The sequence below is a fragment of the Muscardinus avellanarius genome, assembly GCF_963383645.1.
Source record: "Muscardinus avellanarius genome assembly, chromosome: 8".
Classification (NCBI taxonomy): domain Eukaryota; kingdom Metazoa; phylum Chordata; class Mammalia; order Rodentia; family Gliridae; genus Muscardinus; species Muscardinus avellanarius.
In genome coordinates, this window is record NC_137794.1 from 33,456,915 (window position 1) to 33,529,003 (window position 72,089).

At 38.3% G+C, this 72,089-nt stretch overlaps 2 protein-coding genes across 3 annotated transcripts; one reads left to right on the forward strand and one right to left on the reverse strand.

Moving 5' to 3' along the window:
- Positions 1 to 14,183: 14,183 nt before the first annotated feature.
- On the reverse strand, positions 14,184 to 56,174 carry TTK (TTK protein kinase; the record flags this gene model as incomplete). 2 transcript variants are annotated; one of them, XM_080699739.1, is made up of 21 exons in its annotated part: positions 14,184 to 14,267; positions 16,173 to 16,270; positions 16,976 to 17,060; positions 18,085 to 18,261; positions 23,748 to 23,828; positions 26,553 to 26,677; positions 27,900 to 28,051; positions 28,200 to 28,357; positions 33,886 to 33,975; positions 36,653 to 36,770; positions 38,210 to 38,343; positions 41,542 to 41,690; positions 44,855 to 44,975; positions 46,373 to 46,460; positions 48,361 to 48,455; positions 48,546 to 48,618; positions 48,760 to 48,874; positions 49,303 to 49,446; positions 52,388 to 52,494; positions 53,265 to 53,487; positions 56,036 to 56,174. In XM_080699739.1, 21 exons carry the CDS (start codon positions 56,172 to 56,174, stop codon positions 14,184 to 14,186), a joined length of 2,556 nt encoding a protein of 851 aa, XP_080555865.1. The 2 variants fall into 2 exon arrangements, with proteins under 2 accessions (XP_080555865.1, XP_080555864.1); XM_080699738.1 differs by having other exon boundaries at positions 38,210 to 38,346.
- Positions 56,175 to 65,846: 9,672 nt separating this feature from the next.
- LOC308266026 (large ribosomal subunit protein uL3-like) lies at positions 65,847 to 67,286 on the forward strand (the record flags this gene model as incomplete). Its single annotated transcript, XM_080700080.1, is given in 2 exon segments — positions 65,847 to 65,903; positions 65,907 to 67,286. Coding segments are annotated over 2 exon segments (1,434 nt in total). The 5' UTR covers positions 65,847 to 65,849.
- Between the last annotated feature and the right edge of the window lie 4,803 nt (positions 67,287 to 72,089).

The following is a 72,089-nucleotide window of genomic DNA, read 5'->3' on the forward strand; positions in this document are numbered from 1 at the left end:
TTGCAGAGAGCTTCACTAAGTAGCTGAGTCTTCACTAAGTAGTGATCCTCCAGTCTCAGCCTCCCGAATGCCCGGCTCAATTTTTTTTTTTTTTTGGTGGTACTAGGGTTCCTGGAAGCCCTTCTACCTCAGAGCTATACTCTCAGACCTATTTTTACATTTTTATTTGGAAACAGGGTCTCCTAAGCCAGCGCGAGCAGCTGGCTTTGAACCTGCCCGATCCTCCTGTCTCTGCCTCCCAAGTGCGGGGATTACAAGCGTGCGCCACCACGCCCGGCTCAATTTTTAAGATACTATTTATCATAGCAGCAAAACTACATAACAATTTTATAAAGATCTGAAGCAATCCAAACCAAAAATATCAGCATACATGGCAGAATGTTTCCACTTAATATTTTTCTATAATTAATATTTTAGAAATATTTTCTATAATTATGTAATGGGAGAAATCTTGCATTTCATTATTATATAATTGGAGAAATATCAGGACCATGTGGATATTTTGAAAAGCTCTAATTGTCAAGAATGAGGGGTGCATCTCAGATATTGCTGGTGCTGTGAGGCCATGCTACTATGTTGTATTTAACAGTCATATTACTTGTTAAGCGATCAGGAAACGATATTTCAAAACTGTCATTCTAAGGGAGAACTTTGCCAGCTATCCCTTTGATAAAGAACTAATGTCTAGAATATACAAGAACTTAAAAACAAAACACCAAATAACCCAATCAAGAAATGAGCAATTGGCCGGGCATGATGGCACACGCTTGTAATCCCAGCATTCAGGAGGCTGAGACTGGAGGATCACAGGTCGCAGACAGCCTCAGCTACTTAGCAAGTTCCTTCACAAATCAGTGAGAATCTGTTTCAAAAACAAAAAGACTAAAACATAGGGCTGGGCATGTAGCTCAGAGGTACAATGTCCTTGGGTTCCATCCCCAGTACTGCAAAAGAAAGAAATGAGCAATTGAACAAAATAGACACTTCACAAAATGGCCAATAAAAACATGAAAAGAGATGGGCATGGTGGCGCCCACTTGTAATCCCAGCATTTGGGAGGCTGAGACAAGAGGATCATTGTTCAGGGACAGCCTCAGCTACTTAGTGAGGCCCTCTGCAACTTAGTGAGACCCTGTTTCAAAATAAAAAATAAAAAATAGGGAAGGGATATAGCTCGGAGGTCGAATGCCCCTGGGGTCCTTCCCCAGACCCGCAAAAAAAAAAAAAAAAAAAAAAGAAAAAGTGTTCAACAACATCATTAACAATCAGGGAGATGCAAATTAAAACTACACTGAGGTCAGATGTGGTGGCGCACGCTTGTAATCCCCGTGCATGGTAGGCAGAGACAGGAGGATTGCACAGGTTCGAAGCCGGCCTTGCTGGCTTAAGAGACCCTGTTTCCAAATAAAATATAAAATAATAGGTCTGGGAGTATAGCCCCGAGGTAGAAGGGTTCCATCCCCAGTACCACCATAAAGAAAAAGAAAAAAAAAACTACATTGAGATTCCATCTAACCCCAATCAAAATGGTAATCATCAAGAAGTCAAACAACAATAAATTCTTTGAGGATGTAGAGAAATAGGAATTCTTATACACTGTTGGTCAAATCGTAAATTACTATAGCTACTATGGAGATTCCTCAGAAAATTGGGAATGGATCCTTCATATGATCCAGCTGGACCACTCCTGGGTATTTTTCCAAAGGTACAGAAATCAGGAAATTATAGTAATATATGCATATGCATGTTCATAGCAGCACAACCTAGGTATCCATCAACAGATAAATGGATAACAAAATTAGGGGATATGAGCACAATGGAATTCTGGTCAGCAACAAAGAAGAACAAAATATCATTTGCAGGAAAATGGATGGGCCTGGAGAATGTTAAGTGACATTAGCCAGTCACAGAATGTGAAGGGTCATATGTCTTTTCTAATTGCACAAGCTAGAGAGTAACTGGAATACCAGAGAGGCTTCAGATAATGGAGGAGAAACTCCAGTGGATCCAGGGAGGTGGCCTAGGGGAAGGAAGGGGGAGGATCAATGAAGGAATATTGATCACGATGATCATTATGATCCAATGTGCATGTGTTCACTATGTGATAATTATGTACATATGTGAGCATGCCAATGCCACACTCAGGACCCTGTAGGAAAAAGGAGGACGTGGGGCGGGGCCGGAGGGAAAGTCCACCAAGAGCTATGTGATGTGTGCCACTCTCACTGACTTACATTATGATGTGGGAGTATAATACACCAGTAAAAGTATTTAAAAAAAAACCTATCATTCTAACTTGAACTTATCTGGGGCATTTTACTGTTTAAAGAGACATACAATATAATTTTTCCATTTAAGGCTCCTTGCTCCTTTTTCTTTCTGTATAGAACACTGATTATTTAGGAACACATTAAACAGGAGATGCCAGTATATTGTTTAAAAATGTGTACATAAGAGGCAAGACGATTTTTTAAAATCAAGGGGAAAGGAAATTTACACCAACACTTCTGAGGACAAACTTAAAATTTCATATAAAATAGAAAAATAAATAGCAAGAAAGAGCTAACGACTTGGGTTTAGGGAGCCTCAAATATGGCCCACAAGGATCTCTGCCTCTTGCTGGTCAAATGCTAGTTAGACCTCGTGACTCACTTCTAACACAGAGAGCATGGCCTAATGTGAGGTGAAGTTACGTCATTTGCAAGACTAGGTTACAAAAATACTGTAGCCTTCATCTTGAGTGAAGCCAGCGGGCATGCTGTAAGTTGCCCTATGGAGTGGAGGCCTTTCCCCAACAGCCAGAGGGGAGCTGACCCTTCCGTCCAACCCACAGGACCTGCATCCTCCCAGCAGTCACATGAGTGACCTTGGAGCCGATTCATCTGCTCCGAGAGCCTTCGGATGAGATCACACCCTGGTAAATTTGACAGACCACATAACATCCTTAATCCAGAGGCATCCACCGATAACATACTCACATTCCTGACCTGCAGAAATTAAGACAAACATTTGCTGTTTTAAAGCAGAAAGTACTGGGGTGCAATTTGTTGGTAACAACAACAAAAACCCTAAAAACCAACTAGTAAAAATTATGGGTTCTAATATTAATGAATATGAAGACCCCAAAAGGAAGCACAGTTGAGCATTTGCTAATCTGGAATAAACATTTGTGAGCCTGAGCTAGAAGTTGGGAGACCTGGTGGAGGACGATGAAGAGTCCGGGAACTGCCGAATGAGCAATCTTATACTCTCCTTCACTTTATTTATTTACTTAACTGTACTAAAGAATGAACCCAGGGACATGCTACCTCTCCAAGCTACATCCCCAGTCTTTTTTATTATTTGTTTTGAAACGAGGTTTCACTAGGTTGCTGAGATCCTCACTAAGTTGCTGAGGCTGGCCTTGAACCTGCGATCCTGCTGTCTCCCCCTCCAAAGTTCTGGGATTATAGGCCTGCACCATCATGCCTGACCTTCATTCACTTTACTAGGGAACCAGAAGAGTTGACCTCACAGGGACGGTATCATCTAGAACTAAATTGTGTGGATTTGAATCAGATTTTATATCACCTGAAAGGTCCTGGGAACCTCAAGCTTTGGACCTGAAATACTGTGGCAATGGACAAAGCCCCCGGGGTCTGGTATAAGCGAACAAAACTCCACATAGGAGATCTTCAATGCTTTTTTCCCTCCAACCCCCAAATATTCACACAAAGACAAAGACATTCATTCAGGCACAATATAAAAAGATGTTTTGACAAGGAACCAAAGAAATGGACAATATTAAGAATGTGCATACACTCTGTTGCACATATCCTACAGGTACTTATATCTTCTATAGGTATGGCTTGTTTGTGGTGCAATGGATTGAGTCTGACCTGTGCACGCTGGGCAAGCACTCTACCACTGAGCCACGTCCCTCAACCCCTTCTTTAGGTCTTCTTCAATTTGACACAAATTCAAAGCAAAGGAATTTATTGCAGCACTCTTTGTAATAGCAAAGGACAGAAAACTATTCTGAAGCTTATAGGGAGGAAATTCATTATATCAGTATCACAGGACAGCGTGTCACTATTAAAAGAGAATGAGGTAGCTATAAAAAACTATCTTCAAGAAATTTTAAGTGAAAAAAAATAACAAAATCCAGGTTATATATAGTAAGCTTCAATTTGTGTGTGTGTATGGGGGGGGCAAGGATTAGATCCAGGGACATTCTACCTCGGGAGCTACACCCCCAGCTGTGTTTTTATTTTTTTGTTGTTTGAGACACGGTCTCACTAAGCTGCTAAGGGCCTCACCAGGTTGCTGAAGCTGGCCTTCAACTTGCAATCCTCTTGTCTCATAGTCCCAAGTACTAAGATTACAGGCGAGCACTACCACACCCAGCCCAATTTGTGTTTTATTCATAGCTATAAATGTACATTTATTACATGCACATTACTTATGCATGGACAATTTCTGAATTTACAAAAAAATTGCTAATAGAGGTTGCCTCTGAGGAAAGGGAAAGGAACTTATGTGGGCAGGCAACTTAGTTTTTTATTTGATAGCCTTTAGTCTTGTTTTATAGCATTTAGACTTACTTTTGTGGTACTGGGAATTGAACCCAGGGGTGCTTTAACACTGAGCTACATTCTACACAAGGTCTTGCTAAGTTGCTGAGGCCAGTCTTGAACATGTGATCTGCCTGCTTCGGCCTCCACAGTCACTAGGATTACAATCGTGTGCCACTGTGCTGGGCTTGATTCTTTTTTAACCATATGATTATATTGTTTTTAACTTTTAAAAAACCTCTACTATAAAAAGTGGCTTCTTTAAATACCTATAATAATCATTTAGAAAATATGATGAAATGAAACAACTAAAATATGCACAAAATAACACAACATAAAGGAAACATAGGAAAAAATATAAAATTTACCAAGGCATAGAGGAAATTTAAGTAATACTCTATACCAAGAAGCTAAATAATGTGACAAAATTTTGTTTAATCAGATTGGCAATGATTTTTAAAAATGAACTGGCAGAAATATGAAGAAAAGTACTCTTTTATGGCTGATGGTAATAAATATTGCTAAAACCTCTTTAAGAAAACAATTTAGCCAGGGATGGTGGCGCACGCTTATAATTCCAGCATTTGGGAGGCTGAGACAGGAGGATTGATGTTCGCGGACAGCCTCAGCTACTCAGCTACTTAGTGAGGCCCTCCACAACTCAGTGAGACCCTGTTTCAAAATAAATAAAAAATAGAGCTGGGAGTATAGCTCACACGTAGAATGCCTCTGGATTCCATCCCCAGTACCACAAAAAAAGAAAAAAGAAAGAAAGAAAGAAAGAAAGAAGGAAGGAAAGAAGGAAGGAAGGAAGGAAGGAAGGAAGGAAGAAAGAAAGAAAGAAAGAAAGGAAGAAAGAAAGAAAGAAAGGAAAGGAAAGCAATTTAGCAGCTGGCCATGATAGCACACTCATATAATCCCTATTCTTGGGAGGCCAAGACAGGAGAATCTCAGGTTCAAGGCTAACCCCAGCAACTTAGAGAGATCTTGTTTAAAAAAAAGGAAGGGAGGTCAGGGGCTTGGCTCAGAGGTAGAAAGAAAAAGGAAAAAGAAAAAGAAAGAAAAAAGAGAAAAAAAAAGACCAAATTGGACCTATGGACCACAAAGTCTTTAAAATAAATCCCAGGCCAGGTGTGGTGGCATGTGCCTGTAATCCCAGTACATAGGAGGCTGAAACAAGATGATCACAGGCTCAAGACCAGCCTTAGCAATATAGTGAGGTCTCAGCAACTTAATCAAAACCCTGTTTCCAAATAAAAAATAAAATAAGGCTGAGAATGTAGCCCAGAGGTAGAGGGCCCTTGGGTTCCATCCCCAGTACCAAAATAAAATAAATCCTAAACTTTGACCAAAAATTCCACTTCTATAAATCTGTAACAGCGGAAATGAGTAAAATGATTAAGAATGTTTAAAACAATGCTATTTTTAATAAATAATTTAAACAATTAAACTAAAATGTAATTTTCATGAAAAATATTAAAGACCATTTAGATCCAGATTAAACTGGGAATGATACAGTATTGGAAGTTATTAGTATGATAGTTACTGGAATTATTCTAGAACAACACCTGTCATGATGCGTGTTAAGTACCTGTGTTCTCCAATACTGTGACCATGAGTCACATGTGGCTACTGAGCACTTGAATGACTGGAGCAACTGACTAATTCATTTAAATGTAAAGATCACGTGTCTAGTGGCTCCTGCATTGTACTACTGTAGAAGCAGCTTTCCTCTTTCAGATTAAAATTTTTTTTTCAGATTAAGATTGTATAATAACCCATGTCTATTTCCTCAGAAACCAAACAATTTTTGGCAAGAAAAATGGAGTTTACAATCTGAGCTCATATGAATTAACATGTTTATTTGTCCCTAAAGTAATAAACAGCTTTGCAGTGCCCCCAAGTGGATATGACATACTAGGTCTCTCAATATTTTTATTTATCTTTTTTTTTGGGGGGGGGTAATCTTTTAGTCTCTTGTCATGTTTTAGCAAGAGAAGTTAAAATTACTAATAATTCTTACTAAATTGTGGTGAGTATTATAGACAGTTGTTTGAGTTCCAAAGGTAAAAATATGCTTTTGAGTGTCAAATTCTATTTCTCTCAGGCTTTAGAAAAACCGGTTGTTTCTTGTATATACAGTTTGAATTTAATTTCTTCTTTGAACAAGTCTTATGGATTAAAGGCTGAGCCATCCTTAGAGCCAGACAAATAGAGTCTTTGGCCTTCCCAACCTCACTTGAGAAATCCCCGTCTTCCTCTTTCCTATAAGACCAGGAGTCCGCAGGATCAAGGGACGCACCATCAGGGAAGCAGTGCTGCCCTTCCCTTCTGTCCACACTGCATTCCCAGTGCCTGCGTCCCTGCCAGACTGTTTCCAAGATCTGCATAGGATTCTTCCCTAGCCAGTCCTCCCCAAGGCAAAGAACACCATATAGATTCTCACCCTTATTCAAGGGATGGCCAAGGGAGGGGATGTTTTCTACTTAATGGATCTGAACCCCAGCTGACATGGGCATAGTTTTAAAAACCTCCGCAGGTATTTCTACCATGAAGCCAAATGTCCAGTGAGCTATTTCAGGGTAGGGAAGGGCTTGCAAGGTGTGGAGAGGCTCTGAGCAGGCAGGCCTAGAATATTCATTTGGAATGTTCTGGATCTCTAACACTAATAAGGCAAGCCTATGCACAGGTAAGGATGCTGAGTGATTATTTAAACAGCAATATGGGTTCTGGGACTCTGGGAAATTTTAAGTACTGGTTAAGCTTTTATTCAAAGCTTATAAATATACAGACACACAGTGATCATCATTTCATCACAGAAACATCTTGACTCTAGGCATACTCTCAAAAAATTCCTTCCTTATACAAACTACTTTAGGCAGTTTGAGAAATCCCAAGGCCTGTAGCAGACTAGTACCCACAAAAGAAGACCTCAGACTTGGCTGTAAACTGGGAATGGGCACATTTCTTTGGTGCAGACTGTCTATTACCAAAAATGAAAATACAGTTAATTATTTGGGCAATAAAGATTATTTAATTTTTTTGCAGTTTTAAAATAGGTGGCAGCTTAATATGAACACATTTTATTTATTTTAATTAATTTGGTACCAATCAGATTCATGAGTTAGCAAAAAAAAAAAACTGTAAACAGTTTAGACTATTTTATTGTTTTCTTGAAAAATGTGTCTAAAAAATGAAGAGCTTCTGTCAACAAAGGAGAAAAATAAAGATTTCTGGAATCAACGTGAGGTTGAAAAATGAGTTACATGTAGTATTTATTAGATTCAGTTTTATTACAATTTACTAACTGTATGCATACATTCAACAATATTTATGACTATTCATTAGAGAAGGCAGTAAAAACATGAAGACCACTATTCTGAAAAAAGAAACCGCTGAGCCGGGCACGGTGGCGCACACTTGTAATCCCAGCATTAGAAAGGCTGAGACAGGAGGATCGCGGTTCATGGCCAGCCTCAGCTACTTAGTGAGGCCCTTTGCAACTCAGGGAGACCCCGTTTCAAAATAAAGAATTTTAAAAATAGGGCTAGGAGTGTAGCTCAGAGGTAGAATACCCCTGGGTTCCTTCCCAGTACTGCCCATGCCCCCCAAAATTAAGAGCTTTTCCTCTCTCCCTTTTTCCCCCCTCTGTTGACCTGCCTCTAGGATGACCCAAGTAGAAAATTTAATTCTGGCTGCAGCAGTTATTCTAACATCCAGCTAGAGAAGCAAGCAGATCCTTAGCAGCCACCACTAATGCGCCCCTGAACTATTCCCTTGGACACGTCAGTTGAAACCTGTGCACTGCCAGAGGGCGTGCACTGCTCACAGGTAATGAGGCTGAAGAAGGTGAGACCAGGGCACTCGGCTCAGCAGGCCCTGGTGGGAGTGCACCTTTTAGAGTATAACTGAGAGCACCACAGGGTTGTGACACAAGGAATGACATAATCTGACCAGGACTTGATTTTTAGACCTGCATAGCTAAAGGATGGCTTGATTTGTCATCATCACTTAAAATGGGGAATTTGAAGGAAGCAGGCTTTTTTTTTTTTTTTTTTAATATTGAAAACTGAATCCAGGGACATTCTGCTTCTGAGCTACACCTACGTTATTTTGTTTTTTATTTTGAAACCGGGACTCACTAAGTTGCGAGGGCCTTGCTAAGTTGCTGAGGCTGGCCTAGAACCTGCGCTCCTCCTGTCTCAGTCTCCTAAGTACTGGGAGTAGACTTGTGCCAACATGTTGGGCTAGGGAGCCGGTTTTGATGGAGGTCAATTTTATTTTGCATATGTTGTGTTTGAGATATGTATAAGACATCTAGATCAAGACGCTTAATAGTCAACTGAATATAAATCTGGAGAAGAGGTAAATCTAGTTTAGAGATATAAATAGGGAAATTATTTGTAAACATATGGTTTCTGGATGTGTGTGGGCCTGGTACTGGGGATTGGACCCTGGGATGTTCTACCACTGAGCTACATCTCCTGTCTTTATTTCTTATTTTGAGACGGGTTCTTGCTAAATTGCCCAAGTTGGCCTTGATTTTGGGATTCTCCGTGGTGGTGCTCACTTGTAATCCTAGTACTTAAAAGGCTGAGACAGGAGGATCACAGGTTCAAGGACAGCCTCAGCACATAGTGAGACACATCACTACTTAGAAGACTTTGTTTCCAAATAAAAATAAAAAAGGGCTGGGGTGTTGTTTGGAGGTAGAATGCCCCTGGACTCAATCCCCAGCGCCACAAAACAACAAAAAACTTGTGATTCTCTTGCCTTAGATTCCCAAGTAGATGGAATTGCAGGTGTGTGCTACCACACGTGGCCACAAAGTAAATGACGTTTAAAATGAGGAGACAGGATGAGAGCCCAAGGGAATAAATATCAAAGGGTCTCCCTCTCCCGTTAGGCAGAAAACTCTTTGAAATTGTGGGCCAAGTTTACTATTCACAATGTTCTAGACACTTTACCCAATTTTTGGTAGATGCTCAGTGTCAGGACTTCTCACTCACAATCTCATTCTATTAGAGATGAATGATAACAACCAAAAACAAGACAAAACTAAGCAGCCAACCTGGCCCCCAGCAGCAATCACGTAAGTCTCATATTTCACATACTCTCTCCCTTTGTGGGCGTGGTTCCATGGTTCCATTCAACCAGCACAGAATGGGAGGGAAGCCGCCAGAGCACCTAGGTTTTCCTCAGCCTTTTCCCCTGGACTCAGTGGGAGAGGAGCAGTCAATATAAGAATGGTGGGAACTAGGCCAGACATAAGGACCATAGCTGAAACTGAGGAAAAAGGGCCTATTTTGTAGGCTCTTGGGAATTTCTCAAACAAGGAAACTTCAGAATCCCAAGTCCAGTTCCTAGTTTTGGATTCATGCAGGAAGTTAGCCTCATAGATATGTTTCCCCTCTTCCCTTCTTTCATTTAAGATTTCACAGACTCAATCTGAGAGAAGACCTAGGAGACCATGTAGTTCACTGTTCTAATTTTACTAATGAAACACTCCGATTTCCGAAGATATGCAGTGGCTTTACCAGGCCCACAAAGGTTGTCGGGAATGCTTATGGCTGAGTCCTTTCCAGTCACTGTCCCTCCACGTGGCCGCACTGAATAAAAAGTACATTTATTAAACTCCAAGAAGACTCAGAGGAAAAAAAATTTAACATTCAGCAAATCCTATATAGAACAGTTCTTTATTTAGCTGGGGCAAGTACAGGAGAACAAATATCAGCATTATACTAACTCCCGAAATTCAATATGCATGAGATTATTTTCTATAAAAGACTATCAAATGAGTACTGATTACACTAATTTGATACCTGACCCAGTTTTTATCACTAATACAATGTTAGGATGTAACTAATTTAGCCCAATTACGATGAAAAACATACCTGGGGAATGTGTCAATACAGGTAAGAATTTTCTGTTGCCTAATTTCAAAGGAAGCAGTTGTCTTTCAATTGTGAGATTTATAAATTGAGTTACTTATTCTAGGTCCACAGGTACTATTAAAGGTGGCCAATAATGCCTTTTCACATGCAAGAATTTCTACACCTCTTTTTTTTTTTTTTTTTTTTTTTTTGGGTACTGGGGATGGAACCCAAGGGCATTCTACCTCTGAGCTATACCCTGAGCCCTATTTTTATTTATTTATTTATTTTTATAATTTTGAAACAGGATCTCACTGAGTTTGCAAAGGGCCTAAGTAGCTGAGGCTGTCCACAAACCGCAATCCTCCCGTCTCAGTTTCCCAAATCCTGAGATTACAAGCATTTGGCCATCATGCCTGGCTTCTACAACATGAAAAGCATTTAAAAAATGGCTAGATATACAACAATTTTTTTCTTTCTGTTTCTATTTTTTATTTTTTTTTGCAGGTCTGGGTTTGGAACCCAGGGGCATTAGATCTCCAAGCTACACCCCTGCCCTATTTTTTATTCTTTAATTAGAAACAGGATCTCACTAAGTTGCGGAGGGTCTCACTAAGTAGGCGAAGATGTCCACGAACCGCAATCCTCCAGTCTCAGTCTCCCAAATGCTGGGATTATAAGTGTGCGCCATGCCCGGCTTACAGTAATTTCAAGATGACTTAGAAAGTATAAAACTTGGCTGGGTGTGGTGGCGCACGCTTGTAATCCCAATACTTGGGAGGCTGAGACGGGAGGATCGCACAGATTCAAAGCCAGCCTCTGCTACTTAGTGAGGCTCTCAGCAATTTAGTGAGACCCTGTTTTCAAATAAATATAAAAATAGGTCTGGAAGTATAGCCCAGAAGTAGAAAGCCTCTAGGTTCCATCCTCAGTATATATAAAAAAAAAGTATAAAATTTACCTTCAAGGGGCACAGATTGAATTACTTTCTAGTTTGATTTTTACTATGCCTTCTCCATGAGGTTTATAGAACTCCAGATTAAGCTTACTAATTATCTCTGTATTATAGTAAAACCAATACAAACGAAAAGTAATAACCATGGTTAAAAATTTGGGACACAAAGAATGAAAGGACAAGCCACAGAATGGGAGACGGTATTCATAAGACTTACACTAAATGAAGACTATTATTTAAAATATAAAGAACTCTTAAAATGCAACCACAAGGAAAATAACAACCTGATTTAAAAAATAGTGAAAGACCCCTGAGCATACACCTAACCAAAGGAGATAGATGGCAGATGAGCTTATGAAAAGATTCTTAGTATCACATCACTAAGGAAATGCACATTAAAACAAAATACCTCTACACACTTCTTAGAATGGCAAAATCCCAAACAGATAACATCAAGTACTGGGGAAGATATGAAGCAAAAGGAACTTGCATTCATTGCTGGTGGCAAGGCATAGTATCTTCCACTATGGAAGACAGTTCGTAATATTTTAAAAAACTGAACACTCTTAACCATAGAATCTAGCAAAAGGAGCTGAAAACTTATGTCCATACAAATGTCCATATACAGACGCTTATAACAGTCTTGGATACAAATGTCAGAGCTTGGAAACAAACAAGATGTCGTTCAATAGGTGGAGGGATAAGCAAACAGTGGTCATCTACAAAGTGGACCTATACAATGAGTACTAAAAAGAAACGGGCTATCAAGCCAGACAAAGACATGGAGGAACCTTATATGCATATTAGTAGGTGAGAGAAGCCAACCTTAAAAGTGTATATATTGTTTGATCCCACCTATATAATTAATGGAAAAAGAAAAATATATAAATGCCAGTGGTTGCCAAAGGATGAGGGGTGGAAAGAAAAAAAGGACAGAAGATTCTCAGGGCAGTATGATAATGTCACTGAACATGTCAAAATCCACAGAATTAGGTCTCAAGTATGGTGGTACACACCTGTAATCCCAGTACTTGGGAGATTGACACAGGACGATGGCAGGTTCAAGGTTAGTAAGTAGTGAGATTCTCATCAACCTAGTAAGATCCAGTTTAAAATAAAATAAGGCTGGAGGCATAGCTCAGAGGTAGAATGCCTCCAGGTTTAATACCCAATGCTGCCAAAGAAGAGAGAGAGAGAGAGAGAGAGAGAGAGAGAGAGAGAGAGAGAGAGAGAGAGAGAGAGAGAGAAAGGCAGGCTGAGACAGAAGAATGAAAGCTTGAGGCCAGCTGGGGCAACTTAATGAGATCTTGTGTCAAAATAAAAAGGGCAGGGTAGCTCACCCCTAGCTTTAATCCCCAGTAGTACCAGTACCACCACCACAACAACCAAAAAAAAAAAAAAAAAAAAAAAAAAGAAGAGAGAGAGAGAGATAAAGAAAAAAGAAGGTATGGTACTAAGAATGAACCTTGTTTAAACTATGAACTCTAGGTGATAAGTCTTGTTAGTGTGGGCTGATCGTAACCATGTCCCACAGTGATATGGAGTGTTGCTGCTGGGAATATGACAGGAAGGGAGGCTGTCTGAGTGAAGGCAAGGTATAAATAGGAACTGTATTTTCTGCTTAATTTTGCTGTGAATCTAAAACTGCTCTAAAAAATTTAAAGTCCATTAAAATCTTTGAAAAAAAAAGTTGAGAAAACAATACCATGTGCTAATACAGATTGAGCATTCCTTATCAAAAATGCTTGGGATTAACTGTGTTTCATTTTTTTCCTGATTTTGGAATATTTGTATATACACAATGAAATTCTTGGGCCTGAGACCCAAACCAAAATATATTTCACATACACTTAGCCTAAAGCTATTTTTATACAAAAATGTTGACTGAACTCTGCCAGATGGGGTCAATTACAAAATTGTCTGCTGGTTGTGTCATGTTGGCACTCAAATTTTACATTTTGATTTTCAAATTAGGGATGTTCAATCTGTACCTTTAACTAAGCTATCAGATTCAGTCAAGAGGCTGGGGAAGCCAGGGGCTTATCTCAATGGTACAGTGGTGTAGGATAGTGCTTCCCTAGCGCACACAAGCAGCGGCTCCCACTGGGATCCCCAGCACTGCAAAAAACAAAAGAGATACACTCTGGGAAACATTTCTAATTACCCATTACCAATAAAGGCAATGAGGGCATGCTCTATACAGTTTACAACAAAGAATCCACAGGACGCTCTAGACACAAAGAATAATAGATATAGTGAAGACTCAAAGGGAGAAATGAAAGAGCCATGTACAGCCCTATGGACTATATCAGTGTCACACATAATTTAGAAATCTATTTAGGAACTCAACCTTCTGGATTTTTTTTCCAAAGTCTACTACAATCTTCGTTAATCTATTATTTATTAAGAATTTTGCTACGATTCCAATGAAACATTTGCTTGAGTAAAATAATCTTACAGCTTTGACATTTTTGTGTCATTTTATACTATACAGATTTATTTACATAGTTCAGAATACATTTCAGTTGTCCACCTACTATTCCAAGTATGAAATGCTACCAAACAGATTATTAGATTTACAGGAAAACATAAAACAATTTTATAATTTAATATTTACATGGCCACTAATGGTTGTTATTTTTGCAGTTGTTTTCTTCTTAGGGCAATGTACTGAAATTGTTTTTGCTAGTAACATTTTCAGAATGAACTAGTTTTCAAGAGTAGATTTCCACAGAGAATAAAAAAATCTAACAGTCCAATAAATTTTATAGTGTTGTTTGACAGTTTATGAGTAACTGCATCTCATTTATTTTCCCATTTTTTTTCAAAAGTCTTGGACGATGATGAATCATGGCTTTCACCACTACTATAGCGCTCATATAAAGTCTGAAATTAAAAACACAAATCCGTTTTGAAATTTTTTGGTTCAATGAATTATCAGATTAGTAAAAGAACTTGGCATTTTAAAATATAATATTTCTCTTTTATTCTTATAATTGGAAAATTACAAACCATTAGAAATAAAAATTTTAAACTAGCTTAGCCTTATGAATGAGCTATCATGAAATGCAGTTCAATCTTTCCATAAGAAAAATAACATAGCTATTAACATATGTAAATCTTCAAAACCTACTGATCTTCCTTTTTTTCTTAAACAGTTATTCTTTGATAAATTCCCATGTGTAAAATTGTATAATTAGGTATGGCTGTCTCTTGATTTTTGTGAGGGGCTAGTTCCAGGATCCTCACTCCACAGACACCAAAATCTATATAAAGTGGCAATTTGCATATACATATACATAACTTCATATGCTTTAAATCATTTCTAGGTTATGTATAATATGTAATGTAATATAAATCACTGGTGTGTGTGTGTGTGTGTGTGTGTGTGTGTGTGTGTGTGTGTGTGTGTGTTTTAGGGAATAATAACAAGAGGAAAAAGTCTGTACACTTTTAGTACAGACACAATTTCTTTCTTTCTTTTTTGAGACAGGATCCCAACTAAGTTGTCCAGGCTGAGCTTAAACTCACAATCCTCCAGCCTCGGCCTTCAAAGTAGCTAAGATTCTAGGTGTGTACCATCACAGGATCTTTTTAAATGTGGAATATTTTTGATCTGTGGTTGGTTGAATCCACAGATGTGGAAACCCCAGATACCTCTGCCCTCAATGTTAAAGATTAAATCTATCTTAATTTTGTTTATAAAAATTTTTCAGCAATAAATTTTATAAATGAAAAACATCAGCCAGGCATGGTGGCACAGGTCTATAAAATCAGTACTGGGGAGGCTGAGACAGGAGGAGAGCAGGTTCTAGGACAGCCTCATCAAGTAGTGAGACTCTCAGCAATGTGGCAAGATCTTATTGCCAAATAAGAAATAAAATCGGTCTGTGGATGTAGCTCATAGGTAGAATGCTTCTAGGTTCAATCCCCAGTTCCACAAATAATAAGTAAGTGAAAAACATGAAAATATGAAATATAGAGCAAAACAAATTTTGTCCAATGTTAATTCCTAAGGCCTCTGGCTTAGCCACCAGCAGTTGAAAATAAGAAAAATGTACCTGTTATCATGAATGTAAATATTAATAGTGAATGTCTAATAAATTCCTAAATATGTTAAAATTCTTAGCAATTTAGATTGACTTTAGCCCTAGTCAGAGAGCAAAGATTATTATAAGTTCAACCTCCCATATTTTATAATAATGTTATAAAACTGAAACATACACTTAGTAATTGCTTTGTAGCTAAACCAGTTGACCAATAAATATCCATAGGGTTCTAAAATCACTGTTTGATGACACTGAAGTCCAAAAATCATAGATATAAATAGGCACTTGGAAGCTGGAAAGTTGAGATGTGTACCAGCTTCAAGAAATATATGGATTGTTAAGTACAGTTTTATAGAAACCTCACATGTGACAAATGGGGTACTTTATCTCTAAAGTGTAACAAAAATTGGCTGAAAGAATGAATTCAAAAGCTGCTAAGAAGTGTGTTGAGATGGAATGGCTTAAAAGGCAGATTCCTATGTGGATTTATTCTAATAGAGACACTCCAGCAATCCTCTGAATGTACCTTATATGACAATCCACCCTAAACATGCCTTGGCCTCAACAGGACAAATCAAGTAAATCTATACTTAGCAAAAAGCACATGTTAAATATCTAAACGCAGAAATATACTTCATAACTGACACGATTAGACTAACTTTTCGTTGGGCTACCTGTTTATGTGTCTAACTCACTAAATTACATAAAAGTTAAAATGAATATAGAGAATAGAAATACTTACTTTAGCAGCTTTCAAAATAGAGTTAGGAGAATTCAGACCAACAAGTTGGCCCAGAACATATTTCATTTCATCAGTGGTTCCCTTAGCCATTTGGTTACCTCAAAAATAAATAGAATCAACAACACATTAGTAAAAAACTTTAAATATGCAAATCCATTAAAATATGCATTCTGTTTAACAGCACAATAACTTCTACTCGTCCTTCCCTTACTGGGAATTAAACCCAGGGGAGCTCTAACACTGAGTTATATCCCCTGCCCTTTTATTTTATTATGAAACAGGGTCTCTAGTATCCCAGGCTGCCTAGAATTTGTGATTCCCTTGCCTCAGCATTCTGAATAGATGGGATTAGAGGCATGTACCACCATGCCAACCTAACTGGTATTTCTTTTCCTCTTTCTGTAGCTGGGAATTGAAGCCAGGAGTCCTCCACCTCTAAACCCCTTAAAAAAATTTTTTTTTTTTTTTTTAAATTTTGAAATAGGATCTCACTAAGCTGCGGAGGCTGGCTCAAACCTGCAATCCTCCTGTGTCAGCCTCCCAAGACTGGCATGACAGGTATGTGCCACTGCACCCTGCTTAGCATTCTTATAATTTATCACTGATCATAGCTGTTTATCAAAGGCTAAATAAAACTGAATTCTAGCAAGTAAAAAAGAAAAGCAATTTTATTTACTTTAATATATGGCACAAGAGCAACTTCCCTAAGAAAGGAGGCAGGCAAATTTAGACACTGGTTTTTGCTATAGTTAATAAGCTATTTATTCTAGTAATGTGATGATAAACAAATTGTAAAGAAATACCTGGATGAGTTTGAATTTGAACATATGGATGTGCCAGGAGCTCAGAAATGGATATCCTCTGTTTAGGGTCCCTTATTAAACAGCACTATGAAAAAAATATTTGGGGAAAACCCCAAACACAAAAAAATAGGTTTTTAAAAATGTGATACTGAGAAATTATTCTTCCAGATTTTATAATATTATAGAAATTGCTTTCCAGAGATTCAACTTGAACAAATGATAAAATTTACCAAGTCACTTTTGCAAAACCCCCAAGTATCCATTAGGCTTTTTTTTTTTTTTTTGGTACTGGGGATTGAACCCAGGGGCATTCCACCTTCAAACTATATCCCCAACCCTTTTTTAACTTTTTTATTTTAAAACAGGGTTTTACCAAGTTGATGAGAGTCTCACTACTTGCTGAGGCTGTTCTCAAACCTGAGACGCTCCTCTCTCAGCCTCCCAAGTAATGAATGGGATCACAAGAATGTGCCACCACACCCAGCTAAGGTTTAAAACACTCTCAAAGTAAACTAAAGATGCTTTAAAAGCTGGTCAGCAATCCTTTTCAGTAGAACAGTTATATTTAAGCCAGTTACATAATCCCAGTCACCTTAGATATTTTTTTTCTTTTTGTGCTACTGAAGATTGAACCCAGGGACATGCTACTCTGAGTTATACCCCCAGCACTGTTTTAAATATTTTGAAATAGGGTCTTGCTAGTTTGATGAGTCTCACTACTTGCTGAGGCTGTCCTCAACCTTTGATCCTCCTGTCTCAGCCTCCATGCACATATTGAGATTATAGGTGTGCACCACACAGCAGGCCTCAGCTATTTCTTTTTTTCTTTTCTTTTTTGCGGGTCTGGGGATGGAACCCAGAAGCATTTGACCTCCAAGCTACACCCTCTGCCCAGTTTATTATTCTTTATTTTGAAACAGGGTCTCACTGAGTTGCAAAGGGCCTCACTAAGTAGCTGAGGCTGTCCCAGAACCGCGATCTTCCAGTCTCAGCCTCCCAAATACTGGGATTACAAGCATGCGCCACCACGCCCAGCTTTCAGCTATTTCTTTTAAGCAAACAATTAATTATGTGAAAAGTTATGTATATCCATATAGCAGTAATATTACCTTTAACACATCTTGAAGATCTTTCTCTGGAATATCAGGAAAATCAATTTCATGATTAGGATCAATTATGGCATGTAATTTAGAAATCTGATTAATTATATGTTGAAATGGTGTTTTCCCATAAGTCATATAGTACAAAATGCATCCTAAAGACCAAACATCACTTTTGGGGCTTATCTAAGGAAAGGGGGGAAAAAAAGAAAAAAGTAAAACAAGTTGCTTTATATAAAAAATATATATAAATATATAAAATATTTTTATTTAAAATCATAATTATCAAAATCATAAATCTTAGTGAGTGTGAAAGTACTAGATTATATTTACATGGCAAATTTTTTTCTAGTTTTCATTACATTTAGTTATTTCATCAAAGAGATAGGCTTCACTTTAAAGCTTTCAACAAATTTCTAATTAGTTCAATTTAGTCAAAATATTACATTCTTGAAATACAGGACTATATAAGCATAACTATAAATTTGTTCCCCCAAATTACTGAATTAAATGTTTTTATATAAATACAACATATACACTTTTCAGAGGTCACTTAAACTGGGCAACTTTTCACCTAAGAGTATAAACTGCAGAACTAGGTTAAGCAGAGCTTGTGTCCTGGTCTTATCACTACCTGGTAAGTCTCTCTAGATGTGTCTCTCTTCACCTCTAAAACAGAAATAATAGAAGTACATTGCCATGGGACCCTGTGGGGCAGCTAATGGCTTAGCGGCAGAGTACTTGCCTAGCATGTGTGAGGTCCTGAGCTCGATCCCCAGCATTGCCAAAAGACAAAACAAAGCACACTGTCACGGGCATTAAATGATATAACCATGAATATGGCTCACCAGAGAGTAGTTTCTGGTTACAGTAGGTACTCAATAAATACTATTTACTAGGTACTTTTTTCTTTGTTTACAGTGCTGGGGTTGAACCCTGGGCCATTTGCACGCTCATATTACTACTTAAACTCCTGGCCCAATATCATTATTAAATGTTCACTGCATTAAAATCACATTAGAAAAAAAGCATTAAGATAATATAAAGATAATATAATTATTCTTTTTTAAAGGTGGCTGTGTTGCACAATGCATAATTATTCTTTTGACTTTAAAAAGAAACTATGACCCAACGTAGCTGTGGACATAATAAGAATGGTTAAAAACAAAACATATACTCTCCACAAAGGACACATCTAAACTAATTGGCACAGAAAGTTAAGAGAAGGAAAAAATCAGATATATAAAACCATTTGGAAAAAAAAAAAAAAAGCAAGAGAAGCAGCTGGGCATGGTGGTGTATTCTTGTAATACTAGTACTTGGGAGGCTGAGATAGAAGGATCACAAGTTCAAAGCCATGACAACTTAGTGAGGTTCTCAGCAACCTAGTAAGACCCTGTTTCCAAATTAGAAATAAAATCGGCCTGATGGTGTAGCTCAGAGGCAGAATGCCTCTAAGTTCAATTCCCGGCACCACTTAAAAAAAAAAAAAAGGAAGGCAGGGACTGACTATAATTTTAATATTAGAAATAGCAAAGCAGCCAGGCATAGTGACACACACTTGTAATTCCAGTAGTTGGGAGGCTGAGACAGAAAGATCGCAGATTGGGGACCACCTTCAGCAATTTAGTGAGGCCATCTGGAACTTAGTAAGACCCTGTTTCAAACTAAGAGAATAAAAAATAGGACTGGAGGTGTATCTCGGAGGTAGAATGTCCCTGGGTTCAATCCACAGTACCAAAAAAAAAAAAAAAAAAAAAAAAAGCAAAATTCATTAGGCAGAAAGCAAGTGTTTTTTGTTTTTGTTTTTGTTGTTTTTTGTTTTTGAAGTACTGGGGATGCAATCCAGTGGCATTCTACCTCTGAGCTCCACTCCTAGCTCTATTTTTTCTTTATTTTAAAACAGGGTCTCACTGAGTTGCAAAAGGCCTAAGTAGCTGAGGCTGCTGTACTGCTGTCTCAGCCTCCCAAAGGCTGGGATTACAAGTGTGCACCACCACACCTGGTAAAAGCAAGTTATTTTATAGTAATACAAAGTACAATCAACCAAGAAGAGATGGTAGCAATGAATGGCAATACGCTGAAGCCACATTTACTGTGTCTTTAAGGAGATGGGTGTGGCGGTGCTCCCTTAGAATCCCAGTACTTAAAAGGCTTGACCAGCCTTGGCTAACTTAGTGAGGCCCTCTACAACTTAGTGACACCCTGTTTCAAAAAAAAGAATAAAAAATAGGGCTGGGGGTGTAGCTTGGAGATAGAATGCCCCTGGGTTCATTCCCCAGTGCTACAAACCAAAACAAAACATGTCTCTAACAATATAATAAAACAGATCCCATTATCTGAACACACTAGAAAACTAAAATTAAAGCAAAAACTAAATTTAAGCAAAAATAACTCCGTCTTTCCCCAATTTAACTACCTGTAAACTAAATGCATTTCTAAACACATCATGGTTTAAAAAGGTTTTGATTCTTGGAAAAAGGCAGTAGTGCTGTGGAATAGTTCTGCAACCTTTCCCAATCCCTAGCCGAGACATATGGAGCATCCGGACAGCAAAGCCGGAGTACAGAAAATACTCCAGACAAAACCACGTGAAAAACTGTGGCCACAAACTCTGGGGAGTGAGTGGGTGGGGACAAAGGGTCAAAAGCCACAAGCCCCGCACAGCAGAAGCATCTGAAGCAGAAAGCAAGGGGCCAATGAAGGTACCCAAGCAGAAAAGGAGTCCTAGCAGCGAGGAACATTCACTGCTAGGAAGGAACACCAACTGAAGAAGACAGCTAGGGAGGGAGCCAGTGTCCTTCACCAGCAAGGATTCATGTTGAGATAAGACTCTGTCTGCAATTCAGAATCACTGAGGCCACTATGAAACATAGGTGATCTGATCATCGGAGATTTACCATTACATATTAAACAAATGAACTGACAAAGAAAATCTGAACACTGAGTACAATTCAAAATATCAAATTTTGAGCTGGGCGTGGTGGTAAACTTTTGTAATCCCAGTATTGGGGAGGCTGAGACAGGAGGATCATGTAGGTTCAAAGACAGCTTCAGCTACTTAGAGAGGCTCTCAACCACTTAGTGAGATCCTATTTCCAAATAAAATATAAAAATAAGTCTGGGAGTATAGCCTGGAGGTAGAAAGCCCCTGGGTTCCATCCCCAGTACCACATAAAAATAAATAAGTAATTGAATTTTAAAGTAAAAGGGAAACTACTTAAAAATTGAATTACAGCCGGGCTTGGTGGCACACGCTTGTAATTCCCGCGCTTGGGTGGCAGAGACAGCAGGATCGCACAGGCTCAAAGCCAGCTTCACTGGCTGAAGAGTCCCTGTTTCCAGATAGAAAAACATAAAATGGGTCTGTAAGTGTAGCCCGGAGGTAGAAGGGTTTCTAGGAACCCCAGTACCACCACCAAAAAAAAAAAAAAAAAAAAAAAAAAAATTGAAATTACAAATCTTAGAAATTAAGAAAAATAAGAAACACTACAATAAGACCTGTAAGTAGCAGCAAAAGTAAAATAAAAGTCATAATTTTAATGTTTTTAATTACAAGCAAGAATACTAAAATTAAATTGGTTATTATTTAAATCAAGAAGCCAGGAAAAAATAAACATGAAGAGAATACAAAAAAGAAACTCTCAAAAATAAAAGCACATATTGGAAAACAAATGAAAACAGAATTCATAAATAAAATCAAGACCAGCTTTTGGTTTTTTTGGAGGAAGGGGTCCTGGGGTTAGAATCCAGAGGCATTCTACCTTCAAGTTACACTCCAGCCTGATTTCTTATTTAGAAACAGGGTCTCACTAAGTTGCTGAAAGCCTAAGTTGCCATGGCTGGCTTTGAACAAGCAATCCCCTTGTCTTAGCCTCTTAAGTACTGGTATTATAAGTGTGCCAAAATGCCTACCAGCAAGACCTGGTTATTTTAAGACCAACAAAACCATGGCAAATCTAATCAAGAAAATAAAAAAGGAGAATGAACTTAAGTTTTAGAAGAAAAGTAGAAGTTAATCAGATATAAAAGGAATTTTATAAGAGAGAATACTTGGTAGCCAGTCGCGGTTAACACCTGTAACCCCAGGCACTAGGAAGCCTGAAGGAGGGGGATGGCAAGTTCAAGGTCAGCATGGGTAATTTAGCAAAATCTTGTCTCAAAAAGAAAAAAGGCTGGTGATGTAGCTAAGTGGTAGAGCAGCCCTGGGTTCAATCCCCAGGTCCATAAAAATGATTTCCAATCAATATATAAAAGATATCCAATATTACTAGCAATCAGGGAGATGCAAATAAAAATAACACTGAGATTCCATCTAACCCCAATAAGAATGGCAATATCAATAAGTCAAATAACTATAATGCTGGCAAGGACATAGAAAATAGAAAATAGGAATTCTTCTACACTCTTGGTGGGATAGTAAATGAGCATAGCCGCTATGGAGATCAGTGTGGAGATTCCTCCAAAGACTAGGAGTGGTGGAGCCACCATATGATCCAGCTATATCACTTCTTGGAATCTTTCCAAAAGAATTCAAAAAAATCAGATCTATAGTGATATATGCATATACATGTTTATAACAGCACAATTCACTGTAACCAAATTATGAAACCAACCCTAGGTGTCTGTCAACAGATGAATAAAGAAAATGTGATATACATACACACAATGGAATTTACTCAGCCACAAAGAACAAAAGTTTACCATTTGCAGGAATGTGGAAGAAACTAGAGAATATTATGCTAAGTATCAGAAATCAAGGGTCATATATGTGAAAGAGAAAAAATAGGAAACGCAAGTACTTTAAATAATGTGGAGAGAGACTTGTAGAAGAGCAGAAAGGGACTAGAGGAAGGATTTGGAAAGAGAAATAGGAGGATTGAGGAAGAAAACAACTCAAATGCTTCTATGTCCATTTATAAAGGCATCATTACCAAACTCACAAAATGAACCTGAGAGGAAATAGTAAAAACCTCAAAAGGATATCAATTCAAGGCCATTTTCAGCTATTCAAATAAGAACAAATTTGTTAACTTTTTTGGTATGTGTATGGTGCTGGGATTGAACTCAAGGCATCCTACCTCCAAGCTACAGCCCCAGCCCTATTTTAATATTATTTTTTTATTTTGGAAACAGTGTCTCACTAAGTTGCTGAGAATCTTGCTAAGTTGCTGAGGCTGGCTTCAAACCTGAAATCTTGTCTCAGTGTCTGAAGCACTGGGATTACAGGGGTGCCTACCACACCTGGCTCTGTTAACGCTTTCCCCTGTTAACACCTCTGTTAACACCCCTAGCCTTATTTTATTTTATTTTTTTAGTTTCAAACAGGATTTCACTGAGTTGCAAAGGGCCTCACTAAGTACTGAGGCTGTTTGCAAACCTCAATCCTCCTGTCTTCACCTCACAAATGCTGGGATTACAAGTGTGTGCCACCACGCCCAGCTTTTCCTTTAGTTTTAAAGGAAAATACTTTAGGTGCATTTCTTGTAGTGAGGAGTCATCACATTAAAAGAATATTAAAGAGCAATCTCAAGTCAATAAAAGGTAAAACTGAATTCCATGACAATGCACTTAAGAAAATAAGGGCTCTATAATACTTGTAAAGGATTAGAAGTTCAAGTTATCTGGGAAGTTTACTGACGCCAAGTAAATGGCCATAATACTTACAGTACCTTTGACTTGGATTTCCCGTTCTCTCTTGAAGAAGACATATCTTTGATTGCTTCTGGTGGCATATAATTAACTGTGCCAACCTGTTTGCCAAGTAACAGAAAACATGAATCAGTGAAAATAGTGCATTCTGCCTTAAAATTTTAAAAACACAAATGCTAGACTCTTAGAAACTAGTATAGTTATAGATTTCAGTAATATACTTCAATATTTCAAATAACTGCAAACAATGTTAAGATTATATAAAAAGGTATTTTACAACTTCAGCAATGTAAAGGGGGTCAGAACCAGAAAACGGATTCTTTTCAGGATGCTGTGCTTTTTCCATAAGTACAGTGGGCAATTAGTAAGATCTGCCTTAAAAACTGTCCAGGCTAAAATTTATAAATGGCCACAAACTTTGAAGGACTTGATTATCATTCATTTATATGCTGGAAGAGAATCAACATTTTTTTCTCCCTCTAATAAAATCCAACCACAAACAAACAAATACAACACATCTAGCTCTGTCTCCTGGTTCTTTTGGCCCCATGTGCAAGCTGAGAAAGGATGGGCACCCAAATCAACTAAAAGCTTCTGCAACAGGTTCACACCCACCTTACAAAATGCTCCTTTTATTCTAAAACAAGTGGTCCTATTTTTAATATAAGATTCCTATACTTTAGGGCTTTGCAGTAGGAGGTATCTAAAAGCTTATCTGTTGGCAGAGGGGGCACCATTCCTGCTGTATGACAGGGTCGCAGCTGGGAGAATTCAGCAGGGCTGGAAGACTCTGGCAAAACTGAAGCCATTATCCCTCTTGATTTTAGTTATAATGATAATATTAATGAAATTTGAACAATGCTTTGATTGAGGATTGCGACTGGAAAATGCTGGGAATAGCACTAAGGAGAATATGACTATGGGAGAACTTTTAAGAAGCTACATAGGAAAGAGCTCTCTGCTCCTCTGCTTATAACACCTGACTCACTTAAGGTTTTAGCCATGAAAGGAAAAAGTTAACTTTAGGCAAATTATACCTACTGTGCAAGGCTCTCTATATGTTGCTTATAAGTTAGGGGGTCGACTGGTATCTCCCTCAGGGGGCTAGCACTAATGAGAATACTTTTCCATCTCCAAACAATCCTCCACTTCCCTATGCAGGAGTGTATGATGTATGGCAAGCACAGAGTTAATATTACTGGAAAATGGCTTGATGTCAGGACTGTGCCATTCCTACAGAGGGCTGGGCAGGCGGGGACCTCCTTGGTGCCTGCTCACTAAAGCACAAAAGAGTTCTCTTGATAAACAACTTAACAGGTATTATAGAAAATTAGGTGTAGGCATTGTATGCTAGAAAAATAGAGTAAGTTTATGGGGGTTTGGTGATTGGGTCAAAATAAGTTAATAGAATACCTAGTAGCCAAAATAGCAGGTAAAATTAGCAATTAATTTTAGAAGTAGATACAGTAAGTCTAATATTTAGTAGCTAAGATAAAGGATAAGATAAGTTCAGTTAAAGTTTATTATGTGTGCTATATAGTAGTAATAAGTTTTGTAGGTCAATTTATTACAAATTAATAAGAAACAAAAAAACAAGAAAAACGGGTGGCTTCGTGGTGTGCCTGCTGTGTGGAATTCAGGTTAATAAAAAACTAGATGGAAAGCAATGTATGTGTAATGTGGTTTTGAAAACTAAATGAAAACAAAACACACATGATGTGCTTGCTGTAACCTGTCAGATTCACGTATAAATAAAGTATATTCTAGGGCACAGGCAGAGATGCCTTCCCCCTGCTACTAAGCACGGTGTCTCTCATTCTTCAATTTCATGGGCCCTACATCTCCTTCAAGACCCCTGGACTGGCCGAGGCTGGACCCCAGCAATCTATAACTCAGTGTTTAGCCTTACTTTTGATATGAAAAGAAATGATTGTCCAATACAACTGTTTTAAGGGCATGCTGCCCATATATTCCTTCTACAAAGTCTAGTTTTGTTCCTAGGACTAAGCAGATCCATATCAGAAATCTACATCCATCAAATCCATCATTTTAGCTGTAAGTAAAATTATCATTTACTTATACTCCAATGTCATTGCTTCAGTTTTATGGAAGTACATTAGATTTGCTGCTGCATATCTAATCACAAAAATGCTGTGGGGTACAATTTTATCAAAGCCCGGTGCCGGGTATGGTGGCGTATGTTTGCAATCCCAGTACTTGGGAGGCAGAAACAGAAAGATCTCAAGTTTGCAGCAACTTAGTGAGACCCTATTTAAAAATAAAGAATAAAAAATAGGGCTGGGGTTGGGGCTAGGAGGTAGAATGCCCCTGGGTTCAATCCTGGGCAACACACACACACACACACACACACACACACACACACACACACACACACACACACAGAGCTTTGCTTCTCTGGAAGAACAGAAATAATCAATAATCTTACTTCATGGACAATGAAAAACATATAACTGCATTTCCCTCCTTTGGTAGCTACCAGAGCCAAATTTCCAGGTCACTTTTAGATCTTGACCGAAATGATTCCTTAGGCAGGTATCAGTGCTTCTTACTTCAGCTACAGGAAAATCATTCAAAACTGCTACATATATTTCTACCTCATCTTGACTTTCCAATCCAAATCCAATTATATTGACTTTCCATGGTTTTGAAACTCTTTATAGTTACAATATCAATTCTTACAAAAATTCCTAAAACCCTTTGAAAAAGATCAGTAAAAAAAAAATAACATGCACTGGCAAAATAATACAAAGTGCAAAGAAACTAAACTCTATTGTGTAGTGGCCAACCACCCGCTGCAATCCTACCTGGGAATCTTTAACAATGCTTGTTGTATCCGGTTGCATTTGGTTTGCAATTCCAAAATCAATGAGCTTCAGCATTCCATCAACTATCAAAAAGTTCGCAGGCTTGAGATCACTGTGAACGATGCCTTTAAGACAAAACCAATTCCATTACACAAGGTAAAACATTCTGCAGACAAAATAATCGCAATCTACAGGTCAAGCTGTTTCCTTCAACTAGTCAGCCCAATTAAATATTATATATACATATATATATACACATACATACATACATACATACATACATATTCTATACTTTGATAATGCTGGCCACGTGCAAGTGTGCTGGTTATAATGAATCATTTAATTGTCATAATAATGCTGAGGTATGTACCAGCTTCATTCCCATTTTAGAGTAATGAAACTAACGCAATTAGTTTAAATTAAATTGTTCAAGGTCACAAGGCCTAAGTGACAGACACTGTCATAAACTGAAGCTTATCCTTAATCCTTGTGATTTACTGCCAGATGGTAAGAACCTTGTGTTTCTGACATCTCCATCTCGGCAGTGCTGATGAAGTACACGTTAACGTATAAGAAGAGAGAACAAGGAGATAAATTACAAATTGTTTAAGTGAATAGCATTTTTTTTATTGTTTTATCTTATTTTTTGTGGTACTGGGAATTGAACCCAGGGACATTCTACCTCTGAGCTACACCCGCTCCAGCCCTATTTTTGTTTTTTATCCTTTATTTTGAAAAAGGGGCTCACTAAGTTACAAAGGGGCTCATTAAGTTGCTGAGATCAGACCTGTGATCCTCCTGTCTCAGTTTCCCAAGTACTGTGATTACAAACATCTACCACCATGCCTGGCTTATTTTATTTTTTTAAGATAGGGTAAAGGCAGAGAAAACCTTCTAAAAAAGAACCAAGAAAATGTTTAAGTAAAAACCAGAGGATAACAGTAAAAATATAACAACAACAACAACAAAAAAAAATCCTTATTACTCAGAAATGGTATATAATAAAAAAAATTATTAGGAGAATGAGAGAAATAAACATCTCATATTTTTAGGGTTCCTGAAACCCTAAAGTCTCTGATCTACTGCAATATAAGTACTTGGAGATAAGTATCCAGATTACAGTAATACTAAGAAAGATACATTTTCTATTATGAACTTAAAAACTTGAGTTCCTGTCCTATATTCTTTAGGTTAACAGTGTTTCAGAAAATAGGTTTGTCCCTTCATCTTTAAATAAACCTCCAATTGTTTAGTTCATCTAATTAAACGTGCCAATAAAGTTATAGCTGTAATTTTCAAAGATACCACTGTTAACATTTTAACTTTACATATGACACTTTAAGATACCATGTTGATGAATTGTGTGTACTGCTTCCAACATATTTTTCCAGTAACTTTTGCGTTCCCATGGATTAATCGATTTTTTCTTTTTAAGCCAGCTATTAAGATCAATATTTCCACATTCCATTACCATGTAGATGTATTGGTCTGTAATCTCACTGCAATTAAAAAACAAATAATGGCAACAAAACAATAAATGGCTAATTTATATTAATGAAGATTTATACTTAGTATTTAGCTGAAGGATTATAACCAAGAAAAAGAAAAACAAAAGGTTTTCTTTTAAAATTAAAAACAAAATCTTACTAGTCATAAAGTCGAATGATCTTATCACTGTGTTGTTGTAGTTTATTCAAATAAGCTATTTCATTCCGGTAACTTTCGATAGTTTGGCTATCTGCATCTTCTAAGTTGACATATTTTATAGCATATATCTGCTTTTTTTCATTCAACACCTGAAATACCTATATAGTATAACAAAAAGACAAAATTTTAGGCTGAGAAAAATTCTGAAGGAAGCAATCCCAGTACTTGGGAGGCTGACATAGGAGGATCCCTTGAGGCCAGCCTCAGCAACTTAGTGAAACTCTGTTTTAAAATTAAAAATAAAAAGCTGGGAATGTAGCTCAGAGGTAGAATGCCCCAGGTCCCAATCCCAGTACCAATAAATAATAAATTTCTGAAGGAAATACTGCCATGAACAATTGAAAGTTTCTGGGTATATTTTGAGTATAAAAAGTAAAATAAAATCATTTTGAGAGTAGTAATTGATTTCTAACAATGTGTAAAAAGGAGCATTCAATAACTCAAAGGTATAAATCTAAAATGCTTTTATATCAACATATAAGAAAAGCAATTCTGTTGGATACCTTAACCAGGGAAGTAACAGAACAAGAAATGTTTACAATGTTAAGGATGACTGAGGCTGTGATAAAGGGGCAATTCACTTCATAGCTGGTGTTTCCCTGGTGCCTGGCACTGACTATTTCATTGATGTGATACAGAATATTTTGAAAAATACTAATTAAAAGAAGCCTGGCATGGGGACACACGCTTATAATTCCAGTACTTGGGAGGGTGAGACAGGAAGATCACAGGTTCGAGGACAGCCTCAGCAAGTATAAGACTCTCATCGACCTAGAGAGACCCTATTTCCAAATAAAAATAAAATGGGGCTCGGAGTGCAGCTTAAAGGTAGAATGATCCCATGTTATGTTCAATCCCCAGGATTAAAAAAAAAAATTGTAAGTATTAGTATATACAGTTGTAAAAGTAGAATAGGCCCCATTTTCAAAGTTAAGTTGGCAGAAGCAAGGTGTATATTGTCACAGCCAGACGTTGTGAGCATGCTTGTAATCCCACTACCCAGGAGGTCAAGACGGAGGATTACAGGTTTGTGGCCAGCCTCATCATCTTATTGAGGCTCTTGGCAACTTAGTTGAGACTGTATTTCAAAATTTTAAAAAAAGTAAAACAATAGCACTATGGGTGTAGTTCAGTTAGAATGAGTTCAATCCCTAGCAGCAAAAAAATTAAAAATAGAAATAAAAAATAAAAAAATAAATAGGGTTGGAGGTGTGGCTCAAGGGTAGAGCACTTGCCTAGCATGCACCACACCCTGGGTTTAATCCCCAGCACTGTAAGTGAAAGAAGGGAGGAAGGGAGGAAGGAAGGGAGGGAGGGAGGGAGCGAGGGAGGGAGGGAAGAAAATTATATTCACTAGTCTGCTTTGATACACTGTGATACACTGGATAACTCAGCAGCAGATACTGGGAAAGAATAAGCAAAACATATAATAAAGTGTACTGGAGGTTCATGTGCTAAAACTGCACACACACAAAATGGTCTTTTAGGCCCTCATGTACAATTAGATACTTTTAAACTTTCAGTACAATACTCTCTATATAAAGCTTATTGGATTTACTTAGATACACAAAAATTGGAAGGACACGATGGGACAGAAAACAGTGACTGGATAAGGAACAGCAAAAATTACCATGAAAGAGACAAAAGGAGCCATTTGTATGAGGTGAACAGCCTCACAAACCTGAGGCAACTGGAAGCACAACAGCTGTGTGGCAATCCCGACGCCCACGGCCCGAGTCCTATGGGCGTCAGGACCGTATGAGGTGGTAGAGTCACACAATGGAACAGCTCTGCATCATGACAATAAACTCAAAGATTACAGAAGTACTGCATATCTATGTATCTATAAAACTTAGATAACACTAGAGGGAAATAACAGCACTAGAGTTCTGGCTCCACTAGATCAGCAATCTAACCTTGGGCGAGTTCCTTAATCTTGCAAAAGTTAAATGCTTTTAGCAGTACCTACTACAGGGTTGGAAGGTTGTCTGGGATCACGACATCTGCACAGTCTGCTGCAGTGTCTGAAGTGAGCACATGTTTATTTTTTTTGGTGGTACTAGGGGTGGAACCCAGAGGCTTTCTACCTCCGGGCTATACTCCCAGCCTTTCTTATATTTTATTTGGAAACAGGGTCTCACTAAGTTGCTGAAAGCCTCACTAAGTAGCTGAGGCTGGCTTCGAACCCATGCGATCCTCCTGTCTCAGCCTCCCAAGTGCAGGGATTACAAGCGTGCACCACCACGCCCGGCTGTGAGCACATGTTTAATACCATTACTAGAGACACAGAGGACAGAATAAAGTGGACATCTCAAAACATGTATAAGTTGTCAGACATGTTAGAAAAAATAGTTGCATGATTTTTTTTTTTTTTGGGGGGGTGATACCGGGGTTCCTGGAAACCCTTCTACCTCCGGGCAACACTCCTAGACCTATTTTATACTTTTTATTTGGAAACAGGGTCTCTTAAGCCAGCAAGGCTGGCTTCAAACCTGTGGGATCCTCCTGTCTCCACCTCCCAAGTGCAGGGATTACAAGCGTGCGCCACCATGCCCAGCCAGTTGCATGATATTAAAGATATGTATATTATATCTAGGACTTTTTGAGCAAATGAAAACTTTCTAATGATGTTTCTGGTACTGGAAATTGAACCCAAAGGCATTCTACCTCCGATCTTTAAGTACAATAGTTAAATATCCACAATCCTATTTATTTTTTATTTTGAAACAGGGTCTAAGTTGCACAAGGTCTCACTAAATTGCTAAGGCTGGCTTTGAATCTGCAATCCTTCTGTCTCACTCTTCCAAGTACTGAGATTAAAGGTGTGTGCCACCGCACGCAGCTAAATAAAAACTTTTAGGTTAACTTTTTGTACATACACAATGCTCCAATGTCCTTGGTATGGGCAAAACTCCTACAATGACCTATAAGCAGGATTAAGATAGGCCTGATTTTCATTTCACAGAAATAGTGCCAGAACTATCATCATCACCACCATCACCATCATCATGAGAGGGTTTCACTATATTGCCTAGACAGGCCTTGAAGTTGGCCTCAGCTCAAGCAAGTCTTCTGCCTCAGCTTCCCAGTAGCTGAACTACAGCAGTATGTCACAGTACCCAGCTAGTTTCAGAGGTATGACATGTCAGCTCATGGGAAGTTAAGGCAAAACCAGATTAGATCAGCCATTGTCTTGACCATTCTTCTTAGCTCCATGACCATTCCAGATGTCAACACAACTACCTAAAACTCACCCTCTTTTCTCTGAGGCATATTAATTTTTTCAACTCCATTATAATAATTGAATAGAATTCAAAAATATGAGCCAATCATAGATTTATCACTTGGCCACTGACTCAAGTAAGCTTACAGCATCATTACACTCCAAGGGAAAAAGTGTTTAAAACACCATTCAAACTACTCCAATCCTCTGAAAACATGCACTAAATAGCAAGTATCAGTAACTTGACATTATTAAAACACGGCTGTAACTAATAAGCAATTAATATTAGCCAAAGAATTTCTTCTAAAACAATAAAATCAGATAATTCAAATAGATTGATAAAAATCAATGCACTGCTCCTTTACTCTCAAAACTTAATGCAAGAATAAACTTTTATTGAAGACTTGTTATACATGTAATATACATACCTTTTTTTTTTTTTTTTTTTTGGTGATACTGGGGTTCCTGGAAGCCCTTCTATCTCCGGGCTACACTCCCAGGCCTATTTTATATTTTTATTTGGAAACAGGGTCTCTTAAGCCAGTGTGGCTGGCTTCGAACCTGCGCGATCCTCCTGTCTCCGCCTCCCAAGTGCGGGGATTACAAGCATGTGCCACCATTCCCGGCATATACATACTTTTTTAGTTTTGTTTTTTGCTCTTTTTTTTGTGGGGGGGGATTATTGTGGTTAAATACAGGGCCTCACACATACTAAGGATGCATTCTACTAATGAACCATACCTCCAGCCCACGTATCTTATTTTCAATTAAGCTGATAAGATAGTTTTAAGCAAGGGTAGCTATTATTAATTGGCTTAGTTTATCACTCTAACAAGTTAGGACAGTAAAGTAGCTGAGGAGGAATAGTTCATTTAACAGATGAATTCAGTTTTAGATTCAGGGCAAACATTGCTGAGTAAATCAAATCAAAAGCTTCTATCTATATTCAAGTGACAGGGAAGGGGGATAAAATAACAAATCAAATAAAACAGAGCACATTAGAAGATAAGGTATAGGAGCAGACAGGGTAATGGCAAACACTAGCCACTATACAGTGCAAGTTCCATTTCAGTGTGGTCAGTGAAGCCCTGACAGGGAAGAGACATGAGAACAGCTGGAGGAAAATCCACTTTTCAAAACAGAACAGGAAGGTGAGGAATGAGTCAGTGAGACTCACTCAAAGACCACTGTGATAAACCAAGAGAAAAAAGGAAAGCTGCTTCAACCAAAGAGATAATACAGGTGAAAAAGAGAGTCTGCAGATATTTTGGGTAGAAGCAATAAGATTTTATTTAAGGTAGAAGTAATAATAATTGGCTAAGTGTGTATATGAAAATAACAGTTGTCAACTAATTTTTGGCCTAGAGATTAGAAGAACGCAGTTGTTACTTATTGAAATGGGAGAGGCCAGGAAGCAAGAGTTGTTTAGATACTGAGCAGTCAAGGTGTGTGTGTGTGTGTGTGTGTGTGTGTGTGTGTGTGTGTGTGTGTCTAGAATTCAAAGGAGAGGTATGAACTAGAAATACAAGCTTAGAAATTATCAGCATATAGATGGTGTTTAAAACCATAAGACTGGAAGAGAACAAGAAGGGCATAAGTGAGTCTAGAAAGAAAGGAAAAGTAATGACAGAACCCTTTGGTGCTGCAACCACTGAGATCAGACACTGAGGAAGACTGGAAAGAAATGGCCAGTTGGACAAAATCAAAACAGAGAAGCCAAGTGGAAAGCGGGAAAGGTAAAAAGTAAAAAATATACTGTCCTACATCAAAGCTAAGAACTAAGCAAAAACATGCAGGTTGCTGATGATCTTGATTTGTTTCTGTGGGTGAATGATAAAGAAAAAAAATCTTGCTGCATAAGATTTAACAGAATAAGAAACACGGCAATACAGATAGTACATAAAACATAAAACATGTATCATACATAAAGAATTAGAAACATAAATTTAGAATGCAGATAAATGACAAAATAGGATTCCAGAAACTTGTTTGTTACTAAAATGCTTCTGAAATTAAAAACTCAAAACAAAACCAAACCAGGAGTAAAAGTCCTTGCTAAAGGATTCTAATCCTGTTAGCAATTCATATCACGTTCTGATTCACTTTTAGGAAAATTTCTTTGTGATAGTACATACTTGCTGCCCTTAGTTAATGTTAGAAGAAAAAAAAAAATTGGGAGCACAGAATAAAGGTGGGAAAGGCTTGAGACCAAAACTAAGGTGTGGGGTCTAACGAGGATATGCTGGGTTTCAGAGAAGCAGGAGGAGGAGGGCAAGAGACTGAGCAGCTTTTCTGATGCCAGGGCAACATGGGCTCCCAGAGGCTGAGAAAAAGGAGTTCTTCCCTCAGTTATAAAAGGCAGTTAATATTTTTATTCCTTTATTAAATATTTAAGATGCTTACCTTACTTGAACCTCCACTGCCTATCTGTTTTAATATGGAATAGATTCTTCCTTTAACTGAAATGCATTCATTTGCTGAAGATCCTGAAATCTAAATAATTAAGATATATAAAATATATACATGGATGTCCAAAGTACATACATAAGAAACTAGCTTGCTCTTGGCATCGTGAAATGTTTCCCACGTTTGAAATTATCTTAAATTCTAGGAAGATGTTACAATATTTGATAAAGAGAAGTTGCTCTGCATGCTTTAATCATAGAAATACATTTCATAAATACATAGATAAATTTTTAAGGTCTCTATTTTAACAGATTTTTACTTAACATAAATAGAAAAATTAAGAAAATACCACATAATATTCAACATGCACATTAATAAGCTATAATGTCTTATCTTTACTTACATACACACAGGATTACATCTATATTCATTTGTCATTTAATACTAAATTATAAAGGAGGGAATGTGCTAATGTACTGAGAACTCTAGGCAATCACACAGATGCAAACACCCACGATGCCCATTCTCCTGTGTGCTGAGTGATGTGCAACAAATTCCTTATGACCTCTGAACTCCAGATCTTCCCAGCCAGCTTCCAAGTGATGTACCAACCTGCCCTTTCATCCCTCCCCTTATGCTGGAAGGAGGATCTTTCTGTGTACCTGTAAAGGCTTTAAGCATATGGCATGTAGGGAGAACTCAGAGCTGAGAAAGGTTAAAGCAGTAAGAGGTTTTGATTAGCTGATTAACCAAATGGAAACAAAGTCAGAATAAAACTCAGTTTAACTGAGTTGTTTGGATCCCAAATGATAGAATCTTTCTTATGTATCTTTAAGAGTCACTGATGAGTTATGAAATGTTTCCTGTAAAAAATTATTAGGCTTTGAAACATATTTTAAACCACCTCCTTGTGCCTTTGTGTCCTCTCTGTTCTTCCTCACTTAATCTGTTAACATTTCTTAGGGAAAAAGCAGCTGGATGTCCCTAACTGCTGACCACTTTTGGAATAAAGTAATTCCAACTTACTATAATTCAGTTTCAGTACAAGGTTCAGGTTCCTGCATGGGACATTCGTATCCCCCTTAATTTAATCTGCCCCCTCACTAAGGCCAGGATTTTCAGAATGCATCTGGGATCATTTTATTCTCACACTCTGACCTCTTTCTTCTACAGCTTCTATCTCTATAAGTGTAAATCTAAGGGGCCCAGCGGGACCTTCGGGCTCACCCTTCCTAAGCTCTAGCCAGACCGTTCAGCTCGCCCTGACACCGACCTCTCAAAGGCTCCCAAGACCCTTCTCTTGCAGTCTCTCACTCACTTTCTAAATTTTAACCCTGGCAGGGCCTGATATTAGTAATAAATGTATTTTATTCTTTTGTGTGTGTGTGTGTGTGTGTGTGTGTGTGTTACTGGGGGTGAACCCCAGAGGCATTCTACCTCTGACCAACAGCCTCAGCCCTATTTTTTATTCTTTATTTTGAAACAGGGTTTCACTGAGTTGCAAGGGCCTAAGTAGCTGAGGCTGGCTCTGAACCTGCGCAATCCCCCTGGCTCAGCCTCCCACAAGCTGAGATTACAAGTGTGCACCACCATGCCTGGCTGTAATAAATGTATTTTAAAACCAATGTATAGCAAACCCGATTGTCTTTCTCTAATTCCTTTATAATTATAGTTTCAATCCTCAAAACACTATCATCTTTTTCCATAGTTTATATAATCTACTGTCAGTTTTTTTGTCCATTATGTTTTTTTTTAATTGTGGCAAAACATACACAACCTAAACTTTACCATTTTAAGCATTTTTAAGTACAATTCCTTATCATTATGTACATTTACATTGTTTTGCAAACATCAGTACCATTTGGTTCCAAAGGTTTTTCATCATATACTGAAACTATACTCATCAAGCAATAGTCCCGTCTTCCCTTCCCAGCAGGATGACAAATGTCCTACTGTCAAGATTTTTAAATTGGTTTTTATAGGTTAATTACTCTTTTTGTTGCTCTTTTAGTTAAATAACAATTGCTGCTGACATTTATTATTTACTAAGTAACAGGCTCTGTTACAAATATATTAATGAGTATAATCTTCACAACCATTCTCTGAGGTCGCTAAGTTTATTTCCCTACTTACAGATAAGGAAATTGGTATAGTTTATGTAACTTGCAAAAGATCACATAGCTGGTAAGTAGTGAAGCCAAGATTCATGCTCACTCAGTCTACGGGGCACATTTCTACAATATGAGGCTGCCTCTCAGAATTACTAATAAACTAATTCTAGTTATTAGTGTCAAGAGTATCCAATTTTTTTAAGTGGCAATGCAACTGACTTACCAGCAAATTTCTTCCTGTTAATTTAGAATCATATATTTTAGTCGCATCTTCCAGTGCTATTCTGATAGTCTTAGAAACTTCTTTTTCCAAATAAATTACATATCAACAAATGAAATTAATCTGTTCATAAACAGCTGACTCCAAAATAATTAAGTAGAACAGTCAGTCACCTCACTCACTAGTCATTTTATTCAACTTTTAAATTGGACCCTTGGGCCTAGTTAATGAGAATAGCTTTATTAACTTCATTAATAGCTAACCTCTCAAAGTCACAAGGCATAGCCTTATTAAGATATCAGAAAAGTTTGGCTTGCTGAAAATAAGAATGCAAAGTTCTTAAGACCTTTTATGATAAGAAGATGTTTGAAAAATAAAATCTATGAAGCAGATTGTACCTTAATATATACCATTATAAACAAGACCATCAAACCTGCAGGTTTTGAAGAGGAGTGGCGGGCACCTGCTGCTGGAGGTAAGCAAGCCGGCTGTATGGTGTAGATGACGGACACACAGGTGGGAAGTCATTCTTTACAATAGGAGTTCTAAAACTAGAGAAGATATTAAAACTCAAAAGTGCTGCATCAAACAGAACCCAGGTTAGTCTTCATAATATAGCTAATATTTATTCTAGTTATATCAGCACAGATATTTTATTTTGGGTTAATTCTTTTTGAAATGAATATGTTATCTCCAGACAAAAAAAGCTTGTTAGTAAAATAAATAAGATGGCATTTAAAATATGGAGTTAGGGTTATTTCATAAGAATTTAGCCACAGCAAAGCTTAGTTTATGACCAATAACAGATTTTATGAGTATTTTTAAGCAATAATGCTCTACAATGGCCTACTAAAAATATCTAAAAGCCAATTATGTCACCAGAGGAGTTTGGCCTTTGAGCCTGCATCTGGTTCAGTACACAATGGCATTTTGCTTGCTATCATATCTTCAACATCTAGAACAGTAACTGGCACCAAGGAAGTCTACAAATACTTATTAACAATAAATGATAAAACAACGCAAGAATCACATAGTATTTTAGTTAGCAATCGTTCTTTAATGTAGTCTAAATGAAGCAATATATGGTAAAAGTATATTACATATGTAAGATGCTAGTTGTAAAAGAAAGCCAGTTCTAACTAAGATCAAAGACTATATTAAAAAAATGAAAAGCCAAAGTCATCATGTGCTTAAGGATCTCCCAAGACATTAAAAAATGCATAAAAACTATACCCGCAGGTAGAAGGTTATGATGAACCACATCCTCCGTCCCCTTTATTGGGCAGTACTGAGGATTAAGTACTTGGAGGCATTCTACCTCCAAGCTAAGCCCTTTCCTTTATACTTTATTTTGAAATAGGGTCTCAGTATGTTGCGGAGGGCTTCACTAAGTAGCTGAGGCTGGTTGCGAACCTGTGATCTTCCTCTCTCAGCCTCCCAAGTTCTGGGATTACAAACATGCACCACCATGTCCGGCCCTTTTATCTTTTTTCTGAAGTGTCACTTGTGTTTCCTATTAATCCACACCAACTATCCAATTTTTTCATTCATCCTTCATGTTCTATCAGCTCAAGTCTTATTATTGAACATCTGCAGAACTATTTGAACGATATTGCCAACCTCTCTCAAGAACCATCACATTCCAATTAACAATTGTTATGCAAAAACATTTATCTACTCTAAGAATGCAAACCTTCCTTGAATATATCTCTCTCACAGAGGAATCCATGTGGCAATGCAAGGTTATCAAGAAAGTTTGCTTCTTAGATTTACAGGTTACAGTACGATAAAGACATACATTTATAAAAATATTTGAAATTATATATCACTGTAATGATCACCCTCTTTACATTTAACAGATTAAAAAAATGATACTAAGAAGAAAACGTGTATTCTTTAAAGTAACGGACTCAGATCCATTTGGCCCTAAAGCTTGCCTTATTTCAGTCTTATCACCCTTTGTCCCAAGTGAGATGCCAAAAGTAATTACCAACTCATGTAATCATCCAAGGTATTGCTACTTGGTGTCTGACAAATAGATTTAGGATCAATCCACTTAGGTGCTGGTATTGGAGGTGAATGCTTTGAAACAGAGAACACCGGTTGTTCAACAGTGGTATGTTTCTGCTAAAAGAAAAATTTAAATATCATGACTTAGGAGTTTTTAAATTAGTCACCTGTTTAGTAGTTTAATAAACATAAACTTTTCTTTCTTTCTCTATTTCTTTATTTCTTTCTTTATTTATTTATTGTGGTACTAGGGATGGAACCCAGGGGCTTTCTACCTCCAGGCTACACTCCCAGACCTCTTTTATATTTTACTTGGAAAAAGGGTACTACTAAGTTGCTGAGAGTCTCACTAAGTAGTTGAGGCTGGCTTCGAACCTGCAATCCTCCTGTCTCAGCCTCCCAAGTACTGAGATTATAAATGTGTCCCACCACACCCGGCTACATTATAAACTTTTAAAGAAAATAATAAAAATGTGAAAACAAAAGCATACTAAACCACATATGCACATATATTTTTAATATAACTCTTTTACTCCACTCTTAAACTCAACATATTCTGTTCAAACTAATTTTAAGTATAGGGAAGGCCTTCAAAATCAGTAACAACACAAGACCTAACATCCTCCTATATCAGCATTATGATACCAGGACTTGGGTTTAATCTCAAGCACCCCTCCCCCCAAAAAGAAAAAGTTCTTTCATCAAAGAAACCACATCCTATCCCCGAATAGAGCCAAATATTATTTAGCAAAATTGAGCTGGCAAATGCCCACCTGTGTTCTTCTCTCACATACGAGACGTAGAACTTATTGAACTTACCTCATTCAAATGCCCCTTGAGGGCTACTGGAAAAGCACTGGCCGCATTTACTTTTCTTTCTAAGTGCACTATTCAATAGTTTCCTGCATATTCACAGTGACCTAACTTTAAAATATTCTCCTTTCCTAAAAAGAAACCCCACACCCATTAGAAGTCATTCCCCATTCCTCAGTTTGCAGTCCCTGGCCACCACTAATCCAGTTTCCATTTCTGTGGGTTTGTCTCTTCTGAACATTTCATATAAATGAGATCATATGAAATATGGACTTCTGTTATGGCCTTCTTTCACTTGGCATGTTCTCAAGGTTAACCCATGTTGTAGCATGTATCAGTACTATATAATAACAATGTATGAATGTAACATATATTAGATTTTGTTATTCCCATATTTTGGCAATTATGAAAATGTTAATGTAAACATTCATGTTCAAGTACGTGTGGACATGTTTTTAGTGCTCTTGACTATAAACCCAGCAGTGCACTGAGTAGGTCATATAACCTTAGTAGTCGATACTTACCCTTTTGAAGACCTGTCAGACTGTTTCAAAGTGACCTTGTTTAATATTCCCACCAAGAGTATACAAAGGTTCTAAAATTCTAGGGATCCTCATCAACAGTTGTTATTGTCACTTTTTAATTACAGCCATTCTGGCAGGTATGAAATGATATCTAGCTGTAGTTTTATGGGGTGTGTGTGTCTGGGGATGGAACCCAGGGGCATTTGACCTCCAAGCTACACCCTTGCTCTATTTTTGTATTCTTAATTCTGAAACAGGGTCTAAGTTGCAGAGGACATCACTAAGTAGCTGAGGCTGTTCTTGAACTGCGATCTTCCAGTCTCAGTCTCCCAAATGCTGGCATTACAAGCGTTGCAACACCATGCCCGGTTTCATCGTAGTTTTGATTTGCATTTCCCTAATGATGTGTGTGTGTTGTTTGTGCTGGGGACTGAACCCAGGGCCTTGTGCATGCTACACTTGTGTTCTACCATCAAATTATGAACTTAATTCCTATAAATGATTTTGAGTCCCCTTATGAACCTATTTGTTCACAGATCCCAAAAAGGAAAAAAAGAAGAGGTGCTTATTTAATTTGATCCATGATTCAACCTGTCAGGATATTTATCATCTAACATTTGTTATCTGAGAGGGGGGGAAAGTATTTTCATAGTAATATAAGACAGCATTTACCTTTCTCACTTTTATTTTCTGGCAAATATATAATGAAATTTGAGACTACATGACATATAAAATATATTAAATGTAAACGCAGATATAAGAAACCAGTCTTCTATAAAGCCAACCATTACAGATGTGCAAAAAGTTGCAAAACAATGTCACTCTTTTCACTATAACTATTTTTTTAAAGTAAGTTTATTCATATACATATGTAATATATTTATCATGGCTAGTCTAATAAATAAATAAAAGTTTTTAAATGTCTTGATTTTACTTTCTAATGAAGCAAATAGCAATGAATACAATCCACATAAATAAAAGTTGTTTAAAGCCCTCAATATAAATATAAATACAAATATAAAAAAGCTCTTTGGAGCCCTCAATATAAAGGGAACTAGAGGCCAAAATGTGTGAGAATCACTGAGTTAGAATATAAGGCCTTTACTGCAAGTCTCTGAAAAGAAATGGCGAGGCAAGGATGACCATGGACTACAGATAACTCCCAGTGGCCTCCCAGACCATGATCATTCAACACACTACAAATTCACACACTGTCTAGTCAGTATTTTGCCATTTTTAATCCATGAGTATAAACACAGGGAACCATTACATGGTTCATTTATACTAGTGCAGAGATCAGCATAGTTTTCGGTGAAAGACAAGATTAGTAACTATTTTAGTCTTTGTAGGCCCAATGGGGTTTCCATTCAACTACTCAATTTTAATGTTACAGTGCAAAAGCCACCCCAGACAAGTCAATGAATGGGTGTGGTCATGTTTCAAAAAACTTTATTTATACATACAAGCTGGGAAAGAGATTTCGATCACAGGCTATAGTTTTCTAACTTTCTACACCTAGTAATCAGAATCCTAGAAATACTTCTGAAAACAGGAAAGAATTAAGCCTGAGATATAATCTACATCTATTACTATTTTCTAAATGATAAAAACTTTCAAATAAACTATTCCACTAAATATGCCATATATGCATTTAGCAAAAGAAAATATGTTTCCCCCCCCCTCTTTTTGCAGTACTGGGGATGGAACCCAGGGACATTCTAGCTCTGAGCTGCATCCTCATCCCTATTTTTTATTCTTTATTTTGAAACAGGGCTTCACTGAGTTGCAAAGGGCCTCACTAAGCAGTTGAGGCTGTCAGTGAACCATGATCCTCCTGTCTCAGCCTCCCAAATGCTGGGATTACAAGCGTGTGCCACCAAGCCCAGCTAGCAAAAGAAAATGTTTAACATGATCAGACTTTAGATGTACATTATGAACATTAGCAATGTCATGCTTTAATGGAAAAGAAAGTTACCTCTCTATCAACCTTTGGAGTTGTTTCTGGAACATGCCACTGATTTGAAGTTGCTGCAGAATTCTGGTTCATGCACTGCGACTTTCTCTTAGATTGCCATTGTTTCTGGCTACTTTCTGGAACCTTTGGCTCTTGGTGCTCTTTAATTTCTGAAATTGCATTTGTTGTTATCGTTATAAGGCAAGAATATTTGATAATAACAAAACTAAAGGCCAGGTGTGCGGTAGCACCTGCATATAGTCCCAGGTATGTAGAAGGCTGAGGTGGGGGGAAATCACTTAAACTCACAAGTTCTAGACCAGCCTGAGCACTATAACAAGACCCCATCTTGTAACAAAGAAATAACAATACAAAACAAAGGCTAAGCCTAAGCCACACAACCAGTTACAAATTATTAGAGTTTTGCACTTAAATAGAAAGGTGGCCCATGCTTGTTATCCCAGCACTTGAAGACTGAAACATTAAGATCACAGGTTTGAGGACAGTCTCAGCAAGCACTGAGACTCCCATCAACCTAATGACCATTTTAAAATAAAAATAGGACTAGAATGTAGCTCAGAGGTAGAATGCCCCTGGGTTCAATCTTCATTACAGAGAGAGAGAGAGAGAGAGGGAGAGGGAGAGGGAGAGGGAGAGGGAGAGGGAGAGAGGGAGAGGGAGAGAGGGAGAGGGAGAGGGAGAGGGAGAGGGAGAGGGAGAGGGAGAGGGAGAGGGAGGGAGAGGGAGAGAGGGAGAGGGAGAGGGAGAGGGAGAGGGAGAGGGAGAGGGAGGGAGAGGGAGAGAGGGAGAGAGAGAGGGAGAGGGAGAGGGAGGGAGAGAGGGAGAGGGAGAGGGAGAGGGAGGGAGAGGGAGAGAGGGAGAGGGAGAGGGAGAGGGAGAGGGAGAGGGAGAGGGAGAGGGAGAGAGGGAGAGAACAGATAGAGTTAAAGGTTTAAGCCAATTACTGACAATTTGCTTTTAGCAAGACAATTTTACAAAGCTGCATCATAGCCACCTTTCTAAATTGTTATTCAGAGTTTTATCAGACCATCGCAGACTTAACTGCTTCTGATTGTTATTATCAGTAAACAAATAAATAAGAAAAAATTAGCCAGGCATGGTGGCACACACTTGTAATCACAGTACTTAGGAGGCTGAGACAGGAGGATTGCAGGTTCGAGGCCAGCCTCAGCTACTTAGTGAGAACCTCTGCAACTTAGCAAAATAAAGAATAAAAATAGGGCTGGAGTTGCAGCTTGAAAGTAGAATGTTCCTAAATTCAATCCCTGGTACCAGAATAAATGAATAAATAAATAAATAGTTAAAAACATATAGATGTTATAGTCTTACTAACAAGGAGAAAATGATTCACCACTTTTCATAGTCTAACAAAAATTTATACCATCTATTAGCCTATAATTTACTCTCTTAAGAATCTATAAACAAAAAATACCTCAATAATACATTTAATATTCTATAATACCACGCTTTTATTCCTTTTACAAAAATACATACAAAAATTCTTAAAAATTTAGCAATTGATGCTGGGCATGGTAACACATGCTTGTAATCCCAGCATTTGGGAGGCTGAGACAGGAGGATCACGGTTTAAGGCCAGTCTCAGCTACAACTTAGTGAGGCCCTTTGCAATTCAGTGAGACCTTGTTTCAAACTAAAGAATAAAAATTAGAACTAGAGGTGTAGCTCGAAGGTAAAATACCCTGGGTTCCATCCCCAGTACCAAAAAAGAAATTAGCAACTGATATGTAAGAGATAAGTTGTCTCCAAATTGGGTTTATACCTAAGTGCAAAGTCTATTTAATGGTTGAAAATCAATGTAATTTGCCATAACAGAATAGAGAAGGAAAATATGATTAACTCAATAAATTCAGAAAAAGCATTTGATAAAATTCAATATCCAGACATAAGAAAACTACTAGTAATCTAAGTGTAAAACATAACTTAATCAATGTGAGGGTAAAACATTGAAAATTTATCCTTAAAAGAAAGAATAAGGTCACCTATTATTCCTTCTATTGATTATATGAGAGGTCTTAGCAACTATAATAAGACAAAGCAAATAAATTAACGTTCAAAGAATAAAAGTTATAACTACTTTCAAACATAATTGTGTTAGCATATATATTTTCTCAATTTATAGCAGAAACAGAGAAAATATAAAATATAAAGTTTCTACCAAATACTAGGAATGGGAATCAACATCCAATCAAAATAATGGTTTGGCTTGGGACTGTATCTTTTTTTTCTGTGTACTGGGATTAAACCCACAACATTTTAAGCCCAAACTAAATCCCCAGCCTTATTTATTTTTCGTTTTTGAAAGAGGGTCTCACTAAGCTGCTGAGGTTGGCCTTGAGCTTGCAATCCTATCTCAGCCTCCAAAATACTGGGATTACAGGTATGTGCCGCCACACCCAGCTATATTTATATATCTTTGTGTCAATCCCACAAGTGAACTGCACCTCCTTCGGAATCCATCTCTCTCGACTGCATATGCCTAGAACATTTATCTCGTTAACCATGTGGTGAAAAACCAAATATTAGATCAAAGATAGAGGGCTGTCAAACAGAAATAGCGCCTGGGCCCTTTCCACAAAATAGGTCAAGCCAACTGAGTAAAATAACTTAGTTCCATTTTATTTTCATTCCTCTCTTCCCTATATGCATGTTTTAGGCAAATAAACTTTCTATGTTACAAGACTTAATATTTTTCATGCACTCTTTATACCTAAACTAAAACATAAGGTAGACCGTCTCACATAGCAATACTTAGGTGGCTAATCTGCTTTCTCAAACTAAAAAGCTGTCTTTTTACTTATTTATTTTTACTTATTTTTGGTGGCACTGAGGACTGAACACAGGGACATTCTACCTTTGAGTTACACTCCCAGCCCTTTTTATTTTAAAACAGGGTCTTGCTAATTTAATGGGCACTGACCTCAAATGTGAGATCCTTCAATCTCAGCCTCTTGCATACTGGGATTATAGGCCTGCACCACTGTGTCTGGCAAAATGATCTTCTTAATTAAAAAAAAAAATAAATAAAGCCGGGCATAGTGGCGCATACTTGCAATCCCAGTACTTGGGAGGCTGTGACAGGAGGATTGCAGGTTTGCAACCAGTCCAGCTACTTAGTGAGGCCTTCCACAACTTAGTGAGACCCTGTCTAAAAATAAAGAATAAAAAAAATAGGGCTGGGGCCAAAGCTCAGAAGTAGAATGCTCTTGGAATCAATCCTCAGTACAGCAATAAATAAATAAATAAATAAATAAATAAATAAATATAAAAAGTATATTGATTCTATTATTCTTACCTTCTAATTTAGTCAGAATACTTGATTCGGTTTTATTCTTTAGGGTTACTGAATCAGTAATAAGTTCAGAACTCTTTTCATCTGACACCAGAGGTTCCCTGGAATGGATACTCTGAACAGACTACCAAAAATAAATAAATAAATAAATAAATAAATAAATAAATAAATAAAGTTCCATAAACAGCAGTAGTACTAGTTTGCCTTATTGTCCAATATACTAAAGTCTTATCTACATGAAAAGATTGCTAGCAAAATTAAGTATTATATTTACATGTACTCACAAATTCCTAGCAAATATTAACTAAGTGAATTATTTACTAGAGCAACAGAAAGGACCATAACCACAACTTTAGCCAATTTACTTTCAATAAACATAGAGATTTCACTTAAAAAGAGAAAGGACCATAAAATTTAACCCCAACATAGGATAAACCTCATGAGAAGATAAAAATTTAAATATTGTGTTCATGATTGTATTTTACAATAAAAATTAAGAGCATTCATAGCTGGGCGTGGTGGCGCACGCTTGTAATCCCACCATTTGGGAGGCTGAGACCGGAGGATCGTAGTTTGCGGACAGCCTCAGCTACTTAGTGAGGTCCTCCACAACTCAGTGAGACCCTGTTTAAAGAATAAAAAATTGGGCAGGGTGTGTAGCTCAGAGGTCAAATGTTTCTGGGTTCATCCCCAGACCCCCCCCCAAAAAAAAAGAGCATTCATAAAAATTTACATTTTTTTTTATAACTTTAAAAATATTCTAAGCCCAGAATAAACTTTATTTTTCTTTTTCTTTTTTTTTCTTTTTTGCAGTACTGGGGATGGAACCCAGGGACATCTACACTCCAGCCCTATTTTGTATTCTTTATTTTGAAAAAGAGTCTCACTTGAATTGCAGAGGGCCTAAGTAGCTGAGGCTGGCGGAGATCTGGGATCATCCTGTCTCAGCCTCCCAAATGCTGGTGTTACAAGTGTGCGCCACCATGCCTCGCCCAGAATAAACTTTTTTTTACACAATTAAGAATTATTCTCTAGGACAACCAGGATTAGAAAAAAAATAATAATAATAAATTATAAAATTAAAAAGATTCGTATCATGATGCCCCAGATTTAAATATAGTAAGAATCATAATGTAGAAGGAACTAAATAAAACTCTTTCTTGTCTTTGAAGTTTATAAAACATTGCTCTGCCATATCCGAAGGTAAAGTTTGACTATTTATGTCCTCACCTCTGTCCCAACATACTCAGGCTTACTTAAGGTGTCTTACCAGAATCATAGGATTAAACATATCAAGGACAATAGCTCCTCCAGCCATCCCCAGATGCAGACCAAGCAATATGCTTAAATACATGCCTAAGAACTGTTACTTCATGTTCTAAGAAAGAGTGGATCCTACTCTATCACCTGAATCTCAAGAAATGTAGTATATATAAATCTTAGGCCATTTCTTCAGAAAAAGCTCCATAAATTCTAAATCAGAAAACTTTGGTTCACATGAAGAATTAAATATTGGAATACCTTTAAGCTTCTCAATTCATAGGAATCATTTCCACTTGGTTTAGATACAGGCATCACTGAATCTCGGCATTCTGCTCCAGAAATGTGTCTATTACCCATGAAATAAAATACTTTTAATTAAAAGTAAAATTAATCTTTTAATGTATCTTTTTAAGTTGGCTTTTTAAAAATATAAACACTTTTTTAAAATAGGAATATCTTAAAAATGCATCTTTTAAAGTGACAAAATTCGCCAGATGTAGTGGCACACACTTGTAATCCTAGTACTTGGGAAGCTGAGACAGGAGGATCACACAGGTTCGAAGCCAGCCTCAGCTACTTAGTGAGGCTCTCAGCAACTTAGTGAGACCCTGTTTCCAAATAGAATATAAAATAAGTCAGGGCTATAGCTCGGAGGCAGAAGTCCCTTGAGTTCCATCTCCAGCACCACAATAAATAAATAAATAAATAAAGTGACAAAGTTCTAATACAAAGGTGACTAAAACTTAGATACTGGCAATGACAAAGGTCAAGAGATATGTGACTGCCAGCATATTCATTGCCTATGAAGTAACAGTTGAAGCTAAGGTAAGAATGCGGGAAAGGAAAAGTATGTAGGTGAAACTATTTCAGATTGCAAATAGCTTAATTATAAGAGCCAGGAAATGAACTCTTTTGTGGGTCTCCAAGCATCCACTATACAGTCCATTCTAACAGTATCAAGAATATGGCTGGAGTTTGGGGGGAGTTTTGTTGCTTATGGAGTAAAAAAAAAAAGTTTCTTTATGCTTCAGTTAAGTATTTGAAATGGAGGGGCAGGATGAAATGACAGTGATAAGATTATGAAGCTTTACTTTGGCAACCAGAACGCTCTTTTAATACCAATATCTACTCAAGGCATAAATATAATAGTGCCTTTATTGAAGGCACCAAGTAAAAACAATCAATTGTATTTCTCAAGTTTATTTGCAAAATGGAACCCATGAAGTTTTTGCCAATATAAATAATGTTACAAATGGTTGACAGAATAGACCAGCAACACTGAAACACTGCTTTAGCTGAGTTAGAATACTATATTTCCGTGTGTGTGTGTGCGCGCACACACGTGTGCACAGTCCTGGGGATTCAACACAAGGGCATTATACCTCTGAGCTACACCCCAGCCCTGCTTTATTTTCTATTTTGAAACAGGATCTCACTACATTCCTGGGTCTATCCTCAAACCTGCAGTCCTCCTGTCTCAGCCTCACCAGTACTGGGATTATAGACATGTGCCACCTCATCCAGCCTCTACTTTTTTTTGTGTGTGTGGTACTGGGGGTGGAACCCCGGGGCTTTCTACCTCCGGGCTACACTCCCAGATCTTTTTTTTTTTTTGTATTTTATTTGGCAACAGAGTGATTCTTCTGTCTCAGTCTCCCAAGTCCTGGGATTACAGGCAGGGGCTACCACATCCAGCTTCCCATTTCTTTTCTTTTCTTTCTTTTTTTTTGGGGGGGGGGGCAGAACTAGGGTTGGAACCCAGGGGCATTCTTCCTCCGAGCTATGCACCAGCCCAATTTTTTATTCTTTATTTTGAAACAGGATCTCACTGAGTTGCAAAGGTTCTCACTAAGTAGCTGAGGCTGTCTGCGAACCCGGATCCTCCTGTCTGAGCCTCTCAAGTACTGGGATTAAAAGTGTGCACCACCACACCTAGTGAGCTTCCCATTTCTTATAAAGGATGACAGATGTGTGCAACCACGCCCCTCTATGATTAAAGCCTTTTAAGGTTCATGTTGACTTATTATTTTTCTATTGTGTTAACCTAATTTTAGTTCCATATGAATATTTTTCATGGGTGAAAAGGCAAAAAAGTTACTTTCTCCATTCACTTTTTGTCCCTGAAAGCATTTTGAAACCCAGCAATTTCTAAAACTAAAAACAAAACTTAACCACAATTACTACTCGGTAAGACTTTAAGATCATTCTGCCATCTATCTTTAAATATAAATAAAGCTCAAACATACCTTTTTGTAAAACTTGGCACAACTGAACCTTCTGTCTTCACATGATAATCTGGACTATTTAGAAGGTTAACTGGGACTCTTCCAAATGGACACGACTAAAAATGTTTCAAAAGATTAAATAACCAACCAGGAAATAAAGATTCTCCTACCACCATTTTAATTAAAGTGGATTAAAAATAACCTACCCGTTTAGTTTTATTAGTTTGTATCAAGGGATTTCGATGACCTATTTCTGCATCTTGTGGGGGTACATTCTCTCTAAATAGAAAAAAAAAACACAACAATTTTTTCAAAAAGTAATATATATTTCTACTTTACTGCATTGTTATATTTACATAAAAATGTATACATAGATTTATACAAATATGAACACACACAAAACTTATTCAGTTTTCTTACCCATACAAAAACCTGGCTTTAGTACCCTGTCCTCTGGAATCACAGCCAATGTTCTTATTTTGTAAATGTGCATGTGAACTGGAAAATGATTCTTGGGTAGTTAATATTGCAGATCCTGTAAGAATTTCAAAATTATGATTAAATTTTAGGCACCTAAGGTACACACACAAAAAATACCTTACAAATAAGAATATTTAAGTCAGTTTATAGTAAACATTGCCCCTATAAAGATATGTAGTAATGAAGACCTTATAAAGATAATTCTTTTTAACTACCTCTTTAAATTTTCTTTAATTATATAAGTGTCTCCCCAGGACAAAAGCACACTCTCTATTTTGAAACGCAAAAGGCCATTCTCCTGCTTAGATTGAGTTGTTTCCATTACAGTGTAGAGACCTTTTTATTATTAAAAGTCCTACATTCTTTATAATTGCAATTTAACTTCAATTACAAACCTTTCTACATGAATGTTTTTCTATAAAATATTATCCTGAATCCTTATTTGCAGTGCTATCTGCCCAGATATTAGCAGACAATAGTTACCTGAGAAGCTCTTCTTTTCCTCTTCTGAAAGCAGTTGCTTTTTTTGGAGGTTTAAATTACGCATGGCAATTTCTAGCATTTCTAGTGGTACTGCTCCACTTTCTACAGCTTTATGAAGAAGTTGTTTACTTTTTTTTAAATTACCTAACAAAATTAAAATAATTATCATTTTTGGCAGCAGTCTTCACCTCCATCCCCAATATTTATTTATTCATCAGGACCATGGCAAGAATTTAAAAGACTCATGTAAAACTATCTGCTTCAAGACTCATGCACTTTTTTCAATCTTCCATTTCTCATGCATATAATTAACTCTTTTGTAAACAATTCCACTAAAATTTAGTCCCATTGTGTAATATGCAAGTGACATAACTATGTATTAGTTTATCATCACTGCCCATTTGCAGAAGTAACAGAAATTTAACAAGCAGTTCCAAAGAGAAAGAAGCAGCAAAGGCCAACTACAGCAGTTAGAAACATGAGGGAATTCAAAAGTAGTGCTAAGAGCAATAATCTCTTACACACTATAAGATGTATCATTCATAGTAACATTTAGTCATCAAGGAAGTTGACACCATTTGCTAAAAGAAAACTTTCCACTGAAAAACTTTGTGTGAAAAAATGTAATGATAAAGATTCCCTCTAGCTGTGGGACTTAGGTACACCATCTCCTAATGCAAAATAACCAAGACAGTGAGTTACCTTTCTGACTACAGTCAGAGTAGCAAACAAATTTCCTTTCAAAAGCAAACTCAATCCAAATACTTGATTTATAAATATTAAATGTATACCTTATATATCTTACAGGATATGTTATCTATATTTATGGGACTCACTGAACAATGATGCTACGTACTTTTGCACTGAAAAGAGGATTCAGAGATAACTGCTCATTTCTGAGAGTTTACAAATTTTAAAGAATAGGACCATAGTTGGTAGTGGTCAACTCTACACATTCATTGAGAGTCATGGTAGAATTTCATGTAACTAAGTACTTCAGGACAGTAAAAGAAAGAAATGCTTAGATAAGAACTAGTAATTTAAGAGCTTATTAATTAATGTCCTAGATCCCTTTGAGAATCTGATAAGAGCTATGGAATGTCTTCTACCTCTATAAAAATATGCATGCACCAGAGTGTAGACTGAGATTGCAGGGATGTTGCAAGTTTCCTGACAACCTATCTATGGACTTTACTTAAAATCACAATCTTGATTTTGAGACTACTGTCACACTACAGTGGTTTAGGTTCTCTTTTATAAGTAACTCAATTTAAGATGTACAGTCAGGCATAGTAGTGCCTGCCTGTTATTCCAGTACTCTGGAGGCTGAGACAGGAAGATATCAGCGATTCAAGATCAGTATCAAAAACTTACTGAAACTCAGAAACCTAGCAAAACCCTGTTTCAAAACAAAAAATAAAAGCTAGGGATGTAACTTGGAGGTAGACTGCCTCTGGGTTCAATCCCCAGTACCACCAAAATAAATAAATAAATAAATAAGATTTTCAATGTTTATATGTTCTAAAGAGGTATGAACAAAGAATTAACTTTTCTAGGCAGAAAAACTATGATTATTTAAAAGTAACCAGATAGTGTTTACAAGAGAATGAAGATGATTCAGATTAGTAGGACTCAGAATCTATCATCTGTATAAGTAAAAGTTCAGGGTTCTCAAACCACCTGAGTTGTACACTACTTCTCCTCAGCCTCAATTCTGGGGAATACTCTTCAGAGAAAGCCCTAGTCAAAGCCCATCACAGAGATACTGATAACACTGATAATATGTTTATCATGAGTTGGTAAGCCAAATCGAGCTGTAGCATAAATAAGGCAGAGGGAACACAAAGAGACTCGGCCAGAGGGCAGATAGAGGGTGAATCCAGAGGCTCCAGAAAAAGAAAAAAAAAAAAAAAAAAAAAAAAAAGACTATGGAATGATGAGGCTACAAACATCTGAGGAAGCAAGCAGATGTCCTAGTTCTACCGCAAACATAAGACTATAAAGAACCATGTAAGCTGAGACCGGAGGATCGTGGTTCACAGACAGCCTCAGCTACTAAGTGAGGCCCTCCGCAACTCAATGAGACCCTGTTTCAAAATAAAGAATAAAAAATTGGGCAGGAGGTGTAGCTCGGAGGTCAAATGCCTCTGGGTTCAAGCCCAAGATCCGCCAAAAAAAAAAAAAAAAAAAAAAAAAAAAGAAGCATGTAAGCAAAAACCGGTGCTTTTTTTTTTTTTTTTTTTTTTTTTTGTGGTACTGGGGATTAAACCCAGGGACATTCTGCCACTGAACTACATCCCCAGCCCTATTTTTATTTTCTATTTATTTAATTTTGTGTGTGTGTGTGGTACTGAGGGTGGAACCTGGGGCTTTTCTATCTCCAGGATATACTCCCAGACCTATTTTATACTTAATTGGAAACAGAGTTGCTGAGAGCCTCACTCAGTAGCTGAGACTGGCTTTGAACCTGTGCAATCCCTGTCTCAGCCTCCCAAGCGCTGGGATTACAAGCATGTGCCACCATGCCCAGCGCCACCTTTTTTTAATTCTTTATTTTTGAAGCAGAACCTCACTACGTAGCTGAGGCTGGCGGTGAACCCGTGATCCTCCTGTCTCAGCCTCCCAAGTACTTAGATTACAAGTGCGAGCCACCATGCTCGGCCTACAGCAGCTTAATTTTTAAAGAAATCTACCAATTAAATGTATAACTCATATATTCTGGTGCTATGAAATCACAGCTTAAAAAAAGGTTAAGCTCTAGGTTAAATGTCTTGCATTCTTCATTCTCCAAATAATCAGTGAAATAGCCACTTTCCTTTAGATGTTTTCTGAACCCAATGAGTGAACCCACGTGTGAACAATGGTCACACTTATTTCCCTACTCCAGTCCTTATTAATAGAGAAGCTAGTACAATGAATATTCTCTATATTTATACTTAAGTAGCATTCCCCACATTCCCATCTGATCAGCTTTCATGCTTTCTGCCTTAAAATTTCTACTTCCAATATATGATTTATTATTAGGATGAGTTACAGTAGAATATTACCTTCTACTTAAAATTTGGATTTAACATTTTCAGATTACCTTGGGACAGTTCGTATTGTGCAAAAGATACATGCACAAAAGCGAATTTCTTGCAGTTTGCTCTGGCCATCTGAAAGTAATCACGTGCATCATCTGGTTCTTGAACACTGTAATAAAGTAGTAGTCAAATTTTGAAAAAGGGGAACAACGACTTAAATTTCCTAAATCTTCAAATTTGTATTTTTCAAAAGATATGGAATATTTTTCTATATATGAAGTTAAATGCTAAGTTATGTCAAAATATTTTAGGCAGAATCCCAAACACATAACTTTTTTATTTTTTAATTTTTAATTTTGTGTATGTGTGTGTGGTACTGGAGATGGAACTCAGGGGCATTCTACCACCGAGCTATACCTCTAACCCTATTTTTTAGTCTCTTTGTTTTTTGAAAGAGAGCCTCACTGATTTGCAAAGGGCCTCGCTGAGTAGCTGAGGCTGTCCTGTCCATGAACCATGATCCTCCAGTCTCAACCTACCAAATGCTGGGATTACAAGGATGCGCCACCACACCCGGCTGCTATAACTTTTTTGGAAATATGTACACAACAAAAAATTTACAGTAGTCTCTTGATAATTTAAAGTAAAAGCATTTGGCAAAAAAGTATTCATTTGACATGTTTTTATTTTTCTTCTTCCCAATGTAGTTACTTATTATGTAGGACAGTTAAATGTAATTAGAGGCCAGGTGCAGTGGCACAGGCTTGTAATCCCAGCCACTTTGAGGCTGAGACAGGAGGACCTTCGTAAGACTTTGTTTCAAGCTAAAATTTGGGGATGTAGCTCAGTGATGATAGAAATGCTTGCCTCCCTCCTGTGAGATCCTGGATTCAATATCCAATACCACGGGGGGGGGGGGGGGGGAATGCTTATACGTACGCTTTTAATTCAGCAAATCTCACTTGAATTCGAGCAAAACTCTCATTCTGGCCATATTTATCTGGAGGAAGTGCTTCAATTGCTTGACTGTAACGACCAATCAATTTATTTAAAAGAGCATCATTTAAAGGGACACTGTTTTTCTCTAGCTTGAGCAAGAAATTCAACCAGTCTTCTGGGTTGTTCGCCATCATCATAATTTGGTTAACAGTTCCCGAGTTATCTGAATAAGGGGAGCAAAATAAATACAACTAAGATGGACATAAAATCATGTCATGTTTTTCCTTAAATTATAGTTAAGCATTTACACTGAATCAATGTATATAATCTCTGTAATACTTGTTTTAAGACTGTAACAATTAGTAATGGAAAATTTTCCACCAATTACTTAATTCATTAAACATTCAGAAACTTACTGCTCCTTTTCTAATATAACATTCTTTACCTTACCCATCCAACATTATTACTGTATGCCTTAAACTTACTTACAAAACAATCAAAGAAAACCAGCTTTACAAAAAATAAGAAACTGACATGATCATTTTCTTCTTCCTTCTCCAAGTTACCTAAATTTCTCCTAGAGGCTCTGCTAACTTCCTGGCATCATCAACCCATAACTATCCTGGTCTAGATCTTCAGAATTTATAGGACTTGTGGCTATCAGTTTTCTTTTCATGAAAACCCAACCTACAGAAACAGCAAGAATAATCTTCAGACATGATTTTTACATTGTAATGTACTTGTTACTTTAGTTTTAAAAAGATAACTTGAGCTGGGTGTGGTGGCTCACGCTTGTAATCCCCACGCTTGGAAGGCGGAGATAGGAGGATCGCACTGGTTCGAAGTCAGCCTCGCTGGTTTAAGAGACCCTGTTTCCAAATAAAAACTATAAAAATAGGTCTGGGGGTGTACCCCGGAGGAAGAAGGGCTTCCAGGAACCCCAGTACCACCAAAATAATAATAATAATAATAATAATAATAATAATAATAACAACAACAACTTGAATGTCAGTTTCCTATTCAGAACTTTTAGTCATTACTAAGCACTATTAAGCTCAGATTGCCCAGAAAAGCTATCATTCCTTTTACTACCTTAAGTTAATGTCAAAAAAGTCTAAATCTTCACTTGTGCAAACAAAATTACTATGCCTATTTCCTATTAAAAAATAGTGAATTCATAACTTTGCTTCTTCACTTTAAATTTGGTCTGACCTGAACTTAATTTCCAGTTTTATCTTCTATTGCTTTCCTAATTAGTCAAGGATGTGTCTAAGAAACACATTTTGTAAGCTATGGCTTTGGAGATGTATTCCTCAGGCCTTTGAATACCCCATTTTTCCTCTATTCAACACATAGCTTGTTTTTGTCATGCTGGTATTCGTATGTCCAGCTTGTCACTATAAGGTAGCACAAAGAACATATAAATTCTCATTTAGAAAGAAACTATCATTTTAAGCATCTTTGAATTTTTCTCAATATAGAATGTTTTGTATCACAGTTAATAAAATGTTGTGTTTACAGTTGTGAGCTAAAGATGGATGGAACTTAAGCAAGTGCTCAACTACCTTAAAATACAAGCTTGTTGGTGCTAAGACATAATAACGTATGGTGACAGTCTAGTAAGATTTGGGTGTAACACCCAATTTAACGTTTTCTTGGTTGTTGCAAAGTAAACATAGCCGGCCACCATGATTACATCACAAGTTCTTCCACTTATTTTCAATCCCTCAACCATTTAATGGTTAGTACTGACAATATCTCAAAGTCCCTATTCAGACAACTCAGCCATCTGAAATATAGTAAGGAATTAGGCTTCTGAACTAATACTTTTGGGCAGATGAGCTTGTTTAGCTTCAGGACAGACATTAGGGAAGCTACCGTGACTAGAACCGAGGATAGGAAAAAAGGGCCAGGGGAGTAATAGGAAGATTCTTTAAATAAAAAAACTGAGTGTTTGACATGGAAATTTATACAGAACCATTAAGACTGGTGAGGCTTCCTCAGTTTATAGCAAAAGGGAATGAAAAAAGTGGTGCATCTAATGAGAGCAGGCACATCAACAGAAATAGGCAACAACAGGAGCATTAAGAAAACTATCTCCAGACCCGCCAAAAAAAAAAAAAACTAGGCCAGGCGTGGTGGCACACGCTTGTAATCCCCACGCTTGGGAGGCAGAGACAGGAGGATTGCGCAGGTTCGAAGCCAGCCACGCGCACTGACTTAGGAGACCCTGTTTCCAAATAAAAATGTAAAAATAGGTCTGGGAGTGTAGCCCGGAGGTAGAAGGGCTTCCAGGAACCCCAGAACTACAAAAAAAAAAAAAAAAAGTCTCTAAGCACACTAATAAATGATGTTTCATTTTTTTAAGATAGCAGAATATTGTGGAATATTTCCAGACAAAGAAGTTAAAATATAAAGTGCATTCCAATGAGTAAGCATCAATTCCTGAGAAAATTATATTATGTTAATATACAGTAAGCATCAATTCCTGAGAAAATTATATTATGTTAATATACAGTAGTTATCATCCCATTAGTTTCTTTGCTGTTGTTTTGTGGTACTGGGGACTGAACCGAGGGTCATTCTACCTCTGGGCTATTCCTCCAGCATTTTTTATTTTTTTACTTTGAAACAGGATCTTGCAAAATTACCAAGCACTGGCCCTGCGATCCTCCTGTCTCAGCCAGGTGTGTGCCACCATTCCTAGCGCCATCTCATTTCTTTACCTTAGAGGACATACAGAAAACAATTATTTAAAAAGAAAAACTCACCTGTAGTATCAGCAGAGACTTTATTCAAGCTTAGTTCATCAGTAAGGTCTTCATTTTTAATTTTATTTTTTATATCTCTTACTTTGTTCATTATGGAATCAATTGTCAATTCTCTGCCACTTAAGTCCTCAGCCTCCATTTCTAAGTTGCAACTAGCCTTTTAGAACCCAGAAGATAAAGCATTAATTGTTTGTTTGTTGGAGGTATTACTTACTAAACCCAGAGGCATAGAGGCATGTTACCTCTGAGCTACACTCTCAGCTCTTTTTTAAATTTAGAAACAGTGTCTTGTTAATTAACCGAAGCTGACCTTGAACCCACAATCTTCCTGCTTCAGCCTCCCCAAGTAATGGAATTATAGGCATATGCCACCATGCCTGGCTAAAACGTTGTTGTTGTTGTTGTTGTTGTTGTTGTTGTTGTTGTTGTTGTGTGTGTGTGTGTATGGCACTAGAGACTGAACTCAAAGACAGTCTACCTTTGACCTAAACCCCCAGCCCGATCTTATTTCTTATTTGGAAACAATTGCAGAGGGCCTTGCTAAACTGTGGGGGCTGGCTTCAAACCTGCGATCCTCCTGTCTCAGCTTCCCAAGTACTGGGATTACAAGTGTGTGCCACCACGCCAGACTCAAACATTAGTTTTGATCACACGTTAATGCACCTATTATTAGAGAAGTATTAGCGGATTTATATTCACAAAAACAATGAACATGGCTTTGTAATTTATCCAGGAAGACTTCTTTTCTTCTCGATATAACTTCAGTTAAGTTATACGCCAGAAATCAGTGCATAACACAAAATTTGCTGTCCTTCTAAACTTTCCATTTTTCTTCTATGCACTAATTGCCTTCCTTTCATTCTTTTTTCCAGAATACTTTCTTAGGGCTATCTGCAATTTTTCTTAAATTTTACATTTAAAAATGTAAAGTAGAATGTTTGCTTGCATCGTGGCAATGACATATAAAGAATCTTTTGGGTAATAAAAATGGGTGTTCCTTTATTCACTGGCGTTATGTGAGTAAATCTTCACACAAAGATCTTTCAAAGCAGACTATAATCATCACTGCCCTTTATTGGTAACTGAGATTTGTTCTTGTGCATGTCTGGCAGAACCACGACTTGCTTCCTTAATCTTTCTAATACAAGAATCTCAAGTTAATCCGACAGTACAGAGCACATGCTCATCTGCATGACGCTGTTGTAAGGTAAACAAAGTGTCTGCAGTCTTCCTGTCCACCTCCTCTTCGTCACTCTCAAACATCAAAACATCAACCCAGTCACTCAAGCTTAACAAAAAAAGAGACAACGTGGGAGCAAGATATCACCCACTTCTAAAATTATATTTGAAAGGCAACTGTCTGAACCACCAACTCCTTTAAGTTCTAGCCCAGCAGTCCGTGGGACTGACTCTTTGGGGTAAAATCTCTGGAGCCGGTACCTCGCTAGGGCCGCCTTCCGACGAGGTCCACACCCACTTCTTACTTCCTCAACAGGTTCTCCGGCGTCACCCCACCCCTAGACCCAGGAGGCTGCGAGGCCCTGGAGCCGTGCCTAGGGTCGTCTGCTCGGCGCTGGGCCGCCCTGATCTCGCCCCCGCCTTTCTCCAACCACCTTCGCTAAGGAGCCCACACGCCGGCCGCAGCCGTTTCTCTGTGCGTCCGCGAGGCAGAACTCACCTCCGGGAGGCGAGCTGAAAAGAAGATGGAATCCAAGCCCTTCTCCGCAAACCTGTTTGAATTTCTCCGCCGCGGCTGCCGCGCCCTCGCATTGGTCAAGGCCGGTCACGTGGCGGCGTCTGTCGTGATTGGCTCCTGTGCGCTGCGCCCCGCGAGCCCCGCCCCCAGGGCCTGGCCGGCCCGCGCGGCGCCGAGGGCGGCCGGCGTGCCCCGGGCATGGCTGCCTGGCTCTCCTGCACTTTCCTGCTTAGCGGGGCCGAATTTCTGCTTGGGAGGTAGCCGCTCCGGGACGAGGCTGGCCACTGAGGGGAAACCGGGCGGGCCAACCGCGTATGGCAGCAGTACCGAAAAGGTGCCCGCGGATGGGCCCTTCTCCATCAAGGTCCCTTTGTCCCCGCGTCCCTCACCGCCGGGCCTAGGGAGGTTGTTGGCAGAAAAGGACTTTAAGCAGCGCTACGTTGAACCCTGTAGCCAGCTCAAGAACCCCAGTGCGTTTTGCCCTTGAGCTTCCATTTATGCCCTTCCTCTACCTTTAAATGACCCCTTGCCTCGTCCTCGGGCCAAGCCCCTCCCCTAGTCAAAATTCTGTGCAGATTCACACATCGGTGCGATTTCCCTCCCCACACTCGCTGTGCCAGTCCCTCCTGCCAAGACCGCCCCGCTTAAGGGCTCGGTTGTCCTCGGGTGGAGGCGGGGAGGGGGGGCTTGGGGGGGCGGGGATCACTAGCAGCTTCCTAGTAACTTTCACTGCTAAGCTTTGAGTTTCAGAGCAATGGTTTCATCTGCAAAAGGAGAGGGATCTCTCTTGTAGCCGAATGACAAAACTCCTTCTCTGCGCCGGGCGTGGTGGCGCACACTTGTAATTCCAGCATTTGGGAGGCTGAGACAGGAGGCTTGCGGTTCGAGGACAGCCTCAGCCACTTAGGCTCTTTGCAACTCAGTAAGACCGTCTCTATTTCAAAATAAAGAATAAAAAACTAACTGCAGCCGTCACTTCTTAACTCTCAAGTGACACTCTCAGAACTGTATGGTCCCCAAGCCAGCATAAAATGCTTTCATCTCTTACCCGCGTTTTCTTGTATCTGCTGGCTACACATTCTTGCTTCAGCAAAGCAAAATGATTGTCCCATGGTTGACGAATTACTCACTACCTTTGCACATTTCTTTCTACCATTGCTTTGCTTGGAAGGAGTTTATTATGCCACCAATTCCTATTGATAGGGGGGCACTAATCTCAAAGTTTGCATTTTTTCTTAAATTATTACTGCCGAACAACCTCATTCTAACACTTCTGTACAGTCGCTCAGTTGGTGGCCTGCCCCGTCCTGTATCTTTAAATGCCATCTCTGTGTCCGTGACTCCCAAATTTATATCTCCAGCTGAGCACTCTCCTGAAATGCACATTCAAATATCCATTGCCCACTAAGCATCCCCACTTAAATATCTCCTAGGCATCTGCAACTCAAAATGTCCAAAACTGAGCCTCTGTTCTACCTACTCAGACTGGTTCTTAAACATCTGGATGTGATGGAATGCTACTTCTCCCCACCTCCACTGCGACAGCTCAGTCCAAGTCACCTTCATCCATTACTTGACTAGTGGCCTTCTGGCTGGTCTCCTTGCATTTGCCCTGACCTCACCTTAGTTTATTCTAAACTAGATCGTGTTTAAGATCAAAATCCTCAGCTAAAAACCCATGTCCGATGTCTAGCTCAGAATAAAGACCCAAAGTCCCTACTGTGGTCTAGAGTTGTGTGTTCAATATGTCACCATGGCTACTGTACTGCAACTGAGGAACTAAATTTTTATATTAACTAACCTTAATTAAATGAAAATTTAAAGATAAAACTGATATTTACGCTGGGCCTAGTGCCACACGCTTGTAATCCCAGTACTTGGGAGTCTGAGATAGGAGGATCATAGATTTGGGACCAGCCTCAGCTACTTAATAAGGACCTCTACAACTTAGTTAAGACCCTGTTTCAAAATAAAGAATAAAAAATAGAGCTAGACGTGTAGCTTGAAGGTAGAATGCCCCTGGGTTCAATCTCCAGACCTGCGGAGGGGGTGGGGGGATCTGATAATTAAACCAGGCATGGTGGCACACACCTGTAATCCCAGTACTTGGGAGGCTGAGACAGGAGGATCCCGGGTTTGAGGCCAGCTTCAGCAACTGTTTAAAAATTTAAAGAAGGGTTGGAGTTTTAGCTCAGAGATAAAATACCCCTGGGTTCAATCCCTAGTACCACGGGGAAGGAGGTGGAAGTTCAACCTGATATTTAGTGTAGTTATTGGAAAACTTGTAAGCATACTTGTTATTTACATCTATATATGTTGTGAGATCTTTATTCAGATAAAGTATTTCCTATGAAGGTGTCGTTTGATATGTCCTGTAAGTATAAAGTACACACTGAATTTTGAAAGCTTAGTATTAGAAATGTAAACTATATTGACACATTTTAAATATTGGTTCTGGGCTAAGGTTATTTTTTGCTGTATTGAGTTAAATAAAATATATTATGAAAATTAATATCACCCTGTCATAGAGGAGACTAAGGAGATATGACATCTAAATGTATTGTGGTATCATGGATTGGATCCTTAAACAGAAAGTAGACGTTAATGGAAAAAACTGCTAAAATCCAAATAAAATCTGGGGCTAGTTAATAGTGATGTACCAGTGTTGGTTTCTTAGTTTTTGCCAAATGTACCACAGCAGTGTAAAATCTTAACAGCAAGGAAATTGAGTGAGAAGTATAGAGCCATCAATTGGATCATTGGTACTACCTTCATAATTCTTATAATAAAAAATGATTCAAATAAAAGGTTTATGAAAATTTAATTTACCTATTTTTTGTTTTTAATATGACTAAGGAAACCTGAATATTATGTGACTCACATTATATTTCCATTGAACTGTGATGAGACCTACAAATCCTGTAGTTTAAAATATCTGACCAATTTATTTTCTTACTCTCTACTCCTTACTCTACCTATGGAGTATGTAAACTCCATAGGTGCACAGACTTTTGTCTGCTTGGTTCACCGCAGTCCCCTTAGTGCTTAGATTAGGCCTGGTACATTGTTGGCACTTGATAAATGTTAGCTAAATAGGAACATTTAGCCAGGCATGCTGGCGTAATCCCAGTATTTGTAATCCCAGTACTTGGGAGGCTAAGACAAGAGGATTGCAGTTTCAAAGCCAACCTAAGCAATTTAGTGAGGCTATCAACTTAACGAGACCTTGTTTCCAAATAAGAAATAAAACAGGTCTGAGGGTTTAGCCCAGAGGTAGAAGTACCCTAGGTCCCATCCCTAATCCCATTAAATAAACAAATAAATAAATAAGAACATTACAACTAGTGGGGGTATTTGAGGTCCTCTTTTCTTTAATAAATTGTTTTTGTTGAACTACCACAATTACTCTTTTGAATTAAAATCAGCTTCATCTGACAGTGAATAAACTTATTTAATTTCAGAGTCAATCCTTCCATAAAACAATATAATTGACCAAAATATTATGGTTTTAAGATGGAAAGCTTCCCATTTTTGTCACAGAATTTTAAATCTAGACCACATAACTTTGTCATTGTTATATCACTTTTCGCTAATCTCTATTTTCTGCCACCACAGCTGCCTTCGTTATTCATTTATTAAAGTCAGTTCACTAAGCCCCAAACTTTGATTTTAAAATGTTTTTTCTATGCTTGAATTTAGACTTCTCTGATAGAAATAATTTTTTCAAAATTATTATTGACATTTTTTTCAGTCTCTGTATATAGAAAGAGCCTTATTTAGGCTGACATTGATTAATGGAGGAGCTACATCCAAATATGTGTAAAAGTATGAATATAGCATGGTTAACCTGGACACTCATTTTTGGGGGGAGGGAAGAGGGCACAAGCACAGTCTGAATGAATGTATGCCATTTTCAATATGTTTCACATAAAAATAAAAAATTAAAAATAAAAAGGGCCTAATCTAGCTAGGTAATTTATGAAATTATTTTGGAGAAACTAAGCAGAATACTGAAAAAATTTACTAATTTTCAAAAAGTTACCAATATCCCAGAGACACTGTTGATAATCTCTGAAAAAGTCATGATAAAATCTAGCAATGCTGAGTCGGACATGGTGGCACATACTTGTAATCTCAGTACTTGGGAGTCTGAGACAGGAGGCCAGCCTCAGGTCCTTAGTTAGGTCCTCTGCAATTTAGTTAGACCCCGTTTCAAAATAAAAAATAAAATAGGGCTGGGGGTGTAGCTTGGAGGTAGAATGCCCCTGGGTTCAATCCCCAGTATTGCAAAAAGAAAAAAAAATCAGCAATGATAGAATACCAGAAATGGACAAATGTTCCTTTTTTTTTTTTTTTTTTTTTTGGTGGTACTGGGGTTCCTGGAAGCCCTTCTACCTTCTACCTCCGGGCTACACTCCCAGACCTATTTTATATATATATATATATTTATTTGGAAACAGGGTCTCTTAAGCCAGCACAGCTGGCTTCGAACCTGTGCGATGCTCCGGTCTCTGCCTCCCAAGCGCAGGGATTACAAGCGTACACCACCACGCCCGGCCAAATATTCCTTTTTAAAAAGATATATGAAAGCAATATATGTATACAATCTTGACTCTTGACATCGATTTTTAGCCCAATTCTGAAATAGATTATAGAATTATTTGGAAGCAAAGATCTCTAAGTACCAACATAAATTTGTTAAGAATAGGGCATGTTGAATTAAGAATAGGGCATATTAAATTTTCATTTGATTATTGCTACATTTAGAAATGGAAAGACAAAAAATGTAGACTATCTTAACTTTGGCCAAAAAAAAAAAAGAAAGAAAGAAAGAAAGAAAGAAAGAAACGGATAAAGACTCTCTCATGCTCTTTTGTGGAAAAAAGAGGATAATGTCAGTTCCATGCTATGACTATAATCCTACAACTTGGCATCATTGTTTTCAAAGACCTCTTCCAATGAGAACTTCAGGTTGATCCCTGGTAAAATGCCTTAAGAGCTCTGCCTTGATCCTTTTTTGCTACTAATTGGAGCAAAAGAGACAAAATATTAGAATTAAAATGATAAGATTATCAATGTGAAATTCATAAGGATGAATGTAAAACTGTACATTTATCTTTATAAAAATACAGTTCTCAAATACAGAGTTGAGAGTCCAACCAGAATGAAAAAATATGGTCCAGATTTATTCTCTGGGAACAAACTACATAAAATCAATTAAAATAATTTTTTTGTGATACTGGGGGTGGAACCCAGGGGCTTTTTCTACCTCCAGGCTATACTCTCAGACCTATTTTATACTTTATTTGGAAACAGGGTCTCACTAAGTTGCTGAGAGCCTCACTCAGTAGCTGAGACTGGCTTTGAACCTGTGCGATCCTCCTGTCTCAGCCTCCCAAGCGCTGGGAATACAAGTGTGCACTACCACATCTGGCTAAAATAAATGAAAATAATTTTTTAAGCTTTAGGCATCAAAGAGTACAGAACAGCAATCCTTAATAGTAAAGGAAAAACAAGTACATCATAAGGTTATTCCCAAATTACTTCTTGGGAGAATTTCCAAGCTGCAGTGTAAAAAGAGGTAACCCAGGCATTGCCTGTTCTTGAGTTAAGGAAATGAAGCTGAGTCTAGAAGGGCCACGATACCTAAAGTTTACAGGACAGAGTACTAGAGAAAAAGCAGAACACAGGAAGAAATCTATAGAGGAGTCTCTTGAGCCTCTAGCTTGAGAACGGATAAACGCATGTGTCAAGAAACTACCTCAAAGGCCAGAATAAAATAACAGCAAGGGGAATGGATGAAAGGGAATAACCCTTAGAGTTCCTAAGGGCAAAGAAGAGTTCATATTCGATGAACAACAGGTATAGACTCACAATGCCTCCTCCGTACAGTTGTCCCTTGGGATCCACTGGGGGTGCGGGTTAATTCTGCACCCTTTGCAAAGTCTGTGGATGCTCAACCCCTTAATAGAACATTGTACAATATTACCAGTTCCACTGCACATATCTGTAATACCAGCTACTAAAGAGGCTGAAGCAGGAGGACCACAAATTGGAGGCCAGAATGAACAACTTAGTGAGACCTTGTCTCAAACTAAGAGAATTTTTTTTAAGAAAGGTTGAGTATCAACCATAAAGAAAAACAAAATTATGGCATTTGCAGGAAAATGGATGGAACTGGAGAACATCATGCTAAAGTGAGATCAGCCAGACTCAGAATATCAAGGGAAACATGGGTTCTCATATGTGGAAGCTAGAACAAAAAGAAACATACAAACAAAACAAACAAACATAAAAACCAGGAAAGGGACCTTATAAAACGGAGGAGAGAGCCAGGCGGTAATCCCAGTACTTAGAGGCTGTGACAGGAGGATTGCAGTTCACAGCCAGCCTCAGCTATGCCCTACGCAACTTAGTGAGACCCTGTTTTATTTATTTATTTATTTATTTATTTATTTATTTATTTATTTATTTTTGGTGGTACTAGGGTGGAACCCAGAGGCTTCCTACCTCAGGGCTATACTCCCAGACCTTTTTTATATTTTATTTGGAAGCAGGGTCTCACTAAGTAGCTGAGGCTGGCTTTGAACCCATGCGATCCTCCTGTCTCAGCCTCCCAAGCGCGGGGATTACAAGTCTGCGCCACCACGCCCGGCTTGAGACCCTGTTTTAAAATAAGGAATAAAAAATAGGGCTGGGCGCCGGGTGTGGTGGCGCACACTTGTAATCCCAGCATTCGGGAGGCTGAGACCGGAGGATCGTGGTTCACAGACAGCCTCAGCTATTTAGTGAGGCCCTCTGCAACTCAGTGAGACCCGGTTTCAAAATAAAGAATAAAAAATAGGGCAGGGGGTGTAGCTCGGAGGTCGAATGCCCCTGGGTTCCATCCCCAGACCCGCAAAAAAAAAAAAAAAAAAATAGGGCTGGGGGTGTCGCTCAGAGGTAGAATGTTCCTGGGTTCAGTCCTCAGTATATATATATATATATATATATATATATATATATATATATATATATATTAAAAGGAGGAGAGAGACAGTTGTGGAAGAGGAGGATTGGGGGAAGGAGGAGGGGAAGGAAAGAGGAGGTTTGGGGAAGGAAACAGGTCAAATAATGTTCTGTGCACATACGAATGTATCACCATGAATGTCACTATGATGTACAATTACAATGAACCAATAAAAGATTTTTTAAGCTGCATATGTGTGTAGTTTCGTAGTAGAATTCTTGCCTAGCATGTGTGAGGCCCTGGGTTCAGTTCCCAGTATCCCCCTACCACACATACACAACTGGCATCATATTTGCATATAACCTATTCACAATCTCATCTATATCTTAAAAAACATCCAGGTTGCTTATAATACCTAATTAAATGAAAACGTGATATCAGTAGTTGTTATACTCTATTATTTAGGGACTAATGATGAGATAAAAATACATGTTTAGTATAGTTCTGTGGGAGGAGGTGGTACTAGGTACTAGGGATTGAACCCAGAGATGTTCTACCACTGAGCCGCACCCCCAGCCCTTTATATTTTAAAACAGGGTCTCGCTAAGTTACCACCTGCTGGCCTCAAACTTGTGATCCTTCTATCTCAGCTCCCAAATGTGGGATTACATGCATGCACCATTATGCCCAGCACAGTTGCAATTTTTTAAAACATACTTTTGCTCTACAATTAGTTGAATCCATGGAACCAACAAGGCTCACTGTAATGAGCCAAAATTAGCCCTGGACTACAGCCTGCACTGATCCAGCTGACAAAGCTTAAGAGCAAACCTTAAAAGGGTCAGACCATTTCTATGTAATTTAATTATAAAGTTCAGGAATATTTATAGAAATATATTATATAATATCAATATAGCCTATATTAATATATTACATTAATTTTATAATGCTCAGAAATATTTATAGAAAGCTCAGGATTATTTACAGAAATACAAAAAATTCAGAAGGCCAAGTTCACAATGTTTGGTATCTAGTTGAAAAAATTGCCTCACATTCAGAACAAAAATATAACTCTAAATGGAGGGGAGGGAGGATCAGTCAATTCAGCAGAAATGGTAGAGATTGAAATTGTTTGACAAGCTCTTCTATGGGCGGGATTTGACGGCGCCATGTCACACAGGAAGTTCTCTGCTCCCAGACATGGGTCCTTGGGCTTCTTGCCCTAGAAGCGCAGCAGCCGGCATTGTGGGAAGGTGAAGAGCTTCCCTAAGGATGACCCCTCCAAACCGGTACACCTCACAGCCTTTCTGGGCTACAAGGCTGGCATGACCCACATTGTGCGGGAAGTCGACAGGCCAGGATCCAAGGTAAACAAGAAGGAAGTCGTGGAGGCCGTGACCATCGTGGAAACGCCACCCATGGTGGTCGTGGGCATTGTGGGCTATGTGGAACCCCCCCCCCCCCGAGGCCTCCGGACCTTCAAGACCATCTTTGCTGAGCACATCAGTGACGAGTGCAAGAGGCGCTTCTATAAGAACTGGCATAAGTCTAAGAAGAAGGCCTTCACCAAGTACTGCAAGAAGTGGCAGGACGACATGGGCAAGAGGCAGCTGGAGAAGGACTTCAGCAGCATGAAGAAGTACTGCCAGGTCGTCCGCATCATCGCCCACACCCAGATGCGCCTGCTTCCTCTCCGTCAGAAGAAGACCCACCTGATGGAGATCCAGGTGAATGGGGGCACCGTGGCCGAGAAATTGGACTGGGCCAGGGAGAGGCTGGAGCAGCAGGTTCCTGTGAACCAGGTGTTTGGGCAGGATGAGATGATCGATGTCATTGGGGTGACCAAGGGCAAAGGCTACAAAGGGGTAACCAGTCGCTGGCACACCAAGAAACTTCCCCGCAAGACCCATCAAGGGCTGCGCAAGGTTGCCTGTATTGGAGCGTGGCATCCTGCCCGTGTGGCTTTCTCTGTGGCCAAGGCTGGGCAGAAAGGCTACCATCACCGTACGGAGATCAACAAAAAGATCTACAAGATCGGTCAGGGCTACCTCATCAAGGACGGCAAGCTGATCAAGAACAACGCCTCCACCGACAATGACCTGTCTGACAAGAGCATCAACACCCTGGGTGGCTTTGTCCACTACGGTGAAGTGACCAACGACTTTGTCATGCTGAAGGGCTGTGTGGTGGGAACCAAGAAGCGGGTCCTCAACCTCCGCAAGTCCTTGCCGGTACAGACCAAGCGCCGCGCTCTGGAGAAGATCGACCTGAAGTTCATCAACACCACCTCCAAGTTTGGCCATGGTCGCTTCCAGACCATGGAGGAGAAGAAAGTGTTTATGGGACCACTCAAAAAAGACCGGATTGCAAAGGAAGAAGGAGCCAGGAAGACATTGTGCAGCTGGTGGGATCTCAATAAAACTTTTTCCAGTGGGGGGAAAAAAAAGAAATCGGTTGACAAGGACACTAAAATGATCATTTTAATTTTATTTATACATTCATTTTTCAGAGGAAAGTGTAAAGACGTTAAGGAGAGATGTAGAATATGTGTGCATATTGTTGTACATATTGCACATGGGCGTAGAAACGCCCAAACAAATGTGTAGAGATGAAAATACATCTGAGATAAAATACATTGAATGAGATTAACAGGAGATTAGTCTCTGGCAAACAAAAAAAAAATCACCACAATTGAAAATATAACAATAAGAAACTATCCAAAATGAAACAGAAATAAAGACAAACAGAACATGGACGTTGTGGGACAACCTAAAGTGACCTAATATGCATGAAACCAGACCGTTTGAAGGAAAAGAGGAGGAAGCAAACTAAAGAATATATTTGGGGAAAAAGTATCCTAATAAGCCAAGTTGCATCACCAACAATACCCAATAGCAAGGAAACCCCATAATGTTTTTGAGTGCCCCTGATAAAACCCCAGGGATGTGGACTGCAGGCTCAGCAAAAGAGCTATAGAGAGGTGCCTCCTTCTGACGCTTCTTCAGAGGGCAAGAGGTCTAGTAATTCCATCCAGAGGCCTCCCCACCCCACTGACTTTCCTTTTAATAAAATCTACCTATTCTTCTATCCTTTGTCTTGGGGATTCTTTTCCAGCCAGCCACTGTGCCTTTGTCGGGAATCCAGCCCGACAGCTGGCGGGGCTTGGCGAGATGATGAGTACCGACGACTCGAACACAAACCCACGAGCCGGGATTCAAGTCAAGCAAGATCTCATTTATTTCTCCCCAAACAATCATATTTATAGCACCAAGCCACGAGGGGAATTCCCATGAGAAATAGCCTATCCTATCCGGGATAAAGATCACTAGCACGTAGTTTACAGCCAATCCCAGGCCAGTACATGAGCCATTCATGTGTGCAGAAAGCTCCTTTAAAGGTAGAAAGGGAAAAACCGCTCAGTCTCCCCACCCATAATGAATGGGGAAACCACGCCTTCGTAGCTTCCTCCAGGCGCCATCTTTGCCCCTTTTCTGCTGAATCACTTTACTTAAAGTTTTGCCTTAGGCTGTAGGCCACTCAGGCCAACCCCATCATGCCTTGACACTTTGTTTTTCTTATATCTTGACTCCATATACATTTCTCCTTTTCCTTTGTCATCTCTGTCTTGAAGCCATCATCATCCTTCCTCACAAGTATGGCATTACTTTTGCAATTCGTCTTTTTATACTTAGTCTTATTTTTCTTCAAATGATGCTTTACAAATTTAACTCGGATTGTGAAAGTCGACAGCTTTCCCATTGTTGGTAAGGTAAAGCCTGGTATCCCAATTCCGTTTATGAAGTTCTCCAAGATCTGGTCCCGACCTCCTTCTTGAGCTGCATCCTGTACCCTCTTCCCCTCACTATTCACTGTGTTGCGGCCTCTCTGGATCTCTGGGTCTTTGCCAAATGCTGCTCCCTCTCTCTGAGATAGTCCTCTTCACACCCCACACCCACCGGTTACTCACCAAGTCTTTGCTCTAATGTCTTCTCAGAGAAGCTTCACTAGGTTAGGTCCCTCATTACACTGTCTTTCACACCTGATTCTGGATCCTCAAAAACATTCTCTTGCCCATAAGTCATGTACTTAGGTCCCAGCCTAATTCTTGGCCCAGTCACTGCTTTTCTGGGCTGCCAGTGTAACAGTGACTGTATGAAGGAATTGAGCAAGGTCAGAAAAGCATTTTGTAGAGTAAACTCCCTCAGGCTCTCAGGGCTGACACAACAAAATCTACAGCCAGAAATGTAGGGGTGGGGGCTGGATCACCTTGAAAGCTACCATTCAGAGTTTTATAGTCTTTTTCTAGCATTTGGAGCAAAATCGGAGAAATGCAGAGTTTTGTCAGGTGCTTATGTGCTAGGGTGGGAATCATGGAAGGACAGCATGCAAAGGATTGACTGAGCTAAGGCCATAAGTTTTAGGTTAAATGCTACTTATTCCTTAAGAATAAAGATCAATATTTGCCTTTTAGATAAAAATGAAAATGTAAAAATATAATTTCATAATTTTTCAGGCATTATGTATAATGAACTACACATATTTAAATTGCACTAATTAATACGTTTTGACCACGTATACAGTCATGAAATGTAAAAATGTGAGCAAGATAATGAACATATCTTCTGCTTCCCAACAACTGTGCTATTCCTCCTTCCTGCGCATCTCTCCCCACTGGGCCTCCAGGGAGCCACTAATCTCCTCTTACCACACATTGGCTTGCATTTTCTATAATTTAATATAAGCGAAATCACATGATCTGAATTGATTTTTGACTTACCCCTTTATTCAGTATATTATTTTGAGATTTATTCATGGTGTTGCATGAATCAATAGTCCATTTTACTTTACTGCATAAACGATTCCTTTTTATGATTACATTATAATCTGTTCATCAATTCCCTGATGATACATACTTGTATTGTTTTTCATTTTGGGTATATTACAAATAAAACTTCTAAGAAATCCATGTGCAAGTCTTTGTATGGACTATACTTAATCTATTCTTGAGTAGAAATCAAGGAGAGAAATTTTTTTTTACATGGTATAGTGTTGACACATCATAATCATTCTACACTCCACCAGCCAGCATAGTAAAAGAGTTACAGCTCCTCCACATCCTCTCTGACACGAGTTATGATTAAACTTTTTACTTTTAGCCAATTCGAATATGTGTGTGGTAGCTCATTTTGGTTTTAGTTTATTCTAATTTACTTGATGTTAATTAATAAATTTTAATGATTAATTTTTTGAGTGTCTTTTCAAGTATGGAAAATATTTCCATCTGTATATTTTAATATCTGTTCAAAATGTTCACACATTAAATTTTTCTTAAAAATTGAGTTGTTCAATTTTTAAATTACACTTTTGATACTTTCCTATGTGTTTATTTCTTATCATTTCAACTCTTTTTTTCAGTATTAGGGATTGAACTCAGGACTTTGCACATGCTAGACAAAGTAAAGGGCTACATCCTCCCTTTTTTACCTTTTGAGATAGGGCTTTGATAAATTGCCCAGACTGACCTCCAGTTTGTGATCCTCCTCTCTTAGCCTCCTGAGTAGCTGAGATTATAAGCATGTGCTGCCACTCTTGGCTGTTTTTCATTTTCTTAACAGAGTCATTTGAAGAACAGAAGTTTTTTATGTTTAATAAGTCCAAACTGTTTTTTCATGGATCTTAGAAGTCTTTGCTGAATCCAAGCCAGGCGTGGTGGCGCATGCTTGTAATCCCAGCATCTGAGAGGCTGAGACAGGAGGATCACGGTTTGAAGATAGCCTCAGCTACTTAGTAAGGCCTTTTGCAACTTAATGAAACCCTGTTTCAAAATAAAAAATTAAAAAATAGAACTGGGGGTGTCGCTCAGAGGTAGAATGCCCCTGTGCTCTATCCCTAGTACCGTAAAAAAAAAAAAAAAAAAAAAAAAAAAAAAAAAAAAAAAAACTCCTATTTTTCTTCTATAGGTTTTATAGTCTCAAAATTTACAATTTGGCTAATTATCTCTTTTACTACACTTGATCCTAGCCAAAAGGCCAAGAAGCAATTAATTATCTTTTTAAATAAATTTATATAGTGTATAAGATAAGGAAGTTTATTTTTACATTTGGAAATACAATTTCTCTAATGCTACTTGTTGAAAATTCTTTAATTTTTGGCATTGCTTTTTTCATCTTTGTTAAATTTTCCCTGTGTATATGGATTTATTTTTTTATTTTCTATTTTATTTGACTCTTTTGTTGTACCTTTTTTTTTTCCCCTGGCGGTACTGGGGACTGAACCCAGGGTCATTCTACCTCCAACCTATATTCCCAGCCCTATATATATTTTTTTAATTTATTTTATTGGTGCACTATATTTTTGTTCTTTATTTTGAAACTGGGTCTCAATAAATTGTAGAGTTGTAGAGGGCCTCACTAAGTAGCTGAGGCTGGCCATGAACCTGAGAACCTCCTGTCTCAGTCTCCCAAGTACTAGGATTATAAGCATGTGCCACCACACTTGGCTATCGCCTGGCTATCTTTTATTGTATCTTTATGACATTATCCTGTTTGAATACAATAGCTTTATAAAAATTAGATAATGTTAGCTCTCCATCCTTGTTCTATTAAAAATAAACTGGAATGGTTATGTTAATATCAAAGTAGACTTCAAAGTAACGTGTGTGTGTGTGTGTGTGTGTGTGTGTGTGTGTGTGTGTGTAAAATATATTTATCTTAGTCCATTCAGGCTGTGATAACAAAATACCATAAAATGGGTGGCTCTGAAATCAAGTAAGCATTATGAAATACAAGTATCCCGTGTCTCACCAGCCTAAGGAAGCACTCAGGGTCACATGAAGACTACCCAGATTTCAGGGCATATTTTCCCTATTTGCAAAATCCTGGTCCTCAGCCTTTGAGATGCTTTTGTGAGAATCCCTGGATTTCTTACTTGCCATCAGGAAGAAAGGTAGCCTTCCTAATGCTCTCACTGCCTATGGGCCCACATTGTCCTCCAAGGATCACCACTGTTCTAGGCCCTGTCCCTCCCAAACCTGTCCTCACTTCATTGACCACAGAGAACTTTACCACACTCTGTGCATATCTTAAAAGTTTATGGCAACAGTTTGGTGATCCATGGCTAATTTGGGTTCATCTCTGTTAAACTGAAATAAGTTTGGCTTAAATTTGTATCAGTGCTTGGGTGATAAGTTTGGCCTAAAGCAATCTTCATACTTTGTGATCTAGAGCCTAATGTGCTGAGAAAACAAACCAAGAAACTGAGTCTCAGCCCACTGAACTCCAGCCAATCACAGGTTGCCTACTGATCAGATCACGCATGTCCACGGGGGAAACGTGACTGCAGCCAATCAAGTAATTTCTCTTTGTCTTGTCTTTTTCTCTATTTGGCTATAAATAGCAGTCACACATGGG